At 39.5% G+C, this 72,089-nt stretch overlaps 1 pseudogene; it reads left to right on the top strand.

The window, feature by feature from the left end:
- The first annotated feature begins 9,866 nt into the window (after positions 1–9,866).
- Positions 9,867–45,426, top strand: LOC107815478 (S-adenosylmethionine decarboxylase proenzyme-like; annotated as a pseudogene).
- The last annotated feature ends 26,663 nt before the right edge of the window (positions 45,427–72,089 follow it).

The following is a 72,089-nucleotide window of genomic DNA, read 5'->3' on the forward strand; positions in this document are numbered from 1 at the left end:
CTGATTATAGAAGGGCCTGGTTCTTCTAAGTATTTCTTAACCTACTATTGCAGAAATAGTAAATGCGGAAATTAAAGAACACAAGTATTTTACGTGAAAAATACCTGGCTCAAAAGGTAAAGAAACCACGACCTACTTTCCCGTAGGATTTTCCCAAACTCTCCACTAAAATCATTGAGTCAAAAACTGCATTTAGAAAAACTCTTTTGTAAACCTAGGACTAACTATAATCACGTTGTAGCACACAACATCTGACTGTTGCAACAACTTCAAGTTAACTCTAACTTGAATACTCTCAGTACCTATTACAATTGCCTCTAGATAAAGCTGAAAGGTACAATATAAAAATACCTACTACAATTGAACTAGAATAAAAGACAAACATTTGGAATTGGTTTTTCTATCTGGTTCATGTAGCTTCAGGTTTGCACACTTGAATCACACACGAACTGCTTGCAAAAAAACTTACTATTTTGCCCTCATTTCACGTTTAACTTATGCGTTTGTGCATTGCTTGTAAAAGAGAACAACATTGATATTTATAGAGTTAGTAAATAAATATTAACTAGAATTCTGATGCTGCTCTTCTTTGGTGGAAGAGTTCTAGTTGATCTCAACCTCTAACTCCTTCCCTATCTTGAACAATTTTCTCTTTGTGTAAGGAGTCCTTCTCCTTATCAATTATGCAACTTTTCGATAAGGATCAAGAGATATCAATTATGTCAAGTTAGGTTTATCTCCTTCACGTGCATCCCACATGCTCAAATCTGTCTGTATCTATGCTCAACAGGGATGGACCTAGTTCATGCATGAGTTCCTTTATCAATCTTCAAAACTAACCTTTACTTGGGCCAACAAATTCCCCTTTTTGATGATGACAAAGTCTGTGCTTTTCATATGCTTAGGCCCTGTTCAAACTTAGCTCAACATCAACACAATGTTAGAAACATTTTTCCTTTTTATCACTTATCATTAATGACCAGGTTCATTAGGTTATAAACATCACTTTTTCAAAGCTAAACATCACTTGTTTAAAGAACAAGCTATTTATTTTCTCCCTTTTGGCATCATCGAAAAGTTGCATAAAAATGTGTAGATCCCATATTATAAATCTTACTCATGGCCACTGGGGATATCCCAAATGCAATCATGGATTAATCATCATTGATCAAGCTAAGAATTTCAAGCATCAAAGAAATAAAAACAATCAGTTAGAGCAAAAACCAACAGATTTCATTGATTTCATTAAAAGTTGATATGATTCTACCACAATGCATAAAAGGAAATAAAAATACTGAAAACATTAGCAAAAAGCAACAAAACAAACATCCCAAACTGGGTCATTGAAGGAACTACACTAGGCTAGGATTCAAGGTTTGGAAGAGGTAGGGGCTGGATTATTGCTTGGAGAAGTTTCAGCATGTCTTGAAGAATTCCATCATTCTTCTCCTTTTCCCTTGCAAGGTCAGTTCTGAGAACATCTCTCTCAGACTCTACCTCAGCCAACCGTGTCTTCAGCCTTGCCATCTCAGCTTCCTTTGCCTCACTCTCCTGTACCAAGACTCTGACCTTGCTATTGATAGGTGTCTTTTTAGATGAACCAGGTACATTAGGAGCGGCAAGAACCTCATAGTCACAAGTAGTCAGAGTTTTTGCCCCAAAGTGATCTTGCTTGTAGCTAGCTCTCACTTCTTCAAAGGCACCTTAAAATGAGCAAGCACAGTAATAAGATTGAACCCATAGGGAATAGCATGATACTTGGTACAATTGATAACTCTATCAAGAAGCTGGAATATAAACCCAAGCCAATTTATCTGCTTCCCACTGTCTAGACACTCCATCAGAAACAAGTCCATGAAGTTTGCAATATGCCTCCTCTCTAGGCTAGGAAGAACACATTTGATGACAAATTCAAATAGCACCTTGTGGGAAGGCTTCATTGCACTCTAGTAAACACCTTGGGCTCACTTTCCTGATCATGGTCACTGAAATTTCTGATGATGGAAAGGGCAGTCGGAAGATTTTCTAGGCTTGGCCACTTAAGCCTTGTGTAATCATTGTACCCCTCAGTAGGTACACCTAGAATTTCACCCAACTCTTTCATATTAAAAGAGATTTGCACCCCTTTCACCAAGCTGGTAGCTCTTCCATTCTGCACAACAGTATTTTCCACAAACTCAACTACTTTAGCCCTAGCTAATCTACCATCCATTTGAAGGACCATGTCCTTCCATCCTTGCACCTCTAGCTTTTCCACTAGTAAGACCATCCATTCTTCTTCCGGATCCTGTAGGAGTCTACCCTTCAAGATAGTCCTTTTTGCCAAACTTGGCCAGCTTGTCCACTTCACTGTCTGATCCATCCTCCTCTTCTTCACTCGATTCCTCTTCTTTAGCAATGTTTACTTGTTTAAGTTTCACTACAGACCTGGTCCTCTTTGCTAGGGTAGATGGTTCAGCAGACTTGGATATAGATTTAGACTTCTTAGAAGAAGTCTTGGCTTTCTTGGGCTTGCGGGTCTGAACCTCCACCTTAGCAGTCACTTTTTCACCCTGATGGACCAGGTATCTCATCCACATCAACAGCCTCAACATAATCTCCAACTTTTTCTTTCCCTTTGTCCATCCTTTTCTTCTTACTTCCTTCTAAAGCTTTCTGCAACTCCTCCTCACTTTGCTTCAACTTGCACCTCGTGGCTCTTCCTCTTGGGAGAGAAATCTTAGTAGTGTCAAAAGGAGCAACCTTCCTTTTCTTGTTGGCTCTTGCTGTTCCAAGGGTCTTTGTTTTTGGAGTTCTCCTTTTCTTGGGGATATAACTGTATCTGCTAGGGTTTCTTCAAAGGATGAACCAGATTCATCTGTATGCTTTCCAAGATTAACCAGCCTTTCAATGGATTCTCCTGATCCACTTCCCCTTGCTTTCTTTTCGCTTTCCTCTACCTTTTCTGACTCTGCTCCACAGATAGCCATTCTATCAGTTTCAGAAGTAGGTGAAGAATCAGCCACGTCTTTCCCTTTTCCCCTCTCATCACTTCGCATACCCTCACTCTCTTTTTCTTTTTCTCTTTTATTTTACCTCCTCTCCTTCTGGAATCAGGCGTTTCCACATCCACCAGAGACCCAACCAATGTAAATCTATTTTCTAAATTTTCAGCCAAATCAGAAATGACCTTAGTATAAGGGTTTGGCACAGATGTTACCTACTCAGAATCGGAAGACCCAGTTCCTTCCCCCTTAGTTGTAGACTTGAAAGAGTCGTCAGAGTTTTGGGTTCTTGGGCTTGACTTGCCTATAATTGTGCATTGAGTTTCCTTGAAAGCACACCTCTAGCTACAGTTTTTCAAGCAAGCATTTTTACTCGTCGTCTCCTAGGTTGAGGGGTAGTAGAAGATGAGGAACATGGTAGGGGTGTACCAGGGTTATCTTGAGGATTAGTCATTGTTCTTGATTCCGTGAGGAAAAGGATGGGTAAATTGAATTTTGGAAGAAGAGAGAGGAGAGAAATTTTGACGATTTTTGGGAATTATGAGAGAATGGGAGGGATGATGATGAATGATTTAAAGGAAGGGGGTAATAATGAGTAACACCAGTTTATCAATCAAATAGAAGTCTAATCAAACTGAAATTTCAGTTTTGAAAAGACGGTTGAGGCTTCCCTAGAATCTAGGTGAGTTAATTTTTGTGTGAGTCTTTGAATAGAACTTGTTCACTTATTTATATATGTTCAAAAGAAATTTAGCTTAGGTATGACTCTACTCATGATTCAAATATTATTATTTTAAAATATGCAGAGTGTAGAAAACATACCGTGTTATCTTGATGAACCAGATTCTTCACTGATAATTCTCTTTGTAATTCTAAATTTGCAAAAATAGAGACAACATCATTAGAGATTAACGAGTCATTTTAACACATGGCATAAGAGTATACTATTGAAAGTATGAGACTGAGCAAGATTTAGTCTACTTATGTACAATTTATAGACTTTCTAACCATTTTTTTTTAATTTTTAATTTTTTTTTCCGTTTAGCATTGAACTGGTCCTTTTAGGTGATCTTGATCATCCCTAATTCCAACCTGTTTGTTTCAAAATGATATCTACTTAAGGATTTGTGAAAATGTCAGCAATTTTCTTATCAGTAACACAAAACTCCATAGTGATCAAGTCTTTCTCATAGTTGTCTCTCAGAAAATGGTGCCTAACATCTATGTGCTTAGTTCTCTTATGATGAACCGGGTTCTTTGTCATACTAATGACACTAGTATTATCACAAAAAATAGGGATGCAACCAACATCAATTCCAAAATCCATTAATTGATGTTTGATCCACAACAATTGAGCACAACATGAAGCATTGACAACATACTCAGCTTCAGCAGTAGATAAAACCACTGAATTTTGCTTTTTAGTAGCCCATTATACAAGACATGAATCAAGAAAGTGTGCTATACCTGAGGTGCTCTTCTTGTTTACATTGAAACCTGCATAATTAGCGTCAACATATCCCACTAGGTTAAAATTCTACCTTTTGGATACCAAAGGCAATGGTCAGTGGTGCCTTTCAAGTGTCTCAATATTCTCTTGACAACAGTCAGGTGGGACTTCTTTGGATTTACTTGAAATCGAGCACAAAGACCTACACTGAAAACAATGTCAGGTCTGCTAGCAGTAAGATAAAAAAGTGAATCAATCATTCCCCTATACAACTTCTGATCAACAGATGAACCAGGTTCATCTATATCTAATTTTGTGTTTGTTGCAATAGGAGTATTGATTTCTTTGATTCTTCCATTTTAATCTTTTTAAGCAACTCTTTCACATATTTCTGCTGATGGATCATAGTTCCATTTGAGTTTTGTTTAATTTGTAAGCCTAAAAAGAAATTAAGCTCACCCATCATACTCATTTCAAATTCACTCCCCATTAGTTTAACAAATTCCTTACTTAGTTTTTCAGTAGTTGCTCCAAAGATTATGTCATCAACATATATCTGTACTACTAGAAGATCTTTACCTTTTTCTTTCATGAATAAAGTGTTATCGATTTTACCTCTCTTGTAGTCATGTTCAAGCAGAAATTTTGATAATCTTTCATACCATGCTCTAGGAGCCTGCTTGAGTCCATAGAGTGCCTTGTCAAGTCTGTACACATGATCAGGACAGTCCTTGCTTTCAAACCCTAGAGGTTGCTTGACAAACACTTCTTCCTTTAAATAGCCATTAAGGAAGGCACTCTTGATGTTCATCTGGTGAATAGTAAATTCCATGTAAGCAGCAAAGACTATGAGGAGTCTTATTGCTTCCAACCTTGCAACTGGAGCAAAGGTCTCATCATAGTCTATGCCCTCCTCCTGGCTATATCCTTGAACCACTAATCTTGCCTTGTTCTTTGTAATAGATCCATCTTCATCAAGTTTATTTCTGAAGACCCATTTTGTGCTAATTACGGATCTGTCCTTGGGTTTTGGAACCAAATGCCAAACTTGAATCCTTTCAAACTGGTTGAGTTCATCTTGCATTGCATTTACCCAGTCTACATCCTACAAAACCTCAGCAACGTTTTTAGGTTTAATAAGAGATAAGAAAACATCAATAGCACACAGATTCTTTAATGAAGATCTAGTTTTAATTCTAGAGGTTGGATCAGTAATTATGTTCTTAGTGGGATGAGAACTTTGGTACTTGTAAGGTTTCACAACCAACTGGTTTCCTCTTGTTTTTTCTCCTATGTTTTGTTGCTAAGGAATAGGCTCATGGATAGGTTCCATTGAGGTATTAGATTTAGTTCCTCTTTGTTCAGTTCCCCCTGCCAGGTTTCCCTGAATAGAAGAACATGTTCCATCACCTATTCCTTCTTCTGGTGCAGCTTCAGCCTGGACTATGATTTCATTTAAACTTATTACCAGCCCAATAGCTTCATCTTCATGTTCCTATCTGTCATAAAGAATGTTAGTTTCATCAAAAACCGCATGTACATTTTATTCTACACACATAGTTCTTTTGTTGTAAACTTTATAAGCTTTTCTATGTGAAGAATATCCCAAGAATAGTCCCTCATCACTTCTGGGATCAAACTTACCTAGGAAGTCTTTTTCATTATTGTACATAAAGCACTTGCATCCAAATGCCCTAAGATGGGATATATTTGGTTTTCTCCCTTTAAGTAACTCATAGATAGTCTTCTCTACAAGAGGTCTAGTCATGCACCTATTCATGATGTAGCATGTAGTATTTACAGTTTCTGCCTAGAAACTATGGGGTTGTTTACTAGAAAGAAGCATAGTCCTAGCCATATCTTCAAGTGTCCTATTCTTTCTTTCAACTACTCCATTTTATTTTGGAGTCCTAGGAGCAGAGAAATTATGATCTCTGCCATGCACATCACAAATTTCAGCAAACTTACCATTTTCAAATTCAGTTCCATGATCAGACTTAATTGATGCAAGTTGATTACCTAGTTGTTTTTGAGTTTTTCTAACAAAAGAAGTAAACATGTCAAATGATTTATCTTTAGATGTTAAAAACAATGTCCAGGTAAACCTAGAGTAATCATCAATAGAGTGAGAATCAGTCTTAACTACCTTTCCAACCCCAATGATCTCACCTTTCTTCCCATTTCCAAAGGAGACATTTCCTCCTTTGATGTCCTCAAGTGAAAGGAACAGGTTCTTATTTCCTGTCATATGCTTTGAGCAACCACTATCCATGTACCATATGTGGCTGCTTCCCTTCACTTGGACCTGCAAAACGAAATCAGGGGTTAGTCTTAGGAACCCAAACTAGTTTCGATCCCTTTCTATAGGCAAAAAGATGAATTAAATTCTTTTTAGCCCAACCTAATAGCCTACTTTTCCATTGAACAAATTCTTTATTCTTTTGACTAGCTCTTTCTTTTACAGTACATTCACCTTTATAGTGACCACTTTGTTCTCAGGAAGTGTGAGGTACTTGCTTTTGGGATCCTACTTAGGTGCAGGGGTCCCATAGCCAAGTCCTCTCTTATTGCTACTATGGTGCTCATGTAGCCATAAAAGTGAATCGGAGGACCTGTTCCATTTATAGGTTTTGTCTAGCTCGTGCTTTACCTTACTTAGATCCTAATCTCTTTTGTACAGTTCATCTTTCATTTTTCCTAGGTTTTCTTCTAAGATGAGTTATGTGTCGTCAGCTTTATTTTTACATGTTCCTAATTTCAGTTTTAGATTTTCAGATCTAAGCTCTAGGACAGTGGTGTCAAGTTTAATAATCTGGTTCTTTAACTTAGTACTTTTACTATCACTTTCACTAGCCCTAAGTTCCAGATTTTTGCACGAGTTTAAAATCACACACTCCTTAGACAGTTGTTCCTTTTCATTGTTTAGATCCTCAGATTTATCAATAGAATCTAGTAGTAACTCAGATAGCCTTTCTTTGGACAAAACTTTAATCTTGTCTTTTAGATGAATTACACTTACCTCAGATTCGTCATCAAATTCTCCAATGGCCATAAGTGTTGGTTCATCCCCATATTCATCCTCTGAATCCTCATATGAGCTTAACAACCATAGCCTTTATTGATCCTTTGTTCTTCTTATGATGAACATGTTCCTTCTTCCTGTTTCTTCGTTCAGCTCTTTCCTTCTTCCCATTCAATTTCCCACCGAGGACAGTTTTTGGTGTGGTGATCACTCGTCCCACAGTCTATTTTTCAAGAACCCTTAGTTTGTTGTAGTTTGCACCTCTAGAGGAACCCTTTCCTCTCATTAGGTACTTCTTGAAGTCCTTTGTAATCATAGCCATTTCATCCTCTTCTAGATAAGCACCTTCAGTGATTCTAAGTGCCATGCCTCTTTCCTTCTTGGGTGCATCCATCTTCATTTTGCCTTCTAAGTTCATAGGCAGTGAGATTTCCAATTAGCTCATCCAACTTAAGAGTGACAATATTCTTTGATTCCTGAATGACAGTGATTTTGCTTTCCCAAGTGACTGACAGAACCCTTGTCAAAATTTTCTCAACTTTGTCCTTTTCAAGAATAACCCTTCCAAGAGACTTAAGTTCATTTGTTAGTGTGGTGAACCTTGTATACATATCTTGGATGGTTTCGCCTTCCTTCACGGTGAAATTCTCATATTGAGAATACAGTAGTGTTCCTCTTGACCTCTTCACTTGAGGTGTTCCTTCATGAGCCACTTGCAGAGTGTCCTAGATTTCCTTAGCAGTGGTACATCTTTGAATTCTACTGTACTTGTCTGGACCAAGTCCACGCACAAGCCATTTCTTAGCCTTAGCATTCTTTTCCCATTTCCTCAAGTTCTCAGCAATGGAGTCAACTCTTGTTTTTGGCATATCTACTCCTTCAGCATTTTTCATCATGGTAGCCAGGGGACCATCAGTGACAATCTCCCATAGCTCATAATCTTCTCCGATGATGTGGTCTCTCATCCTGTTTTTCCACCAAGAGTAGTACTGGCCATTAAAGAGTGGAGGCCTAGCAGTAGATTGCCCTTCCCAGTTTCAAAGTGGTGCACTCATCTTGATCTGTTCCTAAGGTGTTAGTCTTTTCAAGGATAACCCGTTGTGATACCAATTGATGTTTTATATTGTAACACCACACAAGAGGGGCGGGGGGGGGGGAGGGGGGAAAGGAGGGTGATTTGTGTGGTGTCCAATTTTCCGCTTAAACTGATTATAGAAAGACATCATTCTTCTAAGTGTTCCTTAACCTACTATTGTAGAAATAGTAAATGCGGAAATTAAAGAACACAAGTATTTTACGTGAAAAATACCTGGCTCAAAGATGAAGAAACCACGACCTACTTTCCAATAGGATGTTCCCAAACTCTCCACTAAAATCATTGAGTCAAAAACTGCATTTAGAAAAACTCTTTTGTAAACCTAGGACTAACTATAATCACGTTGTAGCACACAACATCTGACTGTTGCAACAACTTCAAGTTAACTCTAACTTGAATACTCTCAGTACCTATTACAATTGCCTCTAGATAAAGCTGAAAGGTACAATATGAAAATACCTACTATAATTGAATTAAAATAAAAGACAGACACTTGGAGCTGATTTTTCTATCTGGTTCATGTAGCTTCAGGTTTGCACACTTGAATCACACACGAACTGCTTGCAAAAAACCTTGCTATTTTGCTCTCAATTCATGTTTAACTTCTGTTTTTTGTGCGTACCATGTAAAGTGAGAACATCCTGCGATTTAGAGTTAGTAGATGAAGAGAATAACTAGAGTTCTAATACTACTCTCCTAAGCAAGAGTTCTAGTTGATCTCAACCTCTAACTCCTTCCCTATCTTGAACAATGTTCTCTTTGAGTAAGAAGTCCTTCTCCTTGTCAATTATGCAACCTTTTCGATCAGGATCAGGAGATATTAATTTTGTCAAGTTAGGTTTATCTCTTTCACGTGCATTCCACATGCACAAATCTGTCTGTATTTGTGCTCAACAGGGATGGACCTGGTTCAGGCCTAAGTTCCTTTGTCAGTCTTCAAAACTTTTACTTGGGCCAACAAAATCCATATTCTATGAAGCTCCCCTTCGTTACACTATTGAGGACGTTCAACCACACAGTGGAATCAAGAAATTCAGATCTGCTGCTTACTCCAACGTGAGGTTACTTCTTACATTTCGCATTCTAAAGTTGTTTGTGAATCCTCTGCATCGAATATGTGCTAACTGTTGGCTCCATTCCATTGTTCTCACATGTAGTGCGTGCACCAGCCGTCCTGAGATTTCCGGTGCTATGCTATAACTGTAGTCCTAGTTTAGATTTTTAGCCATCTCAACTTTTTCTTGATCCACATCCTCGAGTTTAATCTTTTCTGAGCAGTACCCTCTCCTAAGCACTCTATTCTTTCTAGGAAAGATGTCCTTGGTAGTGTCTACTATTGGATTTAAAAGTTTCGAGAAACGACTTGAAATTTCCTTCTTTGAGTTTAGGAATCATTAATAGCTCTGATCAAGGGTTGCGGTCTCTATCTAAAGACCAGTTGGATGAAATTCTAACACCAGCTGAATGCACCATTGTGTCATCTTTAGCAAATGATGAAGTTATGTCCTTTCCAACGGGCAAGAGGATATATCTGTTGAATTTGGCAAATCCCACATCGGTGGTTTAGCCATTTGGTAGGGAATATTTCCCTATAAAAGGAGGCCTAATGTTTAGGATTTAGACACACCTCTCATTTGCCTTCTTATCTTCTTAAGGCATTTGTATCTTCTCTCTTTAGTATTATTTCACTTGTATTTTTGGAGTGGAATAAAATATTGGTTGTGTCCGAGAAAGTAGGAAAATTGGCCGAACCTCGTAAATTCTGGTATTCCTTTTATTGTTGCTTTATTGTCTTCTTTATTATTTGGTGTCTGTCATAATTTTTGGTATAGTAGTTGTGACTCATACACACTATATACATTTGGCTTCAGCAACAATTGGTATCAGAGCCAAGGTACTGTCTAAGTATGCTTTGTGGTTGCAGCATAGTCTGATCTTCCACATCAGAAAAAATTTATCTTGGTAACTGAGTCAAGGTTCTGTCTGAGTATGCTTTGTGGTTGTAGCTTAGTCTGATCTTCCACACTAGAAAGGAAATAATCTTGATTTGTATCATCAACTATTAAATAATATTTGTGTCAAAGATGAGAGACAATAAAAAAGAAGAATCTACATCAAGTGTCAACAATACGTCATCATTGGCATCTTCGCTTATGACAAGAATTATGTCAAATGTGAAATTTGCGGTTGAAATTTTTGACGGGTCAGGACATTTTGGGTGTGGCAAGTCAAGGTTCTAGATGTCCTTTCAACAAGGGCTAGATCTTGCCATTGAAGAAAAAAGACCAGATGTTATTGGAGAAGAAGATTGGAGAATTATCAACCATGTTGCTTGCGGTACCATTCGATCCTACCTTGCTAGAGAGCAAAAATATCCATACACAAAGGAAACTTCTGCAAGTAAATTATGGAAAGCATTGGAGGATAAATTTTTGAAGAAAAACAGTCAAAATAAATTGGACATGAAGAAGAGACTGTTTCGCTTCACCTATGTTCCTGGTACCACAATGAACGAACATATCGCCAGTTTCAATAAGTTGGTCACAGATTTGCAAAATATGGATGCAACTTTTGATGATGGTGACTTGGCCTTGATGTTATTGGGGTCACTTCCTGATGAGTACAAGCACCTTGAAACTACTCTACTCCATGGGAATGACGAAATTTCTCTCAGAGAAGTTTGTTCGGCTTTGTACAGCTATGAACAAAGAAAGGGAGAAAAACAAAAGGGCGGAGAAAGAGAAGCACTGGTTGTGAGGGGTCGTCCTCAAAATCAAATGAAGACAAAGAAGGGAAGATCCAAGTCAAGATCTAGACCCATCAAAGATGAATGTGCCTTTTGTCGAGAAAAGGGACACTGGAAGAAAGACTGTCCGAAGTTGAAGAATAAGGCCAAACATAACAATGGAAAGGCCATTATGGATTCAAATGTAGCTGATTGTGATGATTCAGACTTCTCATTAGTTACAACAAAGCCATCAACATCATCAGACATATGGTTGATGGACTCGGCTTGTAGTTATCATATGTGTCCCAACAGGGATTGGTTCGTGGATTTTGAAGAAGGGGAATACGGAGTCATCCACACAGCGGATAACAGCCCTCTTACCTCATATGGCATTGGTTCAATACAATTAAGGAACCATGATGGAATGATCAGAACATTAACAAATGTTCGATATGTACCGGATTTGAAGAAGAATCTCATCTCTGTGGGAGCCCTAGAATCAAAAGGGTTCAAAATCATTGCAGAAAATGGAGTAATGAGAGTATGATCCGGTGCACTAGTGGTAATGAAGGCCAATCGGAAGAACAATAACATGTACCATTATCGCGGTAGTACAGTTATTGAGACAACGACAATAACATCCAGTAACGAAAAAGAGGCAGAAGCAACAAGGCTATGGCACATGCGCTTGGGACATGCTGGAGGTAAATCCTTGAAAACTTTATCAGATCAAGGATTGTTAAAAGGAGTAAAGGCTTGCAACTTGGAGTTTTGCGAGCATTATGTCAAAGGGAAACAGACAAGGGTTAAATTTGTGTCAAGGATTGTACACTCTGATGTTTGGGGTCCTTCCAAAACACCTTCATTGGATGGGAAGCACTATTTTGTAACCTTTGCTGATGATTTTTCCGAAGAGTGTGGGTGTATACAATAAAGAGCAAAGATGAAGCGTTGAGAATTTTTCTCAAATGGAAAATGATGGTGGAGAATCAAACAGGCAGGAGGATCAACTATATTCGCATAGACAATGGAGGTGAATACAAAAATGATCATTTTAATAAGGTCTGTGAAAATGATGGCATCGTCCGACACTTCACTGTCAGACATACACCACAACAGAATGGAGTGGTAGAACGTATGAACTGGACCTTGCTGGAAAAGGTACGATGTTTGTTGTCCAATGCTGGCTTGGGAAAATAATTTTTGGGCTGAGGCAGTTACATATGCATGCCACCTCATTCTGTTCTCAAAACAGAATGCCCTCTTCCTTTAATGCTCGGATGGATCTTGTTCTCAAAACTCTTGCCGCCTCTTCCAAGCCCTCTTCCTCTAGTTTCCCCTAAGAAATGTTCCCTTCTTGACCAGTTTTCAGTGTCTTTCTCTTTCAAGTTTGTTTTGATGATATTTGTGGTACTTATTTTTTTTTGTGGATGAAAACAATGATGCTACTCTCGTTGTAACAATCAAATGTGTTTAATGCAACTCTTTCCCTTTTTGTTGTTAATGCTATTGATTTTCTGTCTCTATTTTCTATCATATTTATGTGCACACAAGTGGAATGAGTTAACTACGCTACAATTTTTTATGTTGTTTGCTTGATTGTGTTATTAATAATGCCAAAAAGGGAAGATAAATTTAGACGTGAACTGATTAAGGGGGAAGTACAAATTTAGGGGGAACTTTGTGAGGTTCATGGTGCACTATCTATTTTTTTGCTGGATTTTCAATTATAAGGTTGTCATCATCAAAAAGGGGGAAATTGATAGGTTATACGTACCTTCGTTTTATGTTTTGATGATCTAACAAATTTATTGTCAAGAACCAGATAAGGAACTTGATTCACTTTTGGTACACACTCTCAAACGCATGAAAACAATATGACTAAAGCTGGAGAGAGTTGTCAGAACTTAAGAAGTTAAAGAATCAACACAAACAACAAATGATCTTGGATTGCGCTGGTGACTATACGAAGTCAACTCTCCATAGCTGGAAAGTGACTGACTGCACTGCATATGCAAATAGTACAACAGTCATTTCCATTGGGAAGGAACTTGTACTATTAAGTGCTTATGTCATTCAAGTGATGCCATTAATGCTATATTAACATTAATCCTATAAAAAACATCACTGGAACACCAGAAAATTTACTCAAGCACTCCAAGTGATTGATTACCAAGAAGAACAATTCTCCAGTGCATCAAGAACAAAGTACAACGCTGCTACGTACCAATTCCCATATCAAGTCTTTGTATGTCCTTAGTAGATTTGTAACTTTATAATAGTTCTTCATTGTAATTCCTATTTAGCTTGTCTAGAAGCATTGATTAGAAAACTCTTGTAAATCATAAACTTTAGTGTTTGTGTCATGGCTAGAGTTAGCCTTCTTTGATGTTCAATGGAGGGTTTAGCACTATCCTCCAAAATAATCTTGTGCATGCAATATGCAGGGATTATGCCCCGAATATCCGCCAATGTCCATCCAATTTCTCTCTTCCTCCTTTGTAGCACCTCCAACATGGACTCTACATGCCTGTAGTCAAACAAGACGAAAGAATAACCGGTAAAGTAGAAGAGGGGCCGAGGAATTCATACCTGAGATGCGGAGGAAAAGTCTTTAACTCCAAAGTGGGAGGCTCCTTGATTGAGGGCTTTGTTGGAGGAGTCTTCCGTTTTTCAAGATCCAAGGATAACTTGCGGGGTTCATAAGTGTACGACCCCATTCCTTGCAATGCATTTACATATTCCACATAGTTCTCATTCTCTTCGTCATTATCAAGGTTGAGCAAAATGGCTTCCAAATTATCCTCATCATTCATTGTTGCACTAAAATCATCAATTATCGCATCGGTCACCAAATCCACGAACGAACAAACTTCATTGCTATTCAGTTGCCTCATAAATTTGCACACATGGAAGACCACATTTTTATCACCCATCCGGAAAAGGAGTTCACTGGCTTCCACATAAATAAGAGCCGTCCTCGTAGCAAGGAAAGGTCTACCCAAAATAATAGGCACCTCATAGTCCACTTCACAATCAAGGATCACAAAATCTACCGGAAGGATGAACTTATCAACACGAACCAACACATAATCCATAATGCCCAATGGTCTCTTCATAGTGCATCCGCCATTTGCAACCTCATAGATGCGGGTCTTGGTTTCCTAATTCCCAAAGTTTTGAACACCAAGTAGGGCATCAAGTTGATACTTGCCCCTAGATCACATAGAGATTTGGCAAACTCGGCGCTCCCAATAGTGGAAGGGATTGTGAAAGCGTCGGGATCTTCCAATTTCAGAGCCATATAGTGCACAATAGCACTCACTTGATGTGTCATCTTGATAGTCTCACAATTCATTTATCTTTTCTTTATCACCAAATCCTTCACGAACTTTGCATAGCTCGGCATTTACTCCAAGGCCTCAACCAATGGTAAATTAATAGACAAACTCTTCATCATGTCAATAATCTTTTTGAATTGGTTCTCGCTATTTTTCTTAGCAAGCCTTTGAGAGTATGGAGGGGGAGGCCTTGGCATTGGCTCCTTAGACATTGGCACTACAGGTCCTGGTATGTCAACAATGTGCTCCTTAGACAGGTTCACTTCTTCTTGAATCTCCTCCACATTGTCTTCAATATCAATTCTCACCTCATCATTCTCTTGCACTACATTGCTTGGCATCTCATCTTCTTGTACCAATTGTTCCTCATCCACAATTTTCTTTTGGATTGAGGTGGTTGCATCCCCACCTTTTCCACTCCTTATAGTAATGGCCATGGCATGTCCCGTGTTGTTCTCACCCTTTGGGTTCACCACCGTATCACTTGGTAGTGCTCTCTTAGGATGAGAATTCAAAGCTTGTGAGATTTGGCCCAACTGAACTTCCAAATTGTGAATAAAAGTGTTGTGAGAGGCTAGTTGAGCATTGGAGTCAGCATTCTTCTCCATAATTTATTTAAACATTTTATTGATTCGTCCCATCTCATTGTTGGAATAGATCGGACCTTGAGAAGGATACGGAGGTGGGTTACTCGATTGTTGAAACATCATGGGCCTTTGAAAACCCGACCCCCGATTATTATTGTTGTTCCACCCTCCTTGGTTGTTACCTCCCCAATAGCCTTGATTATTGCCAATTCAATTGCCTTGTTTATTTTGACCATTCCAATTTCCTTGATTGCCTTGATTGTTCCAATTCCCTTGGTTGTATTGATTGTTCCAACCACCTTGATTGCTTGAATTCCAATTTACTTAATTTCCTTGTGGTCACATTATTGTTAACTTGGGCCTTGATTGTTGTTTCTTTGCTCTTGTAAGTTGTTCACATATTGTACTTCCTCCTCTTGCTCATTGTATTGTTCATATCGATCAAATCCACTATCATCTTGCTCATAGTTTTCAACCCGGTTTTGCACTTGAGGACCCTTTTGTCTTCTATTTTTTACCATCATACTAACTCCTTCCAATAAATTTACTAGCTTAGGACCTTGAACTTTTTGAAGTGAGCTTTGGCACTTGATTCATTATGGTGATCAATTCGGCAATTGCTTGCCCATGATCATGTATTTATTTATGCAAGTGAATCACATTTGGATCACCTTGAGGAATGTTTGCTCTACTTTTCCATGCCAATAAATTATTTGCCATTTCATCAAGAATCTCACAATCTTCCGCATAGGGCATTGTCATGAAATTTCCACCGTCCAGTTGGTTGACCACGCATTGATTGGTAGTGTTGATTTCCCTATACAAAGTTTGTTGAATCATAGCCTTCGTCATGTCAATGTTCTGGCACTCTTTCACCATTGTACGATACCTTTCCCATATCTAATATAAAGGCTCATTAGGTTCTTATTTGAAAGCTAGAATCCCATCCCTAAGAGTTGCAATATGCCCGGGCGAAAAGGACTTGGAAATGAATTCCTCACCTAATTCATCCAATGTATGGATAGACTGATTTGGGAACCTCTCCGACCAATCTACGGCCTTCCCTCGAATAGAGAAAGGGAATAGCCTCAACCGAAAAGCATCCTCAGAGACATTGGCTTGTTTACTCCCCCAACATGTGTCAAGAAATCCTTTCAAGTTCTTGTATGCATTTTGACTCGGAGCCCCGGTGAAGAATCCCCGTTGTTCCAACAATGTAAGCATGACATATCTGATTTGAAAGTTTTCCGCCCTAATGCGGGGTGGGAAAATGGCACTTGCGTATCCTTCGTTCGGCAATACCTGGTATACCGCCACTCTTAGGGGAGGTGGTGGAGGAGCGGGAATGTTGTCTTGAGGCGAGCAGCCTCGTTTGTTTCCTTGAGGTTCAAGAGGAACCTCATCAACTTGTTCATCATCCCCGTCATCCCCCAATGGCACGTTTCCAAGAGGATCATTATTGTTAAGAGCTCGCTTACAATTGTTTCACGAAACGATTAGTAACTCAGAAGGAAAAGAAGACAAATCACACACAAAACCAAATATATAGCTAAATTCATTTTTAGTTCCCCTACAACGGAGCCAAAAATTGATATTACCTAAGCGCACACCTCTAATTGGGATTGCGAGGCGGTTAATGCAATGATAAACACCCAACGCGAGTCGGGGTCGAATCCACAGAGAGCTTTATGTGGGATTAGGTATATACCTAGTCTAGTGTATGACGTGCCCAGGATTGCACTTCCACATATCCAGTTGTTCCTTTTCTACTTCTATTTTGTATGCTAATGCTTGTAATTGAAAAGCTAAGAGACAATGTTTTTGGTATTGTTATTTTTCATGTTATAAAAGACCTAGGATTGTAACTTCCTCCTAGATGGTTACCTAATGGATTGAGAGCTTTAGGGCATGTTTGGTTGATGGGGATACAATATAGCAATCACACGCAATTACTCACTCTATACCTCTTGGTAGTTTGAGTGATTTTTCCCAATTTGGTTTTCTCAAGTCCAAATGGGCATTTCACAAAAAACAAGTGGTAGATGCTCAAGTCGGGTCTTACTATCTCTAGGCTCGACCCTTTAATTGGGGCTATCCATTTCTTGAGTTCACCCCAATTTCTTGTTAGCCAAGTAATCATAGACTTAGTCTCTCTTTCTCAAGTAGAGACTAAGTCAATTAGGAATGAATCAATATTTACAACCATCAATTCTCAAATTCAAGGAGGAACTAGGCTAAATATCATATACCCAATCATAAATAAGTCCTAAATCAATCACCCATTCAGTACCCATACTTGGGTTGGGTCACAACCCTAGCCAAGGGTTTAGCTACTCATGGAAAATAAAGAAATTAAAGAAGAAACTAAGATAAAATTCATTGTAGATGATTAAGGGAAGAAAACCTTATTAAAATGTTAAACTATTACAAAGTTACCCAATACAATAAAGAAAAATGGCAATCTATTCTCAGATGCACCAAACTTAACCTAAAATGACAAAAAAATCTATTTATACCCAGCTAAAATTATCGAACAAAATTTCCCCTACGTAGGTTGTGCGGCCGCACAATTCTGTGCGCTGCCACGCCTCGTTTTCTCGCGAAAGCGGATTTCTATATCATGATAACTCCTTTTGGAATGGGAGATAGAGTGCTAAAGAAAAAGAGTCTCCACCTAATAATTTTAAGGTGCATTAGGGCACTTATTATGCAGATACCTCTGTTTGAATATTCAACGGCAGCAAAGATCGGGTAAGGGCTCAAATTACCTCAAAGAGAAGGTGTTAGGAACTCTTTGAAGTCCACAGCTATGGGTCCCCGGCCGAACTTAAGATTATGTGGATTACAATTAAACTAAGTGTTCAAATAAACAAAGGGAATTCAAAAGTCAAATAATTCTATTACAACATGATTAGTACAAATCATAGTACAGATACAGGGATGCAGCTATAGCAGAATATAAAAGAGAGAGGGGGGTCCTAAGTTTTTTAGCCTAAAGGATCACCCCGTGTAATATAAATAATACTTCTTAACTCCCTTAAGGTAGGGAGTTACTGATATTATTCAACGGGCACAGACTATCATCTCCTGCTACCCGATTACTATGTTCACCTCACTTAGGCTGCTGAGAAATGTCAAAACTATGCGACATGCAAAACATATTGGACTTCAAATATGGGCAGTTAAGGGCTCAAGTTTTCCTCCACACTTAGGCAACAAATGAACGAAAGACAAGTTTTCATGTTAGGCAATTCAGAAGAATCTTAAGCCCTATGGACATGATTTCTACGTGACAAAGAATCAAAGTATACAAGAAGTTTCAAAAGCCAGGAGTTGTTTATCTCAAAATAATTATACGATTCGCATGCCGATTTGAGATTGCAGATTTCTAGTATTTTAACCTACAGACTGTGCGTTTAAGTGATTTAGGCTCCATATGATAGTGAAATATATTAGGAGAAACTCAGAATTACTCATGCATTTTGCTAGTGGCCTAAGTGAAATAGTAAACAAAGTTGAGAGTTGCAGTATTAATAATTACTAAGGCGGATAGTGGAATCCTATAGACGGGATCTCTAGAATTGCCACTTGGAATCGATTTTATTGTTATACTTTACCCTATAGACATGTTTTCTAGGTGAATAGAATGATAACAAACAAAATGATTAAAATCCTATACGCATTGCTTCTAGTGAAAAATGTGAGACAATAGAAAATAAAGTGATCAAAATCCTATAGACATGATTTCTAATGAACATGTTAAGGCGAATTGAAAGATAGTTTAATGACATTTATTCCTATAGACAGGTTTTCTAGTAGCACGTAGCAGTAAGAATGATTGTAGCATTTGAATTCATATTTGCTAGCAGACAGTGTGTGTGTGTGCACTTCCTCTAATGACATGATTTCTATAGTGCACATAATGATCGAACGACACATATAGCAAGTGAATCAATGAGTCTTATAGGCATATTATCTACCCTTTTCATGCAAAATTTAAGAATCTACCTATTTTCCGTTTTTACTAATACCCAATTGTTCATTACAAATTATTATAGGACCAATAATGGATAAGATTATAAATATTTTATAAATAATAATAGTAGGCCCACAGAAGGCCCAAAAAATAATACCTGGCACTGTCTTGGCCTTCACCAATCCTCATATAGCATACCCAAGTTTCCAACAAGGAGCCATATTCGTCAACACAACCTAGAATCTATAGAAGAGCTCAAAGACAAATCACACAACCATATTGCCAAGCATTGAATCACTTAAACCAACCAGCTTAGATATTCAGCATATAATAGGAAGAAATGGTTGAGTGGGATAGTTCAAGTTTGAGGGAGTGTCTAAAGACCCAAATCTGTGTGTTAAAGTTCGTAAGGGTCTCAAATAGACCCTGAGAAGTGCTCACACTAAGGAGGTCAATAGTAAGAGCCTTGGTAGCCTTGGATTTCAGCCGACTAAGAATGAGAAGTTCAGAATAGCATAAGTAAAAAATAAGGGAGAGTGGACAATGGTTGAGGGACAAAAGTTGGGGGAATACACTTATAACTTAAAGTAGACATAGCATGGTTGAGAACACGATGCAAATAATCAAATTATTCATGAAGTAAGTTTAGCGAGAACTTTGAAGCAGATTCAACACTTATAAAAATAACACATGGACATATTGAAAGAGTTAAAGGTGGGGGGGGGGACAAGTTTGCAGGATTGACAAAGATTATCATGCACAGAGGCACAATACTAAACAAAATAAAACCTATGATGTCCAAATTATGATAAGTATGCATCCTAGTGTCATGTTATTCAGCATGTAGACATGATGAGGAACACACGTTGTGATAAGCAAAATAATAATGGAACAGGGTATCAAGTGAACCAAAGACATACTAAGGGACATATTAGCAGAGAAGCAAGATCGTAGTCGATATAAAAAGGTCTTGACACAAATTAGAACACATTACATATGCAAGACTATCATTACAGAGATTCAGAACAGAATGAGAAAGCAAAGACATGTCAAACAGCAAATGTAGGTATTCAGGCATTGACACAGTAGACTAATTAACTAAAGAATGTCCAAGTTATGTCAGAGATTCACCTAATATCATGAAGCAGTTTAAGAAAAATAAGATGACTGTTCTAAAACCTCAAACAATCACTAAAGGGGTATGAGATCAAGTGAGCATGCTGAGTGACAAAGTAGCAGAGAAACATGTCATAGTTAACAAAGGAAGTTCGAACACAGGTCATTACAAATGTGAAGCATTCATTACAAAGATTCAGGACAAAGCAAGTAAGCATATTTATGAACATTCAGGCACCAATACATTAGTTAGACGAGCTTAGGAGGGTCAAATTATCCGAGTCAGGCATAACCAATCTTAGAACTAGCAGCATTATGAGAAGTTAAATGCCAAAGAGACTTAAAACAAGTTTAAAGTTAAGATAGTCATGCATAAAAGTGACCCAGAAACACATTAAGCCATGGATCTCAGACACATAAGGAAATTGCAAAAGTCAAGTGGCTTAACAGTTAAACGGACAATAATAAAGAATAAAAGATCCACAAGAACCCAGATCCTCATTGCGTCAAAGTTACCAAGAGCTTTAAAAGAACCACGGACAATGCTTATACCAAGAGAAAGTTCGAACACTAGAATCTTAGTGGCCTTGGCTTTCAGCCGGCCAAAACAAAGTACATAACAAGATAATGAGAGAATAATAGAACAAAGCTTCAAAATTTCAGTGAAATTATCGATTAAAGTCTCTCTCTCAAAGGGGAATGGGGAGGGGTTTATATAGTGACAGAAATCGAACAAGTAAACAAGTAAAACTGTAAAATGAAACATAAATAAGGAAGTATTAACATGCAGAATCAATAAAAATGGGATTAGGGAAAAAATAGGTAAACCCTAGTTGACAGAAGTCGATGATTGGCCGAAAATCTTGGCTAATCAAACCCATATAGCTATGGTCATGATGTATATGGACTAAATATTATCCAGATTTAAGCAGTTGAAGTGGAATTACCGGATTCTCGGAGATAGTACCTGCCACATTTAGGCAAGTACTAAGTGATACCATAGTTTTGTAGAAAATACCGGGATAACACATAAAAGGTAAAGAAATCATGGAAATAATCCATGGTTGAAACGAATTTGGAGAGATCTGAGATGGCGGCTAGGGTTTCTATAGAGGGGAGAAAATCGAATTCAAAGGCAGCGTATCGGGGTAAATGGGGTTAGGGTTTCTGGATTGGGTTTATCAAAAGAGTAGAATGAACGAGGGCCATTGATCTTGTGAGATCAACGGTAGGGATTTAAACATGAATGAGGCGGGTCAATTAGAATAGTTACCGACTGGGTTTTAGGTTAAGGGGTTGTTTGGTTCGTGCTGGGATTATTGGGCTAAGGTACTGGGCTAATTTGGTCCGAAAAATAACTCAAAATTAGGCCAGCCTTTGAAACACATATAATTTAGCAAAATAATTTATAAAAATATTTTGTGCACTAAAATGATTAAAAATAATTATTTAGCACTATATAGATATAAAATGTTATTTTTTGGCACAAATAGTACAAATAAGGAGCATTTGTATATGAATACATGCTATTATTGCAAAATTAGATAAATAGCTCAATAAATGCTAATGTAATAATATGAAATAAAGTAAAATAGTTGAAACATATATTATAGGTGAAAATAATAATTTTAGGTAACTAAGTCATCACAAAATAATTTGAAGGGGTAATTAATAATTATTCAAGTAATTTAAATGCAGGAAAATCAATTTAAAAGCTCTTAAAATTATGGAAATTATAAAAATAATGATGCAAAGTTGATGTTTTGAAAGTATATATATATATTAGAAAATATGAGGGCACAATTGGGTATCAATAGCTGCCCCTCTTTACCCGAAAATGATGAAAGAGTTGTTGGGTAAAGAAAATAATGACCAATTTTGGCCGAATTATATGAAGGATAATGTGATTTGAAAAAAATGGGGTCGAACCCTGGTTCCTAAGTAGCCTACATATCCCTGGTGTTACGGGAATCTGGTCGTGTGTAGTCCTGGATCCAACAACGAACGAAACCGATGGAGTTGTTATAAGAGTGGTCGTGTGTTTCGAAAATGATCTTTTGGATGTGATAGTGTCGTGAGTAACAGATGATTTCAAATATGAATATGAAGTGTTACAAATGTATTATAGAGCGGGTAATTTATAGTGGGTGATTATGTTTGAAACAATTAAAGTGTTTGAATTGAACGGAAACTGGAGCGACGATTGCTCCCGTTTGAAGAACGGCTACTTCCTGGATTACCTACAAAACATAAAACATGATGCATGCAGATATATATGGATTATCGCGAGAATTTAAACATGATGGAAATTCCCTTTGGACCATGAATGTTGTCTTTGGATGGTGAGGATGACTTCCTTAGATCATGACGTCCTGGGCCATGAATCATGTGGTAAGGGATTCGCAGGCCATGAAATGATGTCCTCGAACCATGAGGATGGTACCTCTGGAAATGATGTCCTCGGACCATGAGGATGGTACCTCTGGACTATGACTCCTTTGAATAATGAAGTGCACTGTGAGAGATCCGCTGACCATGGAATGGTGTCTTCTGGCTATGAGGATGATGCCTTCAGACTATGACGCCTTTGGACAAAATGGTGATGTTTCAGACCATGAAATGCAAAGATGTGATACTTGGTCATATGCGAAATGAAACAAGATGAAGCTTAGTCTTCTGTAAGATTAGGGTAGTGCTTAGCCCAGGCGAATAAAGGATAGTTCTAAGTCTTATATAGCGTAATAGAGATAATATTTAATCTTGAGGAAAATGCAATGCTTAGCCTTATGCAATTAGGGAGGCAATGTTTAGCCTCATGCAGGAATAGGAGATAAGGTTTATTTTCGATGCAAAAAAAGGCAGTGTTTAGCCTCATGCAAGAAGGGGAGACATTTCTTAGTCTCATGCAATTAAGGAGGCAATGCTTAGCCTCATGCAAAGAGGAGACAATTCTTAGTCTCATACAGGGAAAGGAAGTGCTTAGCCTTATGCAATTAGGAAGGCAATGCTTAGCCTCATGCAAGGAAGGAGACAATGCTTAGTCTCATTGAGGGAAAGGCAGTGCTTAGCCTTATGCAATTAGGGAGGAAATGATTAGCCGCATACAACGAAAGAGACAATGCTTAGTCTCAAGCATGGAAAGGCAGTGCTTAGCCTTATGTAATTAGGGAGGCAATGCGTTGCCTCATGCAAAGAAGGAGACAATGCATAGTCTCATACAGGGAAAGGCAATGCTTAGCCTTATGTAATTAGGGAGGCAATGCTTAGCCTCATGCAAGGAAGGAGATAATGCTTAGTCTTATGTAGGGAAAGGCAGTACTTAGCCTTATGCAATTAGGAGGCAATGCTTAGCCTCATGTAAGGAAGGAGACAATGGGAAAGTAAAGTATTTCTTAGCTGAAGATGTTTGCGCTAGATAATTTATTGTCTTGAAGGTAGTCACTTGAGGTATCTGCGAATATCATTGTCTTATTGTGCCTGCATTCAAAGAAAAATTGTGAGTTTTGTGGGGCAGGTTGGTTCGCACTTTCGTCTTCTTGCTCTATCTTTTTTCCTACTTTAAGATCATGTTTAAGTTACCCTGGGTAACATTTGGCTGTCATAGAAATAATGTTTTCGAAACATATGCATGAATTCGATAAATATAGTTATTTGAAATGTAGTAGGATGCGATATCGAGTAATTTAGATGATATTGTGACTGTGACATAATTTAGAGACATTGCGACCTCCTTGCTTTAGAATTTTGAGTGTCCTCCTACAAATTCTGCCCCATTTAAATGTAATTCTTCTGACAATACTTTGGCTATTTCTCATATGAACAAATGGGCTGAACTTGGTTCAAAATTTTGAGGCTCCTCCTCCAGTTTTCGATCATGCAAAAATAAAGATTTTATTAAGATGTGAATGAACCCACAGGGATGTCTAGGTATCCCCTGTTAAACAGGAATTAGGTCAAGCGTAGCTTAGTTACATCAAATAAATAAATGTAAGAAATCCTAAACATAGTATCTTTTGACTGCGTCTGAGTTGATAAGTTTTGGCCAAATCTCCCCGGTCATTTCTGCAAGTATAAGTGCTCCTCCTATTAGTACTCGATGAACCATGTAGGGACCCTGCCAATTGGGTGAAAATTTCCCTTTCGCTTCATCTTGATGCGGAAAAATTCGCTTTAGCACCAACTACCCCGGTGTGAATTGCCTTGGTCTGACCTTTTGTTGAAAGCTCTTACCATTCTGTTCTAGTAGAGTTGACCATGACATACTCTATTCATTTTCTTTCGATCAATGGGCCAGTTTTTCATAGCGGCTTTGTACCCATTCTGCGCCGCTGAGCTCGGCTTCTTGTACGATTCTTATAGAAGGGATTTCTACTTCGGTAGGGATAACCACTTCAGTACTGTAAACCAATAAATAAGGAGTTGCCATAGTTGATGTGCGAACTGTGGTACGATATCCAAGCAATGAAAATGGTATCTTCTCGTGCCATTATTTGTAATTATCTACCATTTTCCTCAATATCTTCTTGATGTTTTTGTTAGAGGCTTCTACAACTCCATTCATTTGCAACCTATGTGCTGTGGAATTCTTATGCTTGATCAAGAATATACCACACATGACCTTCATTAAGTCACTATTAAGATTGGCGGCATTGTCGGGGATGATTGACTTAGGAACTCCGTGTCATGCCCACTTTGTCACGCCCTAAACCTGAGGAGGCGTGGCTGGCACCTAGTGCCATCCTGGCCCGAGCGAACTACTTTATAACTCATGATCGTTCGACCAAAATTAGAACATATATAGCTTGGGTTAGCTGGACTCATCGCTTTTATAATTGTCATGGGCCTACATGGCCACAACTCATAATGTATAACTATCAGTGGGGAAATACTGTTTCACTGAACCATTTTTCTTAAAACATGAATAGATATAGGCCGTCAAGGCCTCTGATATACTGTACATAATAATCCTATATCTACAAAGCCTCTAGGATTATTTGACATCAAATGGGATAGGGTTATCGGCCTACCCATAAGTGTGTAGCAAAACTCTAACACGATGACTCATAGACTCGAATGCACTCCGCGTAAGGTGGAGTCTTACCGATCCTTCGGTAAATGCTAACCTCTTCTACTTTTACGGTTCGTCAAACTGATTGTCTACACCTGCAAGCATGAATGCAACATCCCTAACAAAAGGACATCGGTATGATTAATATACCGAGTATGTAAGGCGGAACTGAAACACAACAGTAAGTCAACATTAATTAAGGGCATGGAAGAAACATGGAGTAAATGACTTAACCTGTAAGTTTGGATAACTCTGTAAATCATGAAATACTTATAGTGTCATGCATATGCGTATGAATCTCATGTCGTGCATAGGTACATGTGTTCATAACATTATCAAGCCTCTGAGGGCATCCCATCATATCATCTCGACCACTGTGGGAAAAATCATTAACATATACCAGCTGATCAGGTGGTTGTGCGTATATAACGTCGTAACCTTTTCCCATATCCCATATACATATAAATACGTGTATATAACGCCATATGGTCATGGGTCAATGTACATGTATAAATGAATGAAATGCATGAAAACATGTTAATAATCTCGACATTCCTTTCGGATAAATTTTATCAATTGCGTATTATTCTGAGACCCATGAGAAGAAGATAATAATAATATAATACATGGGGAATCAATAATAAAAGCATCTTTAGCATTTCTACGAATAGAGTCATTTATGAAAGTTGTGCATTTACTCGTTTCGTTTGTGTTGTATGGATCATACCAAAAGGAAAGAAGGAATAGCCTTAACATACCTGAGCCGGTTCTCTGTACAATCCATCTAATACACGTCTTTGCAAAAAACACGTAACCCTCGATCGAAGTAGGGAAACATGCTTAAGATATTCTTGATATCATTGCACGTTATTTCCTATCCGACTAATATTAACTCCATATTCTACATCATCAAACAATTCCTTTCGGCCTTCTTTTGTCATGTATCTCCAAAATTCCTCCAAGTCTACTATATTAAAGATTAACTGAACCTGCTAATATCCATATAAACGAGAAGAGACTTAAAACGAGGGGCAAAATCGGTGCGAAATCCAGTACTAAGAGGATCATTGTCATTAGAAGATTCAGCACCAAGATAAGCAAAAATTGGAGAGCTTGAATTGGAACCACCCCAATACTTAGAATTAATTATGTATATTTTCTTAAAAGTGGAATAACTTTTAGGTCCATAATTGAAATGATCAAGTGTTTGTGTATAGTAATATGTCTCAAACTCTTCTAGTAAAGTGGAAGAAGAATTAGAAAGGGTATGAGAATATTTATGGATGTTTTTGCCTTCGGACTTTCCAATCACTTACGAATTCACTTATCCAATAACATGAGTCATTAAATTACAATTAGTCATACACTACTTTAGTTGTCATGGTCTCACGTGGACAAGGAAATTCTTATACTTATTCACCAATTATCCGCATAATTAGGAATTATCTCAAATTATTAAAATACTACTTACTTTTAACACACTTTATACATCTTACTATTATGGTCATGTGGTACCATTTAAAATAAATACATACACTATTATTTTATTAAAACATCCTTGCAAAAATACATATATTTTCTCAACTTATATTTTTCCTAATCTCATATAAAGAGTAAAAATTCTCGTACGCTTAATTCTTAAATTGGTAAAAATATAACCTTATTTTCTTGTGGACAAAATAATTTCTATATTTACAATAAAGAAAATCTCATAACCTTTCTCATATTATATATGTGTATAGTTTAAAGCATTTTCGAAAGTGATTATATTATAAATATATAAATTATATTTTTCAAAAATAAAATTACAAAATATTCCACTCAAAATACCATATGAAAATATATCTAACAATATCAAAGTTGTTAAACTTATGGGGTCTTATAATAACATAGTCACAAATTCTTTATAACCCCATGAATGGTCTTAGTCCCTTCAAGCTCATGTGGTTTACTTCGACTAATCCTAATAATAAAGTACGAGATGTAACAACACTCCAAACCGACAAACAATGCGATCTCGAACAAAATCTGCAACGACCTTTTTAGTTACAGCCTTGTATGATACAGCATTAGCTTATTTGGTGAAATAGTCTATGGCCACTAGAATGAACCTATGCCTGTTTGAAGCACTGGGTTCAATTGGACCGATGAAATCCATGCCCCGAGCGGAGAGAGGCCAGGGTACACTTGTTGCATTGAGTTCATTGGGTGGCACTCGTATCATGTCAGCATATATCTGGCATTGGTGACACTTCTGGACATACTTGATGCAGTCTGTTTCTATGGTCATCCAGAAATACTTCGCTCTTAGTATTTTCTTGGCTAAGACAAAACCATTCATGTGTAGCCCGCAAGTTACGACATGTATTTCCTTGAGCAATCTGGATGCTTTCTTGGCATCGACACACCATAATAACCCCAAGTTAGGAGTCCTTTTGTACAGAAATCCTCCGCTTTGAAAGAAGTGGTTGGCTAATCTTCGGAGTGTTCATTTTTTAGTATGATTTGCGTGCTAAGGGTACTATCCTTTTGCAAAGTATTCTTTGATGTTGTGGGACCATGGATTTCCATCACTTTCTTCTTCAACATGAGCATAATAAGTTGGCTGCTTATGTTCCTATTTGGATAGGATCGATGAAATTCTTGTCTGGGTGTTGTATCATGGAAGATAAAGTGGCCAATGCATCTGCGAACTCATTCTGAATCCTCGAAACATGTTTAAATTCTATCTTCATGAACCTCTTGATCAGCTCTTGTACGTAGTATAGATATGACAATATTTTGGTATTTTTTGTAGCCCATTATCCTAAAACTTGATGTACCAAGAGATCGAAATCTACGATTACTAACAATTCCTGAATATTCATGTCAATGGCCAACCTGAGTCCCAAAATGCAGGCATCATATTCTACCATATTATTGGTGCATGGAAACCTGAGTTTTGCAGATATCGGATAGTGTTGGCCAGTTTTTGATACTAAGATAGCTCCAATACCCACTCCTTTGAAGTTTACGACTCCGTCGAAGAACATCCTCCAACCATCATATGCTTTAGTAATGTCTTCTCCCATAAATGATACCTCCTCGACAGGAATATACATTTCCAATGGTTCGTATTCTCCGTCTACAGGATTTTCTACCGAATGATCTGCCAATGCTTGCCCTTTGACCGTCTTCTAAGTTATATAGTTGATGTCAAACTCACTCAGAAATATCTAACATTTTGCTAGCTTTCTGGTAGGCATGGGTTTATGGAAGATATATTTAGGCGGGTCCATCCTCGATATGAGATATGTGGTATAGTCACAGAAATAATGCCTTAGCTTTTAGGCGATCCATGTCATAGCACAGCAGGTGCGCTCCAACAAAGAATACCGAGCTTTTTAAGGTTTGAATTTCTTAATCAGAGAGTATATGGTGTGCTCCTTTCTCCCAGCCTCACCATGTTGTCCTAGAATGTAACCAAAAGCCCCATCTAGTATGGACAAATAAAGCAGCAAAAGTCTCCCTGGTTCCGGTGGGACCAGAACAAGCGGTTTGGATAAATACTCCTTGATTTTCTCGAAGGCTTTCTGGAATTCTTCAATCCACCCTGTTGCAACATCTTTTTCAGCATTTTGAAAATTGGTTCACAAATCGCGGTTGATTGTGCTATGAAATGGCTGATGTAGTTGAGACGTCCTAAGAAACTCATCACATCTTTCTTGTTCTTCGAATGTGGAAAGTCCTTGATAGCTTTGACCTTTGACGGGTCCAATTCAATCCCTCGACGGTTGACGATGAATCCTAGCGATTTTTCAGTGGGGACATCAAAGTCCACTTTGCAGGATTCAATTTCAGATTGTACCTTCGAAGCCAATCAAAGAATTTCCTCAAGTCTGCTATATGATATGTGCTTCTTCTGGATTTGATGATGACATCATCCATGTACACCTCTATTTTCTTGTGTATCATATCGTTTGAAAATGGTTGTCATAGCTCTCATGTAAGTGGCTCCAGCATTCTTCAGGCCAAACGACATCATTTTATAGCAATACATTTCCTATGGTGTGATAAAGTCTGTCTTTTTGGCATCCTCTTCATCTATCCAGATCTGATGATACCCCACGAAGCACAAAAGACTAGAGTTCATGCTTGGCACACTTGTCGATCAGTATGTGTATATTAGGCAATGGGAAATCATCTTTGGGGCTCGCTCTATTTAAATCCCGATAATCAACACATACTCTAACCTTCCCATCATTCTTTGGAATTGGCATAATGTTGGCCAACCAAGTCAGATATTCAACCACTCTGAGAACCTTGACTTTGATTTTCTCAGTGACTTCCTCTTTTATTTTCAAATTCATATCTGGCTTGAACTTTTTGAGCTTCTGTTTTATCGGTGGACACATGGGATCAGTAGGTAGCTTATGAGACACTATAGACGTGCTCATACTAGTCATACCATCGTAAGACCATGCAAAGATGTCCTCATACTCCTTCATGAAATGGATGTACTCTTCCTTCTATGATGGTGATAGGTGAATGCTTATACGGGTTTCCTTGACTGTTTTTGCAATCCCCTAAGTTAACCGTCTCGATATCATCCAAATTAGATTTAGGCTTCTTTTCAAAGTTTTCCACTTCTCTGACAATTTTCTCAGGTATTATATCATCTTCTAGATCCTCTGCACTATCCTTATGATGCATTATCTCATTAATGTCACAATCGTAGGTTTATCGGGATAAGTAATAATAATAGTGTAGAAAGAAAACGCAAAGGAATGGTAAGGTCTTCCTCCTCCTCCTCCTCCTCGACTATCACACTGCAGTCCATGTCTTCATCATCCAGAAATAACTTTCTCATGCCAACCAAAGCTTCATCCTCCTCAGACCCCCACATCATGTTAGCTTGATGAAATATCTGGTGCAAATGTGGTATCGGTTGTTCCAGTGGATAATAAGGGACTCGCAATGGCAGCGACCAATTCTGGTATTCATGCCAAGTATATTCATAACCAAGCCCGAAAGTTGTACCATGACTCTTTTGTTATACTGGTTTGGCGATCCCGTAGAGATTCTTACCGAGACCTTTGCTAGGTTTATACCCTGTCCACAATAGTATGCCTTCTATCTTGTTGCTCCACCATTTGTCTTTTTCACTTGTGTTGACGCACTCAATGCGGTGGTATGTTTCTCAAACCAAGTTCTTCATGTTCTCCGATGACTGGAACAGTCTGACTGGTATAATTGGGATTACTCCAATCTCCATGGATGATCACCTCCTGATGGTTCCATTTAAATTTCACAGCTTGATGCAAAGTAGAACCCACCGTCCCAATGCCATGTATCCAGGGCCGTCCCAATAATAGGTTATAGGTAGTAGATATATCCAGCACTTGAAACTCAACATCGAACCTAGTTGGAGCCATCTGTAAGTTGAGGTTAAATTATCTGATTGTGGCCCTTTAAGATCCGTCAAATGCCTTCATATTTATGCTTCCTACCCATATCTCGTGCAGTCCTTTACCCAGCTTCTTCAGAGTAGTCAGTGGACATGTGTTGAGACTCGAACCCCCATCTATAAGGACTATGGAGATGAATTTGTCCTCAAATTGCACTATGATATGTAATGCCTTGTTGTGACTTAGTCCTTCTGGTGGCAGCTCGCTTTCGTGAAAAGTGGTTTCGTGGCTTTCCAATACCTGCCCGACCATGTTGGCCATTTCCCCACTAAAGATGGTGGTAGGTACATAGGCTTCACTCAGCACCTTCATCAGGGCATTCCTGTGTGTCTCGGAGTTTTGCAGCAGTGATAAAATGGATATCTGAGAAGGAGTTTTGTTCAAATGGTCAACCACAGAGTATTCTCTCACTTTCACCTTCCTCTAAAGGTCATCACGACCTGTCTCAATGACAGACAACTTAGATGCAGCTTCTTTGCTTGTTCCTCCCAAGTGCTTAGGTGTATAAACCCTACCAGTCCTAGTCATGGCTTGTGCTACACCGGTTTCTTCCATTTTTTCTTTTGCTATCCTCCTTGCTTCCGCAACATAGTCCTATGGTATAACTTTAGACTTGTAAGATGGAGTGGTTTCTACCATCACAGTCAAGGGTGTGGTTACCTCGACTTCAAACAGTAGCGGTGTAGTTACCTCAACTTCGAGCGGTGCTTGAGTTTGTACCACAATGGGTATGAGGGTGACTGGAGATGTTTTCGGATCATCCCTTCCCAAATGTGTCTAATTGACCCTTCCGGATCCCATTCTTCATCGGTCTCTATCACATTCAATCACTCACCTTTGTGATCCAGGAGAGGATTGTTACGAACATTGGGCGCAACCTCCTTTGCCTTTATGACTTTAGTGTCGATCAATGGCTGGATCTTGTCCTTCGGAGTGCGACATTCATCAATGGTATGGACCTTCATGCCTGAATGATAGGCACGTGTCTTGTTTGGGTTAATCCATTGAGAAGGATTTTCCATAGCAACATCGGGAATAGGAGTGACATAGCCAGCAGCATTCAACCTCTCATATAATTGGTCTATGGGTTCAACAATTGGAGTATATTGTCTAGGTGGTCTGCAGTCAAAATTTGGTCTGGGTCTTTGGTAATTTTGGCGAGCTGACGGTAGTTAGTGGTAATATACGGGTTGGGTGTTATAAGTGTGGCAGATGGCAACATGTTGTTGGTATCTGAGGGGTGAATGTTTGTATGTAAGTAGAGGTGTTTGGTAGGTGAGAGGAGACTTTGGACCTTGGGCTACCGTTACTGCACCCACTTCTTTCATCTTGGAGATACCTCCTAACTGTAAAGCTTTATTTGTTGCGTGGAGTGCTTCAAAATTTGTCACCATCACACTCTTCATCCCTTCTTCTATTCCTTCTCCCAATTTTATAATGTCAGAGAAGTTATGGTTTTCAATAACCATCAGCCTTTTGCAGTATTGCAGGTATTGAGCTTTGACGAAGAACTTATTCATGTGTTCTTCTTCAAGTGTCGGCCTTAACTTTGCAGCTTCAGATCTCCACTGAGTAGCATACTCGTGGAAGGTTTACGTTGGTTTCTTCTTGAGATTTTGAATCTAGAAAACATCCGGTGCATTTTTTGTGTTGAATCTGAATCGATCCATGAAATCTGATGCTATGCTCACCCAATAAACCCACTTCTTTGGGTTCTGGCTTATGTACCAAGACAACATCTCCTGTGAGTCTTCTCATGAATAGCTTCATATGGATTCGTTCATCTTTGCCAACTCGTACTAGTTTGTCACAATATGTCATTAAATGTACCTTTGGATTACCAGTTCCATCAAACATTTCGAACTTAGGAGGTTTGTAACCTCCGGCAAACCTTTAATGCCCTTACCACTTTCGACACTCTGAACTCTATCGGTGAGCTTCTTGAGTTCTTCCTCCATGTTCTTGATGAGCATGTACTTCTCGGTGGATTCCGGTATATATAGGGTTTGTTGTGGGGTGTGGGGTAAAGTTTCCACATATATGGGATTGCTTTGGTGGACTCCAGGATTCTGGGCATAATGGTGGTCATTGGTTGAGTTTTGGGGATCATGCGTAGGTTGTGGTGCATTCCAAAGAGTGAGGTAAGTGGTGGTTTGTGGGAATTGAGCTGAATGGTGAGGCTGTTGTTGAGGAGTAGGTACCGGTGGAGGGTTATAGTTCTGAGAAGGTGTGGTGTATTGATGTGGTGCGGGAAGGTTTGGTGATGGATTTTGATTTTGTGTTTTGGGGAGGTGCCGAGTTTTGGGCATTTTTTTGGTTAATATCGGGGAAGTTTAGGGTGAGGGAAAGTTTTCCAAGTTTAGGACCTTCTCAAGTTCTCCTTATAGCTCCAGTATCTTTTGTTCCAGGCGTAGGACCAATTCATTCTTGCTGGACTACTTCGACCATCCAAAGTTTCAATGTTTTCTACATTGTCCTTTCTGATACCACTTAAATCATCCATATTTCCTTTCCTTTTGCTTCTGCCTTTAGGATCACTTGGTGGAGGAGAAGGTGGAGGACCTCTGGATCTAGTGTGATATGTAGATGATGCAAGTATGCACGAACCAACCTTGGGGAATGGGAATAATCAAAAGAAAGAAAAATAAAAGGTAACCAAGTCAGCAAGGTATATTGAAAGAATGCTTGAAATATTGAACATGCTTTGTAATAAATTCGCGTCCTAATTGGGGGACATCGTTGTGCCTGAGGTAGGCCTAAGCGACACATAGACTCGGAGAAAATTGATGCCAATAATTGTGTCATTTCATTAATGTGAAAATGAATCAAATCCTTACTAAAACGACAATAATAAGAAAGTTACTAAGGGTATTTTCCTTCTTACAGTCGAAATCTAAACTAATCTAGAAAGCAGTAAAACAACATTTCCCTAATCTACTTGGTCCCGAAAGGATCTTCCTCGTGCTTGGCTCTCTTGACTCCATCGATCAGATTCCCTAGGTCGTGCATATCAAACAATAGGTAGGCCTTTGCTAGGTGCCCTCCTTCATTACCATCCGTGTTTTGACAATATGAATCCTCTTTCTCATTTTTCCTTCAAGTTCCATAAACCCTTGTACCCGATATTCCAATCTCTCTGTTGATTTAGTGGAGATTTCCCTCCACTCATTGATTGCTTCCATATATACTTTGTGTTGTTCCAGATGCCTAGCTTTAGACTCAAAGACCCTCTTGCGCAATCTCCTGTACTTGACTTGTGCTTCAGCAGCGTCATCTATGATCATGTTTTTCATATTAATTCCCGGCTTGACATCTCCTGCTATGTCATCCACTAACCATGATGGGTAAAAGTACACATGCCCGACATGATACATATCTAGCTCAATATTATCCATTTCCACAATGACTTTCTGATTCCACATATGATGTGCCTCGAACTTGAATGGAATAATGTCCCCTTTAAAATCAGCTTTGTACTGGACCATGTTGAAAACCTGAGGTATAACCTGTTTTCTTCCCGCTTTCTCATCACCCTTATAGGAGCATAAGGATAGATTCCACTCAACCCGATCAATACTAGATGAGTAGTCTCTATCGACCTGATGATGAACTCACTGCTAGGAAACCATTCGAACATCTAATCTACTTGCTCGTCTGTCAGATTGATGAAGAAACGCATCCAACTCACAGCATTTTCATGTTGTGCAAACTGTCTAGGATAAATATCATTTTCTTAAGATGATGGTAAGCTATGTAATCATTTAGCAGTCGACGCAGAAACTCTTGGCGATAGTCTCCCCTCTGAAAATATTCTAACAACCAAATTTGTAGTAACAGATTACAACCTTCGAAGTGCCTGAATCCCTATTTTCACCAATCTAGAGTGCGGTACATTTTAGCTAAGATCATGGGGATAATAGTATAGTTTTATCCCTCGATTCCTTCCAACAGAGTCCTAGCGACCATAGTTAGGCGAGTATGGATCCTTCCCCCTTTCATTGGAAATAGCAATAACCACAAGAAGTAGATGATGAACACATAAACCTGATGATGCGCCCAACCTAAAGAAGTAATGGCGAGTTCCTCATTATGAAGACGATATAACTTATTGTGCCCATAACGCTCATAAAGGAATTCAAATGGGATGTACGACTTCTTAAAACAATGAAATTCATCATTTTTCTTGAAACCTAACATTTTTAGGAAACCGCGAGGGGTGCGATTCTCCGGTACCAATAACCGTAGACTATCCCATTGCATCTTAGCGAAATCTCCTATTTCCTCTAATAGATAAGTCCTTTCTATGTCAACAAAGTGGAAGACGACCCTTTTCTCATCCCAAAACATAGCAGCAGCCTCATTCAATGCTCAATTCAGTCGGATGTCTAACAAGGATGGCAAATTACCGAGGACCCTTCTCGCATGATACTTGTTGCTAGGCACGAGCTTTTTCCACCAATCGAGCAACAGATGTGGGATGTTTTTTACCATGCCGAACCTGGGGACTTCATGCTTTATTTTCTGCAAACAAATAAAGTTAGCCCTTTCCCCTCCAGATTTGACTATTACACATTAATGATCAACATATTAGTATATTTTCTCCAAGTAATGCACATAACGTGACAGTTTCCATTAGGATTGTGGAAATCCCGTCGAACTTTGGACAAGGATTATCTTAGGGATATCATGTCAACAACGTTCTAACCAGTACTAGATTTAACATGATGCATGTACATTTGATATTGGAGTAAGATTTTTAGAATGGCCTAGACTGGTACTCTAAAGTGGATAGCTTGATAGGGAAAGGTACGGGACCGTCGACTGCACCGCTGATCGAGTAGTTTACCGCAAATAAGCTTTTTCAATTTAAAAGGGTAATTTTTTGAATAGCGCGGACACTAGTCAAGTGTCGCTATATTGATAATTGGCACGAGTGAAGTATGATGTGGATCATGCTTTATGTAGATATAATATCACATTGCAAGTATTTGCATGATAAATATGTACAAAGCGATAAATACAATATTCAGATGAAACATGAAAAACAAATGAAGAAGTTAGTTTGTAAAATATATGCATAAATATGATAAACAAACAAGGGAGTAGGGACGGGAGCGACATGATATAACAGTCTAAATAGCAGTTATAGAAAATAAGGGTGGATAGGTAATGTGATGTGCAAGTTATAACAAATTTAAGAAAATAAAGGTGGAGAAGGGAAGGGATGTGCATGTTATAACAGGTTTAAACAAGCAAAAGTGAACGGGAAAGGGATATGCATGTAAAATCAAATTTAGCAAATAAATATGGAAAATGAATGTGTGTTTTATAACAAAGAAAACTAATCCGCATAAGCCAAATTCATTATGGTAACAACCTAAGTATATCCCCAGCAGAGTCGCTATGCTCTCACGCTCCGTTTTCTCGCGAAAGAGAATTTCGACGTCGTGACAATCCTTTTGAAATGGGAGATAGAGTTCTAAAGGAGAAGAATTGCCACCTAACGATTTTAAGGTGCGTTAAGACACCTATTATGCAGAAAACTCTATTTGACTAGTTAACATCACCAAAGATCGGGTAAGGTCTCAAATTACCTCAAAGAGAATGTGTTAGGCACTCTTTGAAGTCCACAATTGTGGGTCCCGACCGAACTTAAGATTATGTATATTACAATTAAGCTAAGTGTTCAAATAAACAACGGAAATTCAGAAGTCAAAGAATTTTAGTACAACATGATTAGTACAAATCTTAGTACGGAAACAGGGATGCAACTATAGAAGTATATAAAAGAGAGGGGGTCCTAAGTTTTTTAGGCTAAAGGATCACCCCATTCAACATAAATAATATTTCGTAACTCCCTTAAAGTAGGGAGTTACTCATATTATTCAGTGGGTACAAACTATCATCTCCTGCTACCCGATTACTATGTTAAAGTTGTTTACGTAAAGCGTGCTAGGTCAATTCTAAATCGTGCTCTATGCGTGCACTATCCGTCCCATACCTATGGTCTAGGAGGTATTGGACCTCTATTTGGATGGTTCTAGACCTCACTTAGGCTGCTCAGAAATGTCAAAACTAGGCGACACACAAAACATATTGGACTTCAAATACGGGTAGTTAAGAGCTCAAGTTTGCCTCCACACTTAGGCAACAAATGCATGCAAGACATGTTTTAATTTTAGGAAACTAAGAATTAAGAATCTTAATCCATATAGACATGATTTCTACGTGACAAAGCATCAAAGCATACAAGAAGTTTCAAAGGCCAGGCGTTGTTTATCTCTAATTGTTTATACGATTTGCATGGTGATTTTAATATTGCAGATTTCTAGTATTTTAACCTACATACGCTTTGTTTAAGTGATTTACGCTCCAGGTGATAGTGAAATCTATTAGGAGAAACTCAAAATTACTCATGAATTTTGACAGTGGCCTAAGTGAAATAATAAACAAAGTTGAGAGGTACAATATTAACAATTACTAAGTTGGATGGTGGTATCCTATAGATAGGATCTCTAACAATTGGCACTTGGATCGATTTTATTGTTATACTTAACCCTATAGACATGTTTTCTAGGTTAATAGGATGATAACAAACGAAACGATTAAATCCTATAAACATGACTTCTAGTGAACAGTGCGAGACAATAGCAAATGAAGTGATCAAAATCCTATAGACATGATTTCTAATGATGCTGAGGCGAATTAAAAGATAGTTTATTGACATTTATTCCTATAGGTAGGTTTTCTAGTAGCACATAGCAGTAAGCATAATTGCAGCACTTTGAATTCATGTTTGCTAGCAGACCGTGTGCGCATCCCTAATGACATGATTTCTATAGTGCACATAGTGATCGAACGATACATACAGCAAGTGAATCAATGAGTCTTATAGGCATATTATCTACCCCTTTTTCATGAAAACTTTAAGAATCTACCCATTCCCCATTTTTATTAACACCCAATTGTTCATTACAAAATATTAGAGGACCAATAATGGATAAGATTACAAATATTAATAAACAATGAAAGTACGCCCACATTAGGCCCAAAAGAAATACCCAGCACTGTCTAGGCCTTCACCAATTCTCATGCAGCATACCCAAGTTTCCAAAAAGGAGCCAAATTCGTCAACGCAACCCAGAATCCATAGAAGGGCTTAAAGACAAATCACACAACCATATTGTCAAGCATTGAATAACGTAAACCAACTAGCTTAGATATTCAACATATAATAGGAAGAATGGGTTGAGTGGGATAGTTCAGGTTTTAGGGAGTGGCTAAAGACCAAAATCCTAGTGTGTCAGAATTCACAACGATCTCAAATGGACCCCGAGCAGTGTTCACACAGGTGGAGTCATGGTGAAGAAAATTCATACTTTAGAGAATCCTGCTGATATGCTGACAAAAGTGGTGACTGCAGTCAAGTTTCAACATTGTTTGGATTTGATCAACATTGTTGAACACTGAAGATTGAAGATGAAGACACAACCAAAATTTGTTATTGAGAGAAAATTGAAGATGTGAAATTTTGCCAAGGTGGAGATTTGTTAAATTCGGCAAATCCCACATTGGTGGTTTAGCCATTTGGTAGGGAATTTTCCCTATAAAAGGAGGCCTAATGTTTAGGATTTAGACACACCTCTCATTTGCCTTCTTATCTTCTTAAGGCATTTGTATCTTCTCTCTTTAGTATTATTTCACTTGTATTTTTGGAGTGGAATAAAATATTGGTTGTGTCCGAGGAAGTAGGCAAAATTGGCCGAACCTCGTAAATTCTGGTGTTCCTTTTATTGTTGCTTTATTGTCTTATTTATTATTTGGTGGCTGTCATAATTTTTGTATAGTAATTGTGACTCATACACACTATATACATTTGGCTTCCGCAACAATATCAAGACAATATTGACATTAAATTCTTTTCATGGTATTCAAAATTGTCCGTTACTCCTATGTTCTGTTCGTTTCGACCCCGCGCCTTTTTCCGGAGGGCCTTGTATTTATCTACCTTCTAACTTTCAAATACCTGCACCTTATATCTGTCTACCTCCTAACTTTCAAATACCATTGTTTCACCAATTTCGACCAAATATTGACTAAACACCTACGAAGAGATCGCTTTATTTTTCTTTGTGGTGCACCTTGCATCTACCTAGCTCTTGAAGAATGCTAGCGGCTTAGAAAGATGATATTGGTAAAGAAGTTATTTCGCCAAATCGCATTTTTATGTCCCCCGCCATTTTGGGCGCAGCAAAGGGTAGCTAGTTTGTTAGAGGGCACGGGGGTTCCTAAATTTTCCTTTTTATTTACTATTGTCATTTTATTTACTTATAGCAAAATATATTTACGCTGTTTAAATTGGAATATCATATACCCAGAGCTAGAATGGTGCTTTTATTCATTTTCACATCTTAAAACCCTCAGAAAACTTATGAGTACTATATAGATAGACAAAAATAAGGGCCTAAAAGCAAATATGAGTGAGATTATTATGATAGGCACCTTCTAATCGCTGGTGAAGATTCTCCCATTTAACAAGAACAAGCATACACTTTCAGCAAATAATAGCGATATTTTAACACTTTACTCGAAAAAGGCAGTTAAACTATTGAAATTTCTTATGTTCGGGCAAGTAAAATGTCAATGTTGAATAAAATCAATTGAAAGGAAAATTATTCACCTTTACTTAGTTATACGTCAAATCTACAATAATAATCATTCACAAAAGTTCTTATGTTTTTGCGGTAATTGTTTAAACGAGATGGACAAACTAGTTAAAGTGATTCATGTTAATTGAGATAAATTAAAGTATGATATGATCAAGTGAAGGAAAGGGAATATTACTAAAAGATCAAAAATCTTTTTTTAGATCTCTTTCCTTTAATTTCTAATATCACCATAATTCTTTTACCTCAATTTTGGATCGTTTATACCAAAATGTTATATTTAGATTTCTTTATTCTTAGGTAATTAATTCCCTCTGTTTGAGGCTTATGAGTGGAAACTTAAAAGCGATGAGTCTAACGCGCTAAGCATTCATGGCCCCAACTCTAATATCTGGATTCTCTGATTCATTGTTGAAGAATATTAATTCTCACGCCAACATTAGAAATATAAGTTATCATATTTGAATTGAACGAGCTCATGAAGCAAAAGATTACTTAATACACATACTCCTAGAAGTTAAAGATTTTGAAGGTGTGCATCCATCTGGGCATCAACCAAAAGATGAAAGCTAGCTATACATGATGTCCGCATTGGTAGTACACATATTCTTGTTCCATATTCAATTTCGTATAAAATAATATTGGTGTTATTTAGTACTACATGTGGGTAGCTCTAGGGTAAGGTCAATAAAGCTTTTGCTTTAAGTCCCAAGAGTCAAAAGCCCCCGAAAGCTTTTTTTTATTAGTTAAAATTGTTTATATTATTAAGGGTTTTTAAGTTAACAAAACATTAGCATTTTGTTTCAATACACTACATTGGTTCTAGTTATTAAATATTTTATAAGTAGATGTGAATATTTGAACAATTTAACTCAAAATTCTAAAATATTAGATAATGTTATACTATGGATACTTAAAAGAAAACTTAAAACCTTGAAAGAAAAATTGTTAAGACCATACAATTTTTTTCTTGGTTATCTAAATTAATCGTGTCTATTTGTCCAACCGTTGTCACATTACTAATGCTATTTCCTTACATCTTCTCATGTTTTGGCTTTAGACATTCGGTTTTATTGAGCCGCCACTGGTACTACAATCAATACAGGGTTAGCTATGTGATGATTATTTTTTTCTTATATGGTCAACCAAACACTGTATTTATTTTACGCGATTAATTGCTCCAATACACAACCAAACGACCCCAAATGATAAGTTGATCCTAACCAACCTTGACCCTAATCTTAGTTTGCTAAAAATGATAAGTTACAAAACAAGTCAAAAATTCAAGCCGAATCTGAAGGAATAACTACTCCGGTCTCTCTCTCTCTCTCACATACACAAAGAAACAACCAATGTTTTCCAACTTCCTCCTAGTCTTGAGGGCCGCTGCATCAGAATCAATTTTGGCCAAGCTTAATTTCAACGTATAATACAGATATACAGGTGTCAAGCACCGGGTGGGTTTCGCGAGCTATAAATACATAAAATATTGTCTAAAGCAACAAAATATCCACTCAGCTCCAATAAATTACAAACTACTTAAAAGTTTCCGTTTAATTTGTTCTCTATTTCAAAAGCAAATCATACATGGATAATTCTCAGAGCATGGGTTGCCAAGCTGGCCAGGCTAAGGGTCAAGCTCAGGTCAGAATTTTACACTGTTGGTATATATAAATTTCACTCTTTGCTTTTCCGTTGCAACTTCTAATGTAGGTGTAAAATTGGTACATATGCATGTATCAGGAAAAGGGTAATCAGATGATGGAAAAAGCTGGCAGCGCTGCACAGTCTGCCAAGGAAACAATGCAAGAGGTTAATTAATCTGTTGATTTACACATTAAATCAAGTTGAACTATCACGTCTCTCTAATGTGGTGATTGACTCATTCAGAGTTTAACTTATATGCATAGACATCGTGTAATCTGTGTGCTTTGATGTTACTTATAGGCGGGACAGCAAATGAAGGCCACAGCACAAGGGGCAGCAGATGCAGTTAAAAATGCTACTGGCATGAACAATTAAAACCACGCATCTCACATCGCGGACATTTTTGTTTAACCTTTAAGCTGCTAGCTACCTTTTTTTTCTAAAAAACTTTTTAATTCAGAAACGGGGGGAAGAATCAGTTACTTAGGTTTGAGTATTATTAAGGTGTTTTATGTTTCCGATTTGAAGAAGAGGAGGAAGCTGTGTCAGTGCGATTATGTCATGAATTGCTACCTTCTTTGGTTTTATCTAATAATAATGTTTGATTCTCCTTAATTTCCCAGCTTGATTTACCGCAGTTACAGTATGATCTGTGTCCATAGGACTTCTTTATAAAGAGAATAGAACGAATAATGTTAGGAAATTTAACATGGCTTTGAAGTTATTTGAGGTCTTCAAAATAAGAACAAATACACATGTTTGATAAGTGACTGGATACATATGCGGATCCAGGATTTAAACTTTATAGGTTCAACTTTTATGGTTTTAGCATTGAACCATTATATTTTTAAAGTTATGGGTTCATATCTACTATTTTTATAATTTTAACGGATTTTTTCATATAACGCATAAAAAATTATGGGTTCAATTGAACCCGTCATCAACATACTACATCCGCCCCTGACTGGATAATGTAATTCAAATATACGTTTTTAGGACTAGGAGAAATGTTATCTGTTTTTTCTTTTTTTAAATCGTCTATGATGAGCACAAAAGAATCACGATATCATTAAAAATAAAGAATTGAACCAGAGGACTATTGCTAGCTTCTTTACCAGCAAAGTCTCTGCAGTATGATTCCATTATAATGTGTGGTTCTTGTTTAATAGCTGCTACGCATCATTGTCATGCTTAAACGATAGAAGTGAGGCATATCTACTAGAAACCAAATGATGATTGTTATTGAAACACAACTCAGTGCTTGTGTTCTGGAAAATTAAATAATATTCCTATGCAATAAATTATACGTTAAGAAATGGAAACTCAGAACATGACTAAGCACAGATGGTATATGATAAGTTTAAGATGTATATATGTAGAAGTATGGGGACTAATCTACACTTCTTTGATAGTCGATTAAATGACAAAACCAAAGAAATGTATGTTTAATAAACAATCATTTACAAGCAATATCACACTTATTAATTGGAAAATAACTTCATGAGTCCCAATGGACGGAAATTCATAGCCCTGACCACCTATAGCAAGTCCTTTGGAGTGCGAACTCCATCTTTGAGCAAAAACTTGTTCGTTCTACCACCATCTATCTTGAGATATTGTTCATGGTACTCCTTGTACTTGCGTTTGCTATCCATAAAGTGACGATGAAATTTCATCTTGAAGAATTTTTCCAGATTTAGGGAAACGATTTACAAAAGTGAAGAGTATAAATAAGCAAATGAGGAATTAAGATGTTTCATGCACACGCAAGTATGCGTGGTCGACAAGTAATAGCAAGTGAGTCGAGTATTGTTCCCACGAGGACGCGTGATTAATTATCAACTAAATTAAGCAAAATAACTAATCTATTCAAGCGATTTTCAAAGTGTGGTTGTTTAACTAAAACTAATCTAGAATAGTAAACTAAGACATTGAAAGAAAACAACTCGACAAGCTTAGATACGGATTAAATGAGAGAAAATATTCCAGAGCCATGAGTCACCTAACAATGTTGTTGGATCTTCCACATAAATTATCTAATTAATTTATCTGGTTTATTGATTGACAGGAATAATATTACTCGTAGCATTCGACCGAAGTACTACTCGCCTATTCAAGCTAACTTAATACTTATATTTCTATGAAATTAGAATTAACAAGGACACATTAATATTAATTCCTGTATAGTAACCAAACAAAGCGATTAGGTATAAGTCTATCATAACCGCGGATCTGTTCCCGCTACTTAGGTTCAAGATCTTGCTCTACTCAACTCTATATGCAATTTGGATTCTCACCTTCGAGTTCAATCCTAGATTCGTAGAACGTTGCTGCCTAATTTTTACATTCATCTCATTTCCATTTGCTGATTTGTTTCATAATTACCTAGAGTATTTGAATTGTAAAGCTAGCCATAAAGTATAATTTATTTTCGGGAAATCTTGTTTATTTGCATGCTAAATCACTTGCTTGTTTTTTCCAATGCCAGCTCAAGGGTAAGGCATCCAAGCAATTGCTTTAGGCCCAAAGTTTAGGGGACCTATTTTTTACTAGTAGTAATTCTAAGAATTAAGAATTTTTTTAAAAAGCTGAATATTTTAAAGTAAAAAATAATAAATTTTTAATAGAAAAAGAAAAGAAAACTTTGATTAATTTGTCACTGATCTCGACCATAGAGGTTTGAATAATCTGAAGCGTGAAAAGTATGTATAATTTTTATTTAGTGGGAAATTTTGAGATCACTAGGTGAGAATCTGAGAAAAGTTACTTTGATGGATAGTTTAGACTTATTTTTCCAACTAAAAGCATTAATGGAAATACTATAAGTAGAAATAATGCCCTAATCGATATACTTAATCAGCTAACAAGACTTGAAAAGGTAAGACTTGATTCTTTTTCAAATATCTATATTCCTTATCGAATAATGTTCCTTTAACAGTTGTATTTGCGGGAAGAAGTTTATTAAATTTTAATGTAATACAACCTTACCTAGGATCAATAATGTCTCAAGATACATTAAAATGGATTAGCTATATTATTAAGCAAAAAAGAATTATTAGAATAAATTGATTATAAACAAAATACTAATAACTTTGCGTCTCAAAAAGTAAGGAAAATAGACTTAAACTAAAAATATATAAGATTTTTTTTTTAAAAAAAAAGGCCCTCGTCAAGATATGGTTTTAGGGCACCAACAATGTGGAGCCGCCCTAGTTTTTCCACTTGGAAATATATGTCTTCAGATTGTCTGCAGTTGTAGATCTGTCGTTTTTTATCTTGTTCTGGACTTTTCTTGTGACTAGCTAGTCTTAATTTTTTTGTCCCTATGGTTTAAACAGGTAGGATTGAATGGTCTAATGGAGCCTAAGGGTGGGAAGAAGAAGTCTAGCAGTAGTAAATCCCTATTGTACGTACGAAGCTCCCCTTGGTTACACTATTGAGGACGTTCGACCACACGGTGGAATCAAGAAATTCAGATCTGCTGCTTACTCCAACGTGAGTGTACCTCTTACTTTTCGCATTCCAAAGTTGTTTGTGAATCTGGTGCAGCCAATTTACGCTAACTGTTTGTTCTGTTCCATTTTTCTCAAATGCAGCGCGTGCGCGAGCCATGAGATTTCTCGTGCTGTACTGTTACTGTACTTCTAGTTTAGATTTTTAGTCGTCTCAGCTTTTTCTTGATCCACATCCTAAGCACTTGTTCTACCAAGGCAAGATGGCCTTGCCAGTCTCGGCTATTGGATTTGAAGGTTATGAAAAGCGACATGAGATTTTCCTTGTTTGACTTAGGAATCTTTGATGGATGAAATTCTAACACCAGCTGAACGCACCATTATGTCATCTTTGGCAAATGATGAAGTGGATTCTTATGTCCTTTCAGAGTCTAGCCTCTTTGTGTACCCTTACAAGATCATAATCAAAACTTATGGCAACTACCAACTGCTTTTGTCAATCCCGCCCATCCTGAAGTTAGCTGATGCACTTAATTTGAGAGTGAAAAAAATAATGCAAACTCGTGGATGTTTTTCCTTTTCCGGGGCTCAGCCATATCCACATCGCCATTTTTCTGAAGTAGTTGTGCTCGCCAGCTATTTTGGTAAACTTGCTTCAGGTGGCAACACTTATGTGATAGAATTGCATGTGTATTCATCTTCAGCTGTCTCTGCAGATAATTCGAATCCAATTTATACATTGGAGATGTGCATGACTAGTTTGGATAGGAAGGAGGCGTCTGCATTTTTCAAGTCTCAATATGTAATTTTTGAGAAATGAGATTGATGTCAACGAGTACTTAAGAATAAAGGTGGGGACTTTATTGATCTGATTGATGAATATTTAAGGGTTTGGATAATAACAGCTAAAAGTACACTAGTGTATAATTTCATATAGACTGATTATCATTAGCGCGTCTCAAAACTTACATTATCTAGATTCAAACATCACATAGCACTCTGTGAACAAACAAGATGTGTCAAACAAACTAAGAATGTTCTTATTTCATAGGTTATAGTGCTTGGAATCCTAATGTCATACCTAGATTGAGTTAGCGATGATTCTCTTTTATAGTTTTTACTAGATTTATATGGTGTTCAGTCTGCGTTCATACTTGTTACAATCAAACGATGTTCATTTTGCAGCTACACAACTTAGTCTCCATCTGTTACTCATTTGTCAAAGATAATATTTCCAGGCTGTGAACTTTGGAAGCAGCACAGTTACTCTTAAAATCCCTATTGGTGGATTGAAGCAGAACTCACTGCAGTCCTTTGGGGCAACAACACTACATTAACATCTAGCAATGTGATGGATGAGAATTCTTTCGAAGATCCTAAGAAGGTACAGAAGTGTCCCATTTCATATACTTGACCTAAACAGAGAGTCTTATTTCCTTTAATTTGATGATTGCTTTCCTTGAAATCTTATTATATTATTTTATGCAGGTGTCGCCAATTGAAACTACGGTCGAAAAAGTTAGCGGGAACATGGGTGTTGTACTCTCACCGCAATCTTTCACTTCATTTGATTTGTTAAGAAAATCCATGAGCAATAGGATTGCAACAACTGTTGTTCTGGCCGGTCGTCTTAAGAATTTACACCCAATCCCCTATTATATGCTTTCTCCGTATTTATTTATGTTATTTTGAATTGCCGGGATGTTCGGTTTTGAATTTCGGAGAGTTTTGGGACACTTAGTCCCTAAATGAGAGCTTAAGTGCTAGAAATTTGACCGTAGTCGGAACAGTGTGAAGACGGTCTCGGAATGGAAGGACGATGGTTCTATTAGCTCCTTTGGGTGATTTCGGGCTTAGGGGCGTGAACGAATTGTGTTTTGGAGGTCGGTAGCTAATTTAGGCTTGAAATGCCAAAAGTCGAAATTTTAAAGTTTCCGGCTCGATAGTGAGATTTTGATCCAAGGGTCGGAATGGAATTCCGGAAGTTGGAGTAGCTTCGTAGTTTTGAATATGACGTGTGTACAAAATTTCAGGTCATTCGGACGAGGTTTGATAGACCTTTTGATCGAAAGCGTATTTTTAGAGTTTTGGAGTTCTTAGACTTGAATCCGTGGTTGATTCGTTGTTTCGATGTTGTTTTAGGTGTTTTAAGGATTTGGTATAAGTTTGGGCAATGGTATTAAACTTGTTTGTGCTTTCGGTTGAGGTCCTGGGGGCCTCGGGATGATTTCGGATGGTTGACGGAAGGATTTGGAAGTGGTTTGAAGCAGCTGAAGCTGCTGATATCTGTCATAACTGCACCTGCGGTTGGGTCCCGCAGGTGCGGAATCAGGCTGAGTTAGTGATTGTCGCAGATGCAACCACTATTTGGCAAAAGCGGGACTGTAGATGCGATCCCAGGGCCGCAGAAGCGGATTAACTAGGCAGAAACATATAAACACTTGTCTTCGCGAAATTTAGCCATTTTTCACCTCTTTTCAAACGGGAAGAAGCTTGGGAAGCATTTTTCAAGAGGGATTTTCAGAGAAGTTCATTGGGGTAAGGTCTTTGGTCCCTAAACTCGTTACTAGAATAATTTTTATCAATTATAAACATGAAAATTTAAGGTAAATCAGTGGTAATTTGGGGGTTAGGGCTTGACTAATTAGAGACCTTTGAGTGATGATTTGAGGGACCATTTGAGGTTCGATTTTGGTACTTTTGGTATGACTGAACTCGTAAGAGTGCGAGGATTATGGAAATATCAATTTTACCCAATTCCGAGATGTGAGCTCGAGGGGCGTTTTGGTCATTTTACCTAATTTCGCGTATTAGCTTAGAATTTCTTTGTAGAATCAGTTATTTGAAGTGTTATTTACATTATAAAATTGAATTGAATAGATTTGGGCAATTTGGAGTTGAGTACTCATGGCAAGAGCGTGGTTTCAGTTTGATTTGAGCTGGTTTGAGGTAAGTGGCTTGCCTAACCTTGTGTGGGGGACCTCCCCCTTAGGATTTGGTATTATTGAATTGAAATGCCTTGTACGTGAAGTGATGAGTGCGTACTTGTGCTAATTATTGGAAATTCAGTGTTCGTTAAATAATTACTAGTATGTTTCCTTTCCTGTTTTTATTACTTGCACTATTAAGTCAGTTGTTAGCTTACGAAAGCATGTCTAAATAATTTAATTGCTTTATTGGCTCAAACTGCATTATTCCTGTTGCTACTGTGTATTTACATTGGGACTACGGATGTGGTATTCAGGTAGCTCCCCCTTGTCTGTTTAAATTTGGGACTACGGATTTGGGATTCCGGTAGATCCCCCTATACCGTTATATGGAACTACAGGATTGCACCTGGTAGACTCCCCCAGTACTGGGTATTTACATTTAGGACTACGGAAGCGCACTATGAGTTGGACTACGGGACGGTATCCCAGGAGACCTATTGGATATGTATATTTGGGACTACAAGACGGTATCTTGGAAGATCCCCGATTGTTATTATTTGGTGTTGAGATGTATTTCTTTGTGTTTACTTTGCCTCTGTAATAGGTGTTGTTGTCCTTTATATCTTGTGTTACTTTTACTGCTGTACTTATTTATACTGTGATGTCCTACACTGTCAAACTTTATATTTTATTTAACCTCAGTAGGGCCCTAACTTTCCTCGTCACTACCCGACCGAGGTTAGACTTGGCACTTACTAAGTACCGCTATGGTGTACTCAAGCCCTTTCTGTGCATGTTTTTCATGTGAAGATCCAGGTACTTTGACTCAGACTTACCATCCTTGAGGCGAGGCGACCCCTTCAGAGACTTCAAGGTAAATCTGTCCTGTCCGTAGACCGAGGAGTCTCTCTCCATTCTCTCTTGTAGTTACAACCCTTCTATGTTTACTTTGTTTTAGACTATTCCGGAGTTAGAGCACTATGTAGTATCCTTAGCTTATGATTTCATGGGTTTCCGGGTTTTGGGAGAAAGTATTAGTTTTTGAGAGTTAATATTGTGTATGCCGAGCGACACTTTTAAACGTTGTGTTATTACTCTATTTCTATTTTAGATTGTTTTATTTCTGTAAATTGGTTTATCTTTCACATTTTAGGCTTACCTAGTCGTAGAGACTAGGTGCCGTCACGATGGTTCATGGAGGGCGAACCGGGATCTTGACAAGTTGGTATCAGGGCTCTAGGCTCATAGGAGTCATGAATCACAAGCCAGTTTATTAGAGCCTTGCTGATCGGTACGGAGACGTCTCTACTTATCTACGAGAGGCTATGTAACCGTTAAGAAAATTCCACTTCATTTGATTTCCTTGTCGTACGATATTTTGACATCACAATTCTAAACTTCTGTCTTCTATTCTCTCACAGATGGTGAGGACACGTACTACCCGAGATGATCAGGCACCTGTAACCCCTACTGTATCCGTCAGAGGTTGGGACCGGGGTAGAGGCTGAGGACGCGCACGTGGTGAAGCCAAAGTACCTATGCGAGCTGCTACCGAGGTACCTCCAGCAGTTCCAGCCGGAGTCCAGGCACCTGACACGCCTATTGCTACTACTACTCCAGCACTTCAGGAGACTTCTGCAGTTCATGAGCATGTACACTATATTGGCTCAGGCAAGGTTGCTTCCCCTTGCTGCAGCCACATCTCAGGCCGGGAGAGGAGCACATGCTCCCATCGCCCGCACTCCTGAGTAGCGAGTGCATGTTGATCAGGTCCTAGAGATTATTCCTATACCGCTTGCAGTGCCAATTCAGCCAGAGGACACAACAGCGGCTTCAGAGGATGAGCAGCGGAGACTTGAGAGGTTCAAGAAGTATGATCCTCCGGTGTTCAGTGGGTTAGCATCAAATGATGCCTTGGGATTTCTAGAGGAGTGTCACCGTATCCTCCGCACTATGGGTATATCAGGATTGAGTGAGGTTTCTTTCACTACCTTCCAGCTTCGAGGAGCCGCCTATGAGTGGTGGTGCACCATGAGCTAGACAGTCCGGACGAGGCTGTTTCACTGACTTGGACCCAGTTTTCAGATACGTTTCTAAGAGAGTTTGTTCCTCAGAACCTCATGGATGCATGGCGCACAGAGTTTGAGCATTTGCGCCAGGGTGCTATGACTGTTTCAGATTATGCTATCCGTTACACTTGCTTGGCTAGACATGCCCCAGCCTTGGTTTCTACTGTTCATAAGAAGGTTCGCCGGTTTATTGAGGGGCTTATTCCCAGCATCAGGTCTAGCATGACTCGTGAGTTGGAGATGGATATTTCTTATCATCAGGTGGTGAGCATTGCTAGGAGAATTGAGGGTATACATTCTAGGGAGAGAGATGAGAGAGGCCAAGAGGTCTCGAGAGTCGGGCCATTACTCGGGTGCCCGTGCCCCAACTGCAGGTCGTCATGGTAGGGGTCACATGAGTCGCCCTATTCATTCAGCTCTTCCAGCATCCAGTGGTATTCCAACTCCTCCTAGGCCTCAGGAGCCTTATTATGTACCTCCAGTTTCTAGTGCGCCTCCTACGTGGGGTGCCTTTTCAGAGGTCAGTCCAACAGACTTGGCCCGAGCTAGTCACAGCCGCCACGTCCTCCTAGAGCTTGTTTTGAGTGTGGTGACACACGCCAAATGGTGAGGGATTGCCCCAGACTTGGGCGGGGTGCACCTTCACAGACTTCTCAGCCACAGCGTGCCCCGCAGAGTTCTCAGGCTACGGTTACAACTCCAGTTGCTACCCCACCTGCTCAGCCAGCTAGAGGTAGAGGTCGGGGAGGTAGAGGTCGGGGAGGTAGAGGTCGGGGAGGTAGAGGTCTCCCTAGAGGGGGAGGCCAGGCCAGATATTATGCCATTCCTGCCCGTACCGAGGTTGTTTCCTCCGATTCTATCATTAGAGGTATTATACTGGTTTGTCACAGAGATACATTGGTTCTATTCGATCTAGGCTCCACTTACTCTTATGTGTCTTCATATTTTGCTCCGCATTTGGGTGTACCTTGGGTTCTTTGAGTTCCCCTATTTATGTTTCTACTCCTATAGGAGATTCTCTTGTGGTGGACCGCGTTTATCGATCGTGTTTGGTTGCTCTTAGTGGTTTTGAGACTAGAGCCGATTTATTGTTGCTCAGCATGGTAGATTTTGATATTATCTTGGGCATGGACTGGTTGTCACCCCATTATGCTATTATTGATTGTCACGCCAAAACCGTGACGCTAGCTATACCAGGTGTACCGCGTGTTGAGTGGAGGGGTACTTTAGATCACACTCCAAGTAGAGTTATTTCTTTCTTTAAGGCTCAGCGTATGGTTGAGAAGGGGTGTGACACATATTTAGCTTATGTGAGAGATGTCAGTATTGATACTCCTTCAGTTGATTCAGTTCCAGTAGTACGGGATTTTCCTGATGTGTTCCAGCTGATCTTCCAGGCATGCCAATAGAGATATTGATTTTGGCATTGATCTGTTGTCGCACACTCAGCCCATTTCTATTCCTCTGTATCATATGGCCCCTCCTGAGTTGAAGGAGTTGAAAGATCAGTTACAGAAATTGCTTGATAAGAGTTTTATTTGGCCTAGTGTATCACCTTGGGGTGATTCTGTCTTGTTTGTGAAGAAAAATGATGGTTCTATACGTATGTGTATTGATTATCGCCAGTTGAACCAGGTTACAGTGAATAACCGTTATCCTTTGCCTCGTATTGATGATCTGTTTGACCAACTTCAGGGCCCACGGGTGTTTTCTAAGATTGACTTGCGCTCAGGTTACCATCAGTTGAAGATTTGAAAGCCAGATATCCCGAAGACTACTTTCAAGACTCGGTATGGTCATTACGAGTTCCTTGTCATGTCATTTCGGCTGACCAATGCCCTAGCAACCTTTATGCATTTGATGCACAGTGTGTTCCAGCTGTATCTTGAATCATTTGTCATTGTCTTTATTGATGATATTCTGGTGTATTCCTGGAGTCGAGAAGATCATGAGTAACACCTAAGGACTGTGCTTCAGACTCTAAGAGAGAAGAAGTTATACGCTAAGTTCTCAAAATGTGAGTTTTGGTTAGATTCCGTGGAATTCTTAGGCCACGTGGTATCGAGTGAGAGTATTCAGGTGGATCCGAAGAAAGTAGAGGTTGTGCAGAATTGGCCCAGACCATCCTCAACTACAGAGATCCGTAGTTTCCTTGGCTTGGCGGGTTACTACTGTTGTTTTGTGGAGGGGTTTTCATCGATTGCAGCCCCTATGACCAGACTGACCCAGAAGGGTGCTCTGTTCCAGTGGATGGAAGAGTGTGAGGCGAGCTTTCAGAAGCTCAAGACAGCTTTGACTTCAGCCCAGTTTTGATATTGCCTACATGTTCGGGGTCTTACACTGTCTATTTTGATGCCTCGAGGATTGGCCTTGGAGTGGTTTTGATGTAGGATGGTGGGTGATTGCCTACGCGTCCAAATAGTTAAAGGTGCATGAGAAGAATTATCTAGTCCATGACCTTGAGTTATCTGCCATTGTTCACGCCCTGAAGGTCTGGAGCCATTAATTATGCTGTGTTCCTTGTGAGATTTATACTGATCATCGGAGCTTGCAGCACATGTTCAAGCAAAAGGATCTAAATTTGCACCATAGGAGGTTGTTAGAGTTGCTGGAGGACTATGATATCAATATTTTGTATCACCCGGGCAAGACCAATGTGGTGGCCGATGCCTTATGTCGCCGGGCAGAGAGTTTGGCTTATTTACCAGCATTGGAGAGGCCTATGGCGATGGATGTTCAGGCCTAGCTAGTTAGTTTTGTGAGATTGGATCTTTCAAAGCCCAGTTGAGTTCTAGCTTTTGCGTGGTTTCTTGGTCTTCCTTATTTGATCGTATCAGGGAGCGTCAATATGATGACCCTCATTTTCTTGTCCTCATGGACAAGGTTCAACATGGTGATGTCAGAGACGTGACTATTGGTGATGACGAGGTATTGAGGATGCAGGGTCGGATTTGTGTACCCAATGTTGATGGTCTTCGTGAGTTGATTCTAGGGGAGGCCCATAGTTCGTGGTATTCCATTCATCCGAGTGCCACGAAGATGTATCAGGATTTGAGACAGCACTATTGGTGGAGACGAATGAAGAAAGATATAGTTGGGTTTGTAGCTCGGTGCCTCAACTATCAGCAGGTGAAGTATGAGCACCAGAGACCAGGTGGGTTGCTTCAGTAGATAGAGATTCCGGAGTGGAAGTGGGAGTGGATCACCATGGACTTTGTAGTTGGTTTCCCACGGACTTTGAGAAAATTAGATGCTATTTGGGTGATTGTGGATCAGCTGACCAAGTTTGCTCATTTCATTCTTGTGTGTACTACCTATTTTTCGGAGCGGTTGGCGGAGATTTATATCCGGGAGATTGTTCGTCTGCATGGCATTCCAGTTTCCATCATTTCATATAAAGGTACTCAGTTCACTTCACAATTCTGAAGGGCTGTTCAGCATGAGTTGGGTACTCGGGTGGAGTTGAGTACAACATTTCACCCTCAGATGGACAGATAGTCCGAGCACACCATTCAGATTCTTGAGGATATGCTCTGTACGTGTGTGATTGAGTTTGGAGAGTCTTGGGATCAGTTCTTACCATTGGCGGAGTTTGCCTACAACAACAACTATCGGTCCAACATTCAGATGGCAGCTTATGACGCCTTATACGGTAGACAGTGTCTATCCCCTGTGGGTTGGTTTGAGCCGGGTGAGGCCAGATTATTGGGCACAGACTTGGTTCAGGATACTTTGGAGAAGGTTAAGGTGATTCAGGATAGACTCCGCACAACCCAGTCCAGACAGAAGAGTTACGCGGACGGGAAGGTTCATGATATTTCCTATATAGTTGGAGAGCGGGTTCTGCTTCGGGTTTCGCCTATGAAGGGCATCATGAGATTTGGGAAGAAGGGGAAGTTGAGTCCGAGGATTATTGGCCCTTTTGAGATATCGATGCGTGTTGGGGAGGTTGCTTATGAGCTTGCCTTACCTCCCAGCTTGGCAGGAGTTCATCCGATATTTCATGTTTCGATGCTCCGAAGGTATCACGGTGATCCGTCGCACGTGTTGCATTTCAGTTCACTCCAGTTGGACAAGGATCTATCCTATGTTGAGGAGCCAGTGGCAATATTGGATATGCAGGTTAGAAAGCTGAGGTCAAAGAATATTGCATCAGTAAAGGTTCAGTGGTGAGGTCACCCGGTCGAGGAGGCGACCTGGAAGACCGTGCAGGATATGCGCAGCGGTTACCCTCATCTTTTCACTACTTTAGGTATGTCTCTATGCTCATTTGAGGACGAATGAATATTTAAGTGTAGGAGGATATGACGACCCGGCCGGTCGTCTTATGAATATACGCCCCGATCCCCTGTTATCTACTTTCCCCGTGTTTATTTCTACTATTTTGAATTGCCGGGAAGTTCGGTTTTGAGTTTCAGAGAGTTTTGGGACACTTAGTCCCTAAATGAGAGCTTAAGTGTTGGAAATTTGACCATAGTCGAAACAGTGTGAAGACGGCCTTGGAATGGAAATCCGATGGTTCTGTTAGTTTCGTTGGGTGATTTCAGGCTTAGGGGTGTGAACGGATTGTGTTTTTGAGGTCGGTAGCTAATTTAGGCTTGAAATACCAAAAGTCGAAATTTTAAAGTTTCCGGTTCGATAGTGAGATTTTGATCTGAGGGTCAGAATGGAATTCCAGAAATTGGAGTAGCTCCGTAGTGTTGAATGTGACGTGTGTGCAAAATTTCAGGTCATTCGGATGAGGTTTGATAGAGTTTTTGATCGAAAGCGTATTTTTAGAGTTTTGGAGTTCTTAGGTTTGAATCCGTAGTTGATTCGTTGTTTCGATGTTGTTTTAGGTGTTTTAAGGATTTGGTATAAGTTTGGGCAGTGGTATTAAACTTGTTTGTGCTTTTGGTTGAGGTCCCGGGGGCCTCGGGATGATTTCAGATGGTTGACGGAAGGATTTGGAAGTGGTTTAAAGCAGCTGAAGCTGCTGATATCTGTCATAACCGCACCTGCGGTTGGGTCCCGTAGGTGCGGAGCCGCAGAAGCAACATTTGACATCGCAGAAGCGAAAATGGGGAGATTCAGTAGGAGCCGCAAAAGCGGTAGAATTTCCGCAGGAGCGGTACTGCATCTGCGAATGGGGAATCGCAGGTGCGGAATCAGGCTGAGTTAGTGATTGTCACAGATGCGACTATTGGTCCACAAAAGCGGGATCGCAGATGCGGTCCCAGGGCTGCAGAAGTGGATTAACTGGGCAGAAACATATAAATAGTTGCCTTCGCAAAATTTTGCCATTTTTCACCTCTTTTCAAACGGGAAAAAGCTTGGGAAGCTTTTTTCAAGAGGGATTTTCAGAGGAGTTTATTGGGGTAAGGTCTTTGGTCCCTAAACTCGTTATTGAAATGATTTTTATCAATTTAAGCACGAAATATTAAGAAAAATCAGTGGTAAATTGGGGGAAGGGGTTAGGGCTTGGCTAATTAGAGATCTTTGAGTGATGATTTGAGGAACCATTTGAGGTCCGATTTTGAAACTTTTGGTATGACTGAATTCGTGAGAGTGCGAAGATTCTGGAAATGTAACTTTTACCCAATTCCGAGACGTGGGCCCGAGGGGCATTTTGGTCATTTTACCTAATTTCGCGTATTTGCTTAGAATTTCTTTGTTGAATCAGTTATTTGAAGTGTTATTTACATTATGAAATTGAATTGAATAGATTTGGGCCATTTGGAGTCGAGTACTCGTGGCAAGAGCGTGGTTTCAGATTGATTTGAGCTGGTTCGAGGTAAGTGGCTTGCCTAACTTTGTGTCGGGACCCCCCTTTAGGATTTGGTATTATTGATAATTGAAATGCCTTGTACGTGAGGTAACGAGTGCGTACTTGTGCTAATTGTTGGAAATCTTGTTTTCATTAAGTAATTACTAGTATGTTTCCTTTCCTGTTTTTATTACTTAGACTATTAAACCTGTTGTTAGCTTAGGAAAACATGTCTAAGTGATTTAATTGCTTTAGTTGTTCAAATTGCTTTATCTGAATTCTGTGCAGCATGCCAGGCTGGAATTACTTGTTTGCCTTAATATGTAATTTGACATTTCTGAATATTTTTCTGTTGCTACTGTGTATTTACATTGGGACTACGGATGTGGGATTCCGGTAGCTCCCCCTTGTCTATTTATATTTGGGACTACGGATGTGGGATTCCGGTAGACCCCCCTGTACAGTTATATGGAACTATGGTACTGCACCCGGTAGATTCCCCCAATACTGGGTATTTACATTTGGGACTACGAAATGGGATTCCGATAGATTCTCGCGCACTATGAGTTGGACTACAGGACGGTATCCCGGGAGACCTATTGGATATGTATATTTGGGACTACATGATGTTGTCTTGGAAGATCCCTGATTGTTATTATTTGGTGCTGAGCTGTATTTCCTTCTGTGTTTACTTTGCCTCTGTAATTGTTGTTGCTGTCCTTTATATCCTGTGTTACTTTTACTGCTGTACTTATTTATACTGTGTTGTTCTGCACTGTCGAACTTTATATTTTATTTAACCTCAGTAGGGCCCTAACTTTCCTCGTCACTACTCGACCGAAGTTAGACTTGGCACTTACTAAGTACCGCTATGGTGTACTCATGCCCTTTCTGTGCATGTTTTTCATGTGTAGATCCAGGTACTTTGACTCAGACTTACCATCCTTGAGGCGAGGCGACCCCTTCGGAGACTTCAAGGTAAATCTGTCCTATCCGTAGACCGAGGAGTCTCTCTCCATTCTCTCTTGTAGTTACAACCCTTCTATGTTTACTTTGTTTTAGACTATTCCGGAGTTAGAGCACTATGTAGTATCCTTAGCTTATGATTTCATGGGTTTCCGGATTTTAGGAGAAAGTATTAGTTTTTGAGAGTTAATATTGTGTATGTCAAGCGGCACTTTTAAACGTTGTGTTATTTATCTATTTCTATTTTAGATTGTTTTATTTCTGTAAATTGGTTTATCTTTCACATTTTAGGCTTACCTAGTCGTAGAGACTAGGTGCCATCACTATGGTTCACGGAGGCCGAACCGAGGTCGTGACAGTTGCTGACCTTGAATCTTCATTCTAATACTATGTATCATTGAAAATGCCAGTAATGAATGATATCATTTTCATTTAATTCATAGAGGAAGATATCTTCCACTGATTTGTTTCCCAACCGTATTCTCCAACCCTCCTCATCTACTTCTTCTTCTTCTCTCAAAAACCTGATAACAGCTGATCATCAATATTTCAAGATTACAATCAACATCATAGCACAATTGAGGAGGCCATTGCCCAAGATTGGCTATGTTCAGTCACCTAGCCTAAAGAATGAAGACTATGAGGAGATTCAAAATTCCATCACTATTTAAAATATCAGCAGGGGGAGGGATGAATTCATTGTGAATCTCCGCCCCGTACAGCAGCAAGATCTATCTGTTGTTACCATTTTCAGCCTTAAAGAATTTGGTCAAGCTAGGGAGTTATATAACAGTAATGCGTTTGTGGTTCGAGTCCCGAGGTCCATTCATGAGAACACAAGAAGCGCAATCATGAGTACAGCTAGGCTTAGCGGTGTAGGACTCATATAATATACGACAATTTGACTGAATGGTATATGCATAGTGCGGTTTAGCCAAGGAGTATAGCGTAGTAGCTCTTCTTTTCATATGGCTTTTCGTTATCCTAGTAAGATTGTCTAAGGCTTTTAATATTTACTGATATGCGACTAGACTTTACTTTTACTTGAAGGATTATAGAGGGCTTTGATTATGATATTCGAGTAGTCTAGTGAAAGATTGTATGGGGCTTTCATTTTTTTAACTGATATCTAGAGTAGTCCACTGAAAGATAGTTTCTTCTTGAATATCAGAAACTCATTCTTTTCTCCATTGTAATAAATGTTGCTTAATAATAAATGTCGCTTTCTTTTCTTGAAAATTTGATGTTCCCCAACTTTCAACTTTATTTAATACTCCCTCCATTTCAATTTAGATGAGGTATTTTGAATCGCCTATTCCATTCAATTTGAAAAGTCTAGTTGATTATTCCATATAATATAGAAAAGAATAATAAAAATATTGATACATTTTATACAAAATAATAAAAGAACATATATTTGGACGAAGTAAGATACATGTATATTATGTATGTTATATTGAAGGAGGTATCTATGTATTGTATATTATATTATGTATACTTAATAAAAAGAGAGGCAATGACACCGTATTAAGCCAAGTGGCAACATAGAAAAGTCTAATTGCTCATTATATATAATGTACAAATTCTAAAAATATTGATATATTTTATAAAAAATAATAAAAGAACATATATTTTAGCGAAGTAAAAATGTAAAAATCAAAACTTTTATATTGAAAATAAAATAGAAGAAAAGTCTAATTGCTTATTCTATATAATGTAGACAAAGAATTTCTAAAAATATTGATATATTTTATACAAAATGATAAAATAACATATATTTTGGACGAAATTAAAATGTAAAAATCAAAACTTTTATATCGATAATAAAATAGAGAAAGAGATTAATTGCTTATTCCATATAATGTAGAAAAGAATAATCAAAATATTGATACATTTTATACAAAATAGTAAAAGAACATATATTTTGGATGAAGTAAGAAATCTATATTATATATGTTATATTGAAGGAGGTATCTACGTATTATATATTGTATTATCTAAACATAATAAAAGGAGAGGCAAAGATATCATATTAAGCCAAGTGACAACATAATAAAAATTCACTTGGTAATTTTAGGATTAAAAATTATTATTCATAAGATTAAGCCAAGTGTCAAGATATTACAAAGCCACATGATAAATTTTACAATATTCATGAAAACATTTTAAGCACCAAAAATATAACCAATATATAATTATAACGTCAGTAAATAATATACAAAAGTATTATTTATAAATTTAGACAAATTGAAGAATATAAATAATAGAAGGCTTCTCTCTCTTTTTTTTTTTGAACATAAAAGGTAGTTATATTAATAATAACTAGGGTCCATGACCCTTAGCACTATCGCTAATACATATGCCGCTATTGGCTAAAATTATGCCTTATAAGGCATTGTCATTACCTAAAGCAGCAATACAGGTCCGTAGAACAACTTCTAACATAGATATAGCCATCCTGATCTTTGTGATAGGCATCTATTACAAACTCAGGTGGTAAAACTAAGACACATAATTTATTGTAGCTAGTTTGCATGAGCGCTGCTTTTGCGAAAAGATGTTCTACCATGTTCCCTTCGCGGATGCTATGCTTCAATATGACCTTCCCTTGCCTGGTTGTCTTGTCCATTAACCACCTGCAGTCATAGATTAAATTATTGTAAGTTGGGTAATCATTCTGAAGAAAACGTATGACCTCCGTGGCATCAGTTTCTACTTCAACTAGGAATATTTGTTCCTTGATGATTAGTTGAAGTGCATGCCGAAATGCTTGAAGTTCTGCGTGGATTGGTAATATTGCATGTAATTCCTTGTGGTAGCCTGTCCTCCATTGGCCCTTATAATCGCGAATGACTCCGCTGATCCCTCCTACAAGATAGTTTCTCCTAAAAGCACCATCAATGTTGATTTTATACCAACCTCTAGGGGGGATGCTACTTAACATTAATACTTAATTTTATGTTGTTAGTATTGGCCCTGGACGTTAGAAGTTTGTATTCCACAGTTTGGTCAATCACATTTTTTTGTTAATATGGTTGTTGCTTATCACGACCCTAAGCCTGGACGCAGTCGTGATGGTGCCTCTCGTGGAGACAAGGCCAACCATCACTTCCCATTTCATTTTTTAAACAATTAAACAATAAGATTCAATTCTAAAGCATGATAAAATAATCCAAAGTTTAAGCAGTCAATAGTACAAATATGTGGAAGAATAACCCAACACAGCCCGATACCGGGGTGTCACTAGTCATGAACATCTAAAATCCGATATAATCAAGAAAAGTCTATAGAGTTCCATACAAAACTAAGACAAGAAGAAATAAGATAGGGAAGAAGCTCTGGGCTGCGAACGCCGACAACTACCTAGAGTCTCCTCGGATCCGCCTGAGCTGGAAAGATCAACACTCAGGAGCGGGACCAGATGCGCCTGAATCTGCACACGGGGTACAAGGAGTAAAGTGAGTACTCCAACTCAGTGAGTAATAATCATAAATAAAGACTGAAAGCAGGAAATCACGTAAGGCACATTACAGGCTATAATGAAGCAATAAAACTAGTCAAAACAGTAAATCAGTAGAGATATGAGAAAGTCATTTTAGTTCAACTTAACTTCATGAAAAGCCTTTTCAAAATTAAGCAGGTAAATGACAGACAATTAAGAAAGATAAACATATAAAGGTTCGCCCCTCGGGCACAATATCAACAAATCTGCCCCTCGGGCAATATCTCAGAACAATACCAGTCTCTCGGGCTATATCTCACATCACAATGGGTACCCGTGCTCACTGGGGGTGTGTAGACTCCTGGAGAGGTCCCTTACGACAAGTGCAATATCAAGCCATCTCGTGCCGTCATCACTAGGCTCTCGGCCTCATATCAACAAGCCACCTCGTGGTGTACATATCTCAGGCCCTCGGCCTCAAATCATGATCAGTGTTTTCTTACAACATAGGCCCTCAAACTTACTCAGTCAAAAATCCTCACAACCCATTCGGCAGTAGTAAAACATGATTCTCAGCCCAATTATCATTTAAAATATCATTTAAGTATTAAAACATAGTAAACATGACTGAGTATGAAAATAGTGAAATATAGCATGACTGAGTTCAAGTATAATGTCAAAACAGTGAGGAAATATTACTAAAAATTCCCAAAGGGTTCAAATAGTTGGCATTCAGCCCAAATATGGCATTCAACCCAAATAATAATGATAGCAAATAGATTTCAGTCAAATACGCGGTAAAATAGTTATTCGAGATGGACTAAGTCACAATTCCCAACAGTGCATGACCCCATGCTCGTCATCAAACGTGTGCGTCACCTCAATATAGCACAACGATGTGCAGTCTGGGGTTTCATACCCTCAGGACATCATTTACAATCACTACTCACCTCAATCCGATCAAATCTCTAGCCCGCGACGCCTTTTCCCCTCGAATCGGCCTTCACTCACGTCGAATCTATCCAAAATCAGAATCACAACGTCAAAAATAGGCTAAAAGAATGAAGCCCAAGCGAAAATAATCAATTTATAACACAAATCCCGAAATTACCAAAACCCGACCCCGGGCCCACATCTCGGAATTTGATAAAATTCACATCAATAGGTTCCTTATCTCTCCACGAATTCATACATATCAAAAGTATCAAAATTCGACCACAATAGGGCCCTCAAATCCTCAAGCCTAGGCTCCAATACCAAGCCCTAGTTTCCCCAATTTTATCCTTTAAATTCCATTAATTATAGCTCTAATCCGTGAAATAATACCATAGGGACGAGTTTTTGGTCCAAAATCCTTACCTTAATGAAGTTCTCTTGAAATCCCTCTTCAAAATCGTCCAAAAAGCTCCAAAGTCGACTTAGAAATGGTGCTATAGCTCAAAAATTGCAAAGGAAACAATTTATACCTTCTGGCCCAAGCATTTTCGCATCTACGACAAAATTCCCGCTTCTGCGGCGAATGAACCGCTACTGCGGTTTTCACTTAAATTCCCATGTTTTCGCATATGCAATGAAATATACTGCACATGTGCCTTCGCAGATGCGGTCCCACAACCGCTTCTACGGTTCCTGCCAACTTCACCAGCTTCCGCTTCTGCGACCACTCTTCCGCATATGCGGCGTCGCACCTGCGGTCCCTAATCCGCAGGTGCGGAAATACTAGAAGAAGCAAAAGATCTGCAGCTCACCAAAAACTCCAACTCTCTGCCAACCATCCGAAACCACCTCGAGGCCCCCGGGACCTCAACCAAAAGCACCAACATATCCCAAAACCTTATTCAAACTTATACCAATCTTTAAAACACCTCAAACAACATCAAATCAACCAAAACACATCGGATTCATGCCAAAGTTTTCCAAAAAATTTCCGAATTATGCTTTTGATCAAAACCTAACCAAACCACGTCCGAATGACCTGGAATTTTGTAGACACATCCCAAATGACACTACAGAACTACTACAACTCTCGGAATTCCATTCCGACCCATAAATCAAAATCTCACCTACCAACCGGAAATTGCCAAAATATCAACTTCGCCAATTCAAGCCTAAATCTACTCTGAACCTCCAAAACCCATTCCGATCTTTCTCCTAAGTCCCAAATTACCTCCCAAAGCTATCCGAACCATCAAAACTCACATTCGAGCTCTCTAACACATAAGTCAACATCCAGATGACTTTTCCAACTTAAGCTTCCTCAAAAGAGACTAAGTGTCTCAAACCTTACCAAATCCTCTCCTAACCTGAGCCAAACAACCTATCACATAAAGAACCGATAGACAAAGCAATAAGAAGCAGAAATGGGGGAAACGAAGTGGTAACTCATGAGACATTTGGCCGGGTCGTCACATCCTCCCGAACTTAAACAAACGTTCATCCTCGAACGAGTCAAGAAACATACCTGAAGCCTCAAATAGGTGTGGATATCTGCTCCGCATCTCCCGCTCGGTCTCCCAAGTATCCTCCTCCAGGGGCCGACCTCTCTACTGCACTTTCACTGATGATATATCCTTTGACCTCAACTTCCAAACCTGATGACCCAAAATAGCTACTTCCTCCACATCATAGGTCAAATCATCATCCAACTGAACCGTGCTAAAATCCAGAACATGAGATGGATCCTTAATATACTTCCGGAGCATAGAAATATGAAATAACGGATGCACACTCGACAAGCTTGGTGGAAAAGCAAGCTCTAAGACACCTCCCCAATCCCCCGAAGCACCTCAAAAGGACCAATGAACCGCAGACTCAATTTCCCTTTCTTCCCAAATCTCATAACACCCTTCATAGGCGAAACCTTTAACAGAACCTTCTCGCCAACCATGTAGGACACATCTCAAACCTTCATGTCAGCATAACTCTTTTGTCTCGACTACGCTGTATGAAGCCTCTCCTGAATCACCTTCACCTTTTCTAAAGCATCCTGCACCAAGTCTGTCCCCAATAGCCTAGACTCGCCCGACTCAAACCAACTAACCGGATATCTACCCCGCCTCACATACAAAGCCTCATATGGAGCCATTTGAATACTCGAATGGTAGGTGTTGTTATAAGCAAACTCTGCAAGTGGTAGGAACTAATCCCATGAACCTCCAAAATTAATGACACAAGCATGCAACATGTCCTCCAATATCTGAATAGTGTGCTCGGATTGCCCATCCGTCTGAGGATGAAAATCTGTGCTCAACCCAACCTAGTATGACTACCCGGCCAGTAGTCTCATGGGTTACCGCTCTGCTTTCCCTATTTTTGCTTCTTTATGCTTCATTATCCTTGTTTTGTGGTATCGCGTCGGTCGGATCAAATCCGGAATGATTATGGTAGGGTTTGAGACACTTAGTCTCTTTTAAGGAAGTTTAAGTTGAAAAAGTCTACCGGATGTTAACTTATGAATTAGAGAGCTCAAATGTGAGTTCTGATGGTTTGGATAGCTTCAAGAGGTGATTTATGACTTAGGAGTGTGATCGGAATAGGTTTTGGAGGTTTTAAGTAGATTTAGGCTTGAATTGACGAAGTTGATATTTTGGCAATTTTTGGTTGGTAGGCAAGATTTTGATATAGGGGTCGGAATGGAATTTAGAGAGTTGAAGTAGCTCCGTCGTATCATTTGGGATGTGTGTGTAAAATTTTAAGTTATTCGGACGTGGTTTGGTTGGGTTTTTGATCAAAAGCGGAATTCAGATGATTTTTGAAACTTAGGCTTGAATCCGATGTGTTTTGTGTGATTTAATGTTGTTTGAGGTGTTTTGGTAATTAGAACAAGTTTGAATAAGGTATTGGAATATGTTTGTGCTTTTGGTTGAGGTACCGGGGGCCTCGGGGTGATTTCGAGTGGTTAACGGAGAAGTTGAGATATTATTGCAGCTGCTGAGCTTTGCTGCTTCTAGTGTTTTTGCACCTATGGTTTGAGGACCGCAAGTGCGGTGGCGCATGTGCGGAGGGGAGCCGTAGAAGCGGATTTGAGAGGAAGAGGAAAGAACCGTAGATGCGGTAATTGGACCGCACCTGCGGAGTCGCATGTGCGTAGATTGGATCGCAGATGCAGAATAGGCCCGCTAAGTGATTTCCGTAGAAGCAGAGGATAGACCGCATATGCGCTACTGTAGAAACAACAATGGTGCCGCAGATGTGGAACAACTGGGCAGAAGGTATAAAAAGGGTCCTTCGCGAATTATAGGTTTAATTCACCATTTTTGACTTCGGCTTGAGAGCTCTTTGGACGGTTTGAAAGAGGGATTTCAAGAGAACTTCGTTGAGGTAAGGAATTTAGACCTAAAACCTATTCCTATGCTATTATTTCATGGATTAGGGATAGAAATTTTGGAAATCAAAGGTTAAAATGGGGGAAACTAGGGCTTGGAAACTTAGGCCTTTAATTATGGATTTGAAGGACCATTTGAGGTAGGATTTGAGAACTTTTGATATGTATAAACTCGTGGGGAGATAAGGAACCTATTGATTTAAAAATTATCGAATTCCGATATGTGTGCCCGAGGGTCAGGTTTGGCCAATTTTGGGATTTTTGGTATTTTTCAATTGTTTTCACTTGGGCTTCGTTCCCTTAGCATATTTTGGCGCCGTGATTCTGATTTTGGATAGATTTGACATGAGTGGAGGTCAATTAGAGGGGAAAAAGCATCTCGGAGTAGTATTTTCACCGGGTTGAGGTAAGTAACTATTTTAAATCTGGAACTGAGGGTACAAAACACCGGTATTTGACTTGTTTTGATAAACGCAGTGATGCACATGCTAGGTGACGAGCGTGTGGGCGTGCACCAGTAGGGATTGTGACTTGGTCCGTCCTGTAGCGACTATTAAGCCACGTATTTGATTTGGAGATATTATGTTATTCCATATTTTGGATATTTATACTGTATTATAGGTTGTATGCCCTGTTTGAGGCCTTATGCTGATCTGTAGAAACCCTTAGGGGCATTTTGACTATTGTTTCTCAGTTTACATGCTAGAAGCAAATCCTCAGTCATGTTTTACGTGTTTAAAAGATTAAAACTGGTTTTATCACCCCACTTCTAATTGTGAGGACTGCTTGGGCTGAGTTCCCTAAGTTCTATTGTTGTGCCTGAGAGGCTATGAGGTTAATGACTGAGAGAGGTTGAGAACCTAATAGTAAGGATATTATATGTATATATTATGAATCGGGCTGCACGCCATAGCGATACTTATATGGATCGGGCTGCACGCCACAGCGACATATATATTGGATCGGGCTGCATGCCGCAGTGATATATATATATATATATATTGGATCAGGTTGCACGCTGCAGCGATATATATATTGGATCGGGATGCACACCGCAGTAATATGACGCTTGAGCTTTAGGAGCCCCTCCAGAGTCTGTACATCCCAGTGAGTGTAGTCGACTATAAATTACGGATCGGGCTACATGCCGCAACGGTTACTATGATTTCTATTATTATGAGATACTAATGAGTCGAGTGCTAAGAGTGAATACTGTGTGACGAGAGTCGAGTCACGAGTGACTGAGAGGCTGATCGAGGGTCCATATTCTGAGTGATTCCTTGCCCGAGAGGCCTTGTTATGATGGTTTCACTAATTTCACTCTTCTTTTAAATAAGCCTCTGTTTGATATACCGCTAAGTATTTGATTCCAAATGTTTAAACTGGAAATGTGATTTTATAACGAAAATTGATTTTAAACTGTAAAGATGACCTAATATTCTGTTGATTATCCAGTTATGTATTTTTAACTGCTCATCACTGCTTTCAGTCCTTATTTACTCTAGTTACTTTCTAAGTTGGCATACTCACGTTACTCCTTGCACCTTGTGTGCAGATCCAGGTGCCCGAGCGGCCAAGTGAGGACTTTAAGCTATTTCAGTATTTGATGGAGACTTAGAGGTAGCTGCATGGCGTTCGCAGCCATGTTCTCTCCCTCCTATCTTATTATTTTTCCGCATTTCCTAGACTATTGATGTATTAGGTATTCATACTTGTATTAGAGGCTCTAGACTCGTGACACCAGATTGTTGGGGTTGTGTAGTTATTGTTATTTTGACCTTCTGCATATTTTTGTTGTTTAACGCTTATAATGTCTTCAGTATTTAAAACTTGTGTTAGAAAATGACTTAAATGTTAAAGGAAAATGGGTCGTGGTTAGTTGATTGGTTGGCTTGCCTAGTAATGTGATATGCGCGATAATTTGGCATCAGAGCCTAGGTTATATAGGTCTCGCGAGTCATGAGCCGGTTTAGTAGAGTCTCGCGGATCGGTACAGAGACGTCTGTATTTATCCTCGAGAGGCTGCATAACCTTTTGGAAAAACTTCATATTCTTGAAATTCTTGTCGTGCGAACTTGTTGATCTGAGCACTAAACTTCTGTTATTCCATTCTCTTACAGATGGTGAGGACACATGCTACCGGACGGGGTAGACGACCACCAGTTCCACCAGTTGGGGCCACCAGAGGCCGAGGTCGAGGTCGAGGCCATGGTAGGGGAAAAACAGCTAGAGCAGCACTGCCAGATCCACCAACTGCCCCAGTTCCTGATCAGGTCCCAATTGTGGATGCTACAGCAGCATCAGCCCAGGCACCAGCTGTGCCTATTGTGGTTCCAGCCCTTCAGGAGGCTTATGTTAGATCTTATCAGTGTGTACCGGTTTGGCTCAGGCAGTTTCAGTTACAACGACTGCAACTACTTCTCAGATCGGGGGAGGCACCCAGACTCCCGTTGCTCGCACACCTGAGCAGGTTATATAGGAACTCCAGACACTGGGGGCACCTCTAGCCTAGCCGATTGCACCAGCTCAGGAGTTTGTGGTACCAGTTATGCCGGACGACGAGCAACATCGACTTGTGAGGTTTGGCAGACTCCAGCCCCCGATATTCAGTGGTTCAGAGGGCGAGGATGCCCAGGTTTCTTGGAAAAGTGCCAGAGGATGCTTCGTACGATAGGGATTTTTGAGACCAGTGGTGTGGCATTTACTACCTTCAATTTTCTGGGGCTGCCTTCACTTGGTAGGAGGGGTGGCCTGTTGGTGCAACGCCCCTTACTTAGCAGAAGTATTCTGTTCTCTTCCTGGAGAAGTATGTACCACAGTCGCGCTGAGAAGAGCTGTGCATGTAGTTTGAGCAGCTGCGTCAGGGGGAGATGATGGTGACACAGTATGAGATGCGATTCTCTGAGTTAGCCCGTCATACAGTTTGGATGGTTCCTACAGATCGAAAGAGGATCAGGAGGTTTGTTGATGTCCTCATGTGCCAACTTCGAATTCTCTTGACTAGGGAGAGGGTGACAAGTGCTACCTTCGAGGAGGTTGTTTATATCGCCCGTGAGATTGAGTCGGTTCGCCGGCAGGAACGAAAGGAGAGGGAGGCAAGAGGCCTCGGGGATCTGGTAGCTTTAGAAGTGCTCCTTTGAGGGGTCAGTTCCAGTAGGGCAGAGGCTGTTCTTTCAGGCAAGCCTATTCAGCTCGCCCAGGTTACCGTGGAGCATCATCAAGTCATGGCTTTCACCGTTCTCATCAAGGCCACTCATCACTTAGCGCCCTTCCAGCTCAGAGCTCGTCTCGTACTCCATTAGTCCAGGGTTCTTCCATGCCGAGTCCTTCTACTGGTCATTCCGATGCCAGGGGTTCCCTTCAGTCCCCATCTCTAGCATCGGGGAGTTGTTGTGAGTGTGGAGAGTTTGGGCATATGAGGTAGTGTCCTCGTCTTCGTGATGGTCAGTCTCAGTAGAGGGATCAACCCTCGAGTTCTGCTCCAGTTACTTCACCACCCACCCACCCAGCTAGGGCTAGAGGTCAGTCAGCCAGGGGCCGCCCTAGAGGGGAAGGTCGATAAGGTGGGGGTCAGGCTCGTTTCTATGCCCTTCCGGGTAGATCAGATATTGCTACTTCATATGCCGTGATTTCAGATATTGTTTTAGTCTACCACAGAGTTGCCTCTATATTATTTGATTTCGGTTCCACCTTTTCTTATGTGTCATCATACTTTGCCCGTTATTTGGATATGCCCTGTAAGTCTCTTTTCACCTGTTCATGTATCTACTCCGGTGGGCGATACTGTTGTTGTAGACCGTGTGTATCGGTCGTGTGTGGTGATTATTGGGGCTCTGGAGACCCGAGTGGATATTTTACTATTATGTATGGTGGATTTCGATATCATTTTGGGAATGGATTGGCTATCTCCATGTCATGCTATTCTAGATTGTCATGCTATTCTAGACTATCATGCATCACATTGGCTATACCGGGTGTGCCACGGATTGAGTGGCGAGGCTTGATCGATTATGTTCCCAGCAAGGTGATCTCATTCTTGAAAGCCTAGCACATGGTTGGGAAGGGATTCCTTTCGTATCTATCCTTCATGAGGGATGTTGGAGCTGAGGCTCCCAGTATTGATTCTTTCCCAGTTGTGAGGGATTTTCTAGATATGTTTCCTACAGACCTATCGAGCATGACACCGGACATGGATATTGATTTCAGTATTGATCTGGTGTCAGTCACTCAGCCCATTTCTATTCTACCGTATCGTATGGAACCAGTGGAGTTGAAGGAGTTAAAGGAGCAGCTTCAGGAACTCCTTGATAAGGGGTTTGTTCGGTCTAGTATGTAACCTTGGGGTGTGCCAGTTTTATTTGTGAAGAAAAAAGATGGCACAATGAGGATGTGCATTGATTATAGGTAATTGAACAAGGAAACAATTAAGAACAAGTATCCTTTGCCTCGCATTGATGATTTATTCGACTAACTTTAGGGAGTGAGAGTGTTCTCCAAGATTGATCTCCGTTTGGGCTATAACCAGTTGAAGATCAGGGATTCAGATATTCTTAAGATGGCTTTTAGGACCCGATATGGTCATTGTGAGTTCTTGGTGATGTCTTTTAGGCTGACCAATGCCCCATCAGTGTTCATGCATTTGATGAACAATGTGTTCTGGCCTTATCTTGACTCATTTGTCATAGTTTTTATTGATGATATTCTGGTTTATTCGCGTAGTTAGGAGGAGCACGCAGAGCATTTGAGAGTTGTGTTACAGAGATTGAGGGAGGAGAAGCTTTATTCAAAATTCTCCAAATGTGAGTTCTGGCTCAGCTCAATGGCTTTCTTGGGGCACATGGTGTCCATCGATAGTATTCAGGTTGATACAAAGAAGATAGAGACGGTTCAGAGTTGGCCCAGACCATGCTCAACTACGAAAATTCACAACTTTCTTGGTTTGGCAGGCTATTATCGCCAGTTTGTTCAGGGATTCTCATCTATTGCTTCAGCCTTGACCAAGTTGACTCAGAAGTGTGCTTCATTTGTATGGTCGGACGAGTGCGAGGAGAGCTTTCGGAAGCTCAAGATAGCTTTGACCATAGCTCCAGTGTTAGTTTTGCCATATGCTTCAGGTTCATATACCATGTATTGTTATGCATCGAGAGTTAGGATTGGTTGTGTGTTGATGTAGGAGGGTAGAGTTATTGCATATGCTTCTTGTCAGTTGATGCCCCATGAGAAGAACTACCCCGTTCATGATTTGGAGTTGGCTGCCATAGTTCACGCATTAAAGATTTGGAGGCACTACTTGTATGGCATATCTTGTGAGTTGTTCACTAATCATCGCAGTCTTCAGCATTTGTTCAAGCAAAAGGATCTTAATTTGAGGCAGCAGAGATGGTTGGAGTTGCTTAAAGATTATGATATCACTATATTTTACCATCCGGGAAAGGCCAACATGGTGGCCGATGCTTTGAGCTGAAAGGCAGTGAGTATGGGGAGTTTGGCATATATCCCAATTGGGGAGAGATCTCTTGCAGTTGATGTTCAGGACTTGGCTAATCGGTTTGTGTTGTTAGATAATTCGGAGCCTAATTGGGTATTGGCTAGCGTGGTTTCTCGGTTTTCCTTATATGATCAAATCAGAGAGTGCTAGTATGATGATCCGCATTTGCTGGTCCTTAAGGACAAAGTTCAGCATTATGATGCCAGAGACGTGACTATTGGTGATGATGGGGTGTTAAGGATGCAGGACCGGATTTGTGTGCCCAATGTGGATGGGCTTCGGGAGTTGATTCTGAAAGAGGCCCACAACTTGTAGTATTCCATTCATTCGGGTGCCGTGAAGATGTATCAGGATTTGAGGCAGCATTATTGGTGGAGAAGAATGAAGAAAGACATTATGGGATTTGTAGCTTGGTGTCTCAATTGTTAGCAGGTGTAGTATGAGCATCAGAGACCGGGTGGCTTGCTTCAACAGATGGATATTCCTGAGTGGAAGTGTGAGAGGATCACTATGGACTTTGTTGTTGGGCTTTCACGGACTTTGAGGAAGTTCGATGCTATTTGGGTGATTGTGGATCGGCTGACCAAGTCCGCACATTTCATTCCTGTGTGTACTACCTATTCTTCAGATCGGTTGGCAGAGATCTATATCCAGGAGATTATTCGTTTGCATGGTGTCCTAGTTTCCATCATTTCAGATAGGAGCACTCAGTTTACTTCGCAGTTTTGGAGGTCTGTGCAACGATAATTGAGTACTTAGATTGCGTTGAGCACAAACTTTCACCCTCAAACGGACGGGCAGTCCGAGTGCACTATTCAGATATTAGAGGACATGTTGCGTGCTTGTGTCATTAATTTCGGAGGTTCATGGGATCAGTTTCTACCGCTTGCGGAGTTTGATTATAACAACAGCTACCGGTCGAGTATTCAAATGGCTCCATATGAGGCTTTGTATGTAGGGCAGTGTAGATCTCCAGTTAGTTGGTTTGAGCCCGGTAAGGCTAGGCTATTGGGGACTGATATGGTACAAGATGCTTTGGAGAAGGTGAAGGTGATTCAGGAGAGGCTTCATACAGCACAGTCGAGGCAAAAGAGTTATGCTGATAGGAAGGTTCGAGATATGTCCTACATGGTTGGCGAGAAGGTTCTGTTGAAGGTTTCACTCATGGTGGGTGTTATGAGATTTGGAAAGAAAGGTAAATTGAGTCCGCGGTTCATTGGGACTTTTGAGGTGCTTCAGAGAATTGGGGTGGCGGCTTATGAACTTGCTTTGCCACCCAGCTTGTCGAGTGTGTACCCGGTATTTCATGTTTTTATGCTCCGAATGTATATTGGGGATCCGTCTCATGTTCTGGATTTCAGCACGATTCAGTTGGACGATGATTTGACCTATGATGTGGAGCCAGTAGCTATTTTGGGTCATCAGGTTCGAAAGTTGAGGTTAAAGGATATAGCTTCAGTGAAAGTGCAGTGGAGATGTCGGCCCGTGGAGGAGGCTACCTGGGAGACCGAGCAAGAGATGCGTAGCAGATATCCTCACATGTTTGAGGCTTCAGGTATGTTTCTTGACTCGTTCGAGGATGAATGTTTGTTTAAGTTGGGGAGCATGTGACGACCTGGCTAGTAGTCTCATGGGTTACCGCTCCGTTTTCCCTATTTTTGCTTCTTTAAGCTTCGTTATCCGTGTTTTGTGGTATCAAGTTGGTCGGATCGAGTCCCGAATAATTATGGTAGGGTTTGAGACACTTAGTCTCTTTAAAGAAGTTTAAGTTGGAAAAGTCAACCGGATGTTGACTTATGAGTTAGAGGGCTCAAATGTGAGCTTTGATGGTTTGCTTAGCTTCAGGAGGTGATTTATGACTTAGGAGTGTGATCAGAATGGTTTTTGGAGGTTTGGAGTAGATTTAGGCTTGAATTGGCGAAGTTGATATTTTGGCAATTTCCGGTTGGTAGGAGAGATTTTGATTTAGGGGTCAGAATGGAATTCCGAGAGTTGCAGTAGCTCCGTCGTGTCATTTGGGATGTGTGTGTAATATTTCAGGTTATTCGGACGTGGTTTGGTTGGGTTTTTGATCAAAAGAGGAATTCAAATGATTTTTGAAACTTAGTCTTGAATCCGATGTGTTTTGGTTGATTTAAATTTGTTTGAGGTGTTTTGGTGATTGGAACAAGTTTGAATAAGGTATTGGAATATGTTTGTGCTTTTGGTTGCGGTCCCGAGGCCTCGGGGTGATTTCAGATGGTTAACGGATAAGTTGAGATGTTATTGCAGCTGCTGAACTTTGCTGTTTCTGGTGTTTTTGCATCTGCGGTTTGAGGACCATAAGTGCGGCACCGCACGTGTGGAAGGGGAGCCGTAGAAGCAGATTTGAGAGGAAGACGTAGGAACCACATATGCGGTAATTGGACCGCACTGACTTAGTAGCAGGTGCGTATATTCGATCGCAAATGCAGAACTGGTCCGCTAAGTGATTTCCACAGAAGCAGAGGATAGACCGCATATGCGGTGCCGCAGATGTGGAACAACTGGGCAGAAGGTATAAAA

The sequence above is a fragment of the Nicotiana tabacum genome, chromosome 3 (genome assembly GCF_000715075.1).
Source record: "Nicotiana tabacum cultivar K326 chromosome 3, ASM71507v2, whole genome shotgun sequence".
NCBI classification, from domain to species: Eukaryota; Viridiplantae; Streptophyta; class Magnoliopsida; order Solanales; family Solanaceae; genus Nicotiana; species Nicotiana tabacum.